The 72,089-nt window shown below is 32.5% G+C and overlaps 6 protein-coding genes and 2 pseudogenes across 7 annotated transcripts; 5 read left to right on the plus strand and 3 right to left on the minus strand.

Annotated features, from left to right (window-relative positions):
- Nucleotides 1-1,670: 1,670 nt before the first annotated feature.
- CASP5 (CASP-like protein 7) lies at nt 1,671-3,980 on the plus strand. The gene is made up of 3 exons (XM_047315860.2): nt 1,671-1,918; nt 2,444-2,567; nt 3,634-3,980. The coding sequence occupies exons 1-3, from the start codon at nt 1,698-1,700 to the stop codon at nt 3,847-3,849; spliced, it is 561 nt and encodes a 186-aa protein (XP_047171816.1). The 5' UTR covers nt 1,671-1,697; the 3' UTR covers nt 3,850-3,980.
- Nucleotides 3,981-4,066: 86 nt separating this feature from the next.
- On the minus strand, nt 4,067-4,875 carry PNSL2 (PsbQ-like 2). Its single transcript, XM_047315858.2, has 2 exons — nt 4,375-4,875; nt 4,067-4,286 (listed from the first exon to the last, which is right to left on the minus strand). The coding sequence occupies exons 1-2, from the start codon at nt 4,858-4,860 to the stop codon at nt 4,188-4,190; spliced, it is 585 nt and encodes a 194-aa protein (XP_047171814.2). The 5' UTR covers nt 4,861-4,875; the 3' UTR covers nt 4,067-4,187.
- Nucleotides 4,876-6,334: 1,459 nt separating this feature from the next.
- Nucleotides 6,335-10,812, plus strand: LOC124839920 (2-hydroxy-palmitic acid dioxygenase MPO1-like). Its single transcript, XM_047315859.2, has 4 exons — nt 6,335-6,792; nt 10,191-10,253; nt 10,332-10,403; nt 10,485-10,812. Exons 1-4 carry the CDS (start codon nt 6,427-6,429, stop codon nt 10,596-10,598), a joined length of 615 nt encoding a protein of 204 aa, XP_047171815.1. The 5' UTR covers nt 6,335-6,426; the 3' UTR covers nt 10,599-10,812.
- Nucleotides 10,813-11,666: 854 nt separating this feature from the next.
- Nucleotides 11,667-13,324, minus strand: LOC124839918 (NAC transcription factor 29-like). The gene is made up of 3 exons (XM_047315856.2): nt 12,773-13,324; nt 12,382-12,662; nt 11,667-12,197 (listed from the first exon to the last, which is right to left on the minus strand). The coding sequence occupies exons 1-3, from the start codon at nt 12,936-12,938 to the stop codon at nt 11,796-11,798; spliced, it is 849 nt and encodes a 282-aa protein (XP_047171812.2). The 5' UTR covers nt 12,939-13,324; the 3' UTR covers nt 11,667-11,795.
- A 10,051-nt stretch (nt 13,325-23,375) lies between these two features.
- Nucleotides 23,376-32,834, plus strand: EMB1579 (ATP/GTP-binding protein family). Of its 2 annotated transcripts, none has more exons than XM_047315864.2 (21): nt 23,376-23,620; nt 23,722-23,815; nt 24,098-24,298; nt 24,443-24,736; nt 24,880-24,983; nt 25,225-25,899; nt 26,014-26,059; nt 26,728-26,820; nt 27,023-27,078; nt 27,483-27,600; nt 28,771-28,982; nt 29,064-29,127; nt 29,510-29,683; nt 29,798-29,828; nt 29,947-31,199; nt 31,287-31,361; nt 31,485-31,559; nt 31,653-32,192; nt 32,303-32,344; nt 32,421-32,483; nt 32,588-32,834. In XM_047315864.2, exons 2-21 carry the CDS (start codon nt 23,747-23,749, stop codon nt 32,675-32,677), a joined length of 4,275 nt encoding a protein of 1,424 aa, XP_047171820.1. In that variant the 5' UTR covers nt 23,376-23,620; nt 23,722-23,746; the 3' UTR covers nt 32,678-32,834. The 2 variants fall into 2 exon arrangements, with proteins under 2 accessions (XP_047171820.1, XP_047171821.1); XM_047315865.2 differs by having other exon boundaries at nt 24,883-24,983.
- A 2,973-nt stretch (nt 32,835-35,807) lies between these two features.
- LOC124839930 (transcription factor MYB106-like) lies at nt 35,808-36,934 on the plus strand. The gene is made up of 3 exons (XM_047315873.2): nt 35,808-35,940; nt 36,064-36,193; nt 36,292-36,934. The coding sequence occupies exons 1-3, from the start codon at nt 35,808-35,810 to the stop codon at nt 36,932-36,934; spliced, it is 906 nt and encodes a 301-aa protein (XP_047171829.2).
- Nucleotides 36,935-62,259: 25,325 nt separating this feature from the next.
- On the plus strand, nt 62,260-63,392 carry LOC148202882 (transcription factor MYB16 pseudogene; annotated as a pseudogene).
- Nucleotides 63,393-66,887: 3,495 nt separating this feature from the next.
- LOC148202883 (uncharacterized) overlaps nt 66,888-72,089 on the minus strand; it is an 8,696-nt pseudogene continuing 3,494 nt past the window's right edge.

Raw genomic sequence — 72,089 nt, forward strand, 5'->3', positions numbered from 1 at the left:
ATTTAATAACATTGTTTGGTTATAAATTAAGATTAGGCAAGTACTAGAAACATAGAGTATAATAATTCCAACAATAACATGATACTATTTAAACATCCAACATGTACTACTATGAAACAAAACATAACCGTTTGAGAGCATTGTCTAATGAAGCTAGAGCTGTGGATATAACATTCTTAACTTATTACAAGTTGTTTATGGTTAAGTATAAATCTTGATGGTTTTGTATATGGTAATTCTAGCCAATACATGTTACTAACACCCAATCAATGGTTTAGGGGATTATTTAACGAAGATATTTGCCTATATAAATTACAGTTGGAATAAACTAATATAAATGAGTCACAGTTTACTGAATCCACCAAATGTTTATTTTTCCATATTTTATAGTAATTTTTTTTAAAGATCCGTTATTACTTTTGAAGATTTGTTAGTTAATCCTTAAACTAGTTTTTAAAATTTTTGGTTCTTATCAACTATGAGTAAATCTCAAGCCACTAATTATGACCCACACCTTCTAGAATAAGTAGAGCTCAGGTTAGAAATATTTGCAAAGGCTTTAATGCTTGCGATAACTTTTTAAATATTTCATCTCAAAATAAATAACCCTGTCTCAGCCAAATTAATAAAAAAAATTATTTACGTATTTTTTGCATAAACCTGTTGCCTACTAACTTTTCTATATAATTTACATGAATTGAATCTTAGAAGTTTATAAAATTAAAATATATTTCAAAATTCAACATCAACAAAATCTTCTCATCATAAAAGGATTTATATATAAGTATTTTTTTCGGAAAAAACATGATAGACAATAGAAAAAAAAATCAAGTTGCAAAAAATAGAAAAAAAATATATGTATAGGTTAATCTTTTTTACCACAAAAAAGGATACAGATGGGAAAAGTTACATTATTTATTATTTTCCTTTCTAATAGATTAATTATTATGTATTATTATAGGTACAACATTATCGATTATATTAGGTTAATTCTAAATCAAACTATTAATTATAAACCTTTTACATTTTTTAATAATAATAATGTTAACTACTAAGAAACAAATTTTAAAATAAATAAATATTTCCTTTACACATTTTCTCATTTATCATCATATTTTCACAAGGATAATGATACTTTGACAACATATTTTTTACAACATTTTAACATCATCTACGTGTCATTCTTTGATTGGTCCATGTTGGTGTTTATGATTATTATTATTGATGGTAGAGTAATTTTGGACCAATCACATAATGACAGGTAGATGATATTAAAATGTTATAAAAAAAATATTGTCAAAGTATCATTATCCTTTTCACATATCAATAACCTCACTTCTTTCTTCTTTGGACTTTTTTTTCTTTTGTCTTGTTATACCCAAAGATAGCAAACTAAATGTCACTAACCACATGTCATCAATCAACAATAACCAATCAAATGTCGTACCGTTGAAGTCGATGAGTGCTTTATGCTAGTAAATGGAGCAGTTCATCTTTAGCTTTTACGATAATTTGGAACAAGTACGGAGCAGGTGAATTAGTGCATAATTTCATTCGACAATAGCCACCTGGTACTTCCCAAACCTAACACAAATTCGACATGGCTGTTCAACACCTATATAAATGCATGTTTTGGATACCTATAGTTAAATAAGAAGTGTGTGTGCTAAGAGAGAAAACATTAAATTGGAAGAGAAATGAAGGGAAGTTCAATTGAAGTTGGAGAAGCCATGAAGGGTGCATCCCCAAGAAAAGGAGTGACAAGAGGGTTATCTATAATGGACTTTGTTTTGAGAATTATTGCAGCTGTTGCAACCCTAGGTGCTGCATTGGCCATGGCAACTACCAATGAGACCCTTCCATTTGCCACTCAATTCATCAAATTCAGAGCTCAATTTGATGACCTTCCCTCACTTGTGTAAGTGTGTGTTTAGTTACACAAAAATATACTTTCACACATTTGATATTATTTTTCCTTATTTTTAATTTTTCTTTTAAATTACAAAAGTTTATTTTTTAAAGGCTATTTTACTCTGGTTAAATGTGTCAAATGAATGTTAATGTATGTCATACAACTCTTACTCTCAGTTACAAGTGATTTTAATATCAAGTTGAAGAAACTAGTATAACACATGGAGAAATGATACTATGACACACTTTTACGTTCATTTGACACAGAGTGTAAGGATAAAATAATCATAAAAGTATAAATTTTTGTACTTTTTCAAGAAAGAAAAAAGTAAATTATAAGAAATGATAGTGTCAAATCAATGTAAAAAATTTAGGTGTGTTAAATGATTATTTTTTCATAACATATTAACCATGTTTAAGTGCTTTTAACTTAAAATCAGTTTTTTATATCTTCACCTTGAGAAGTGATTTTTGTGTATCTGAAATTATGTGTTTGAGTTTACGTTGGATGTGTGTGAACATGGAAATCCAGGTTTTTTGTGATGGGCAACTCTGTTGTTTGTGGCTATCTTGTGCTTTCACTTGTTCTATCTATCTTCCACATAGTGAGGAGCACTGCAGTGAAAAGTAGGATTCTCCTTGTTGCTTTTGACACGGTAAACAAACAGATTCTCCTTAATTATAATACCAAGCCAAATTTTTATGGATGATTTTCATATTTAATACTCACTTCTTCTTTTCAAGTGAAATCTTTTCATTATCATCGTCCAAAGTTTGTGAAATTTTTTTATTAAGTTTTTATTAATTTTTTTATATAAAATATTTTAAAAAATTATATTTAACAATTGAGTTTTTATTTTTAACTTTTTTTTTCAAGTATCATTATTTACTTTATGATCTTTTCTTTTTGTCTCCGTGTTATAGATGTGAAGAAAAAAATAAAGTAACAAAACAAGATTACAGCTACGTTTTTTAGTTAACGAAAAAAAAAGAAATCAATTAAAAAATATAAGCTTTTTGAGTATTAAATCGATAAAAATATTTAATAAAATCATATTTGAAAATACTTAAATATATGTTTGAAACCTAATAATTTATTTTATTTTATTTTCTTTCCAAACTAGATTAAAAAAGAAGGCATATTAAACTAGAAAATAGTTTAGATATATTGTCAACCGGGTGAAGAGTTTTTACAATATTATTCAAACACGAATTCCCATGTAACATTTTTTAATCTATAATAAAAACCTTAAAAAAGTCATACTTATGTTGAATTTTAATTGATTAATGGTATAAAGTTTTTATATTATACACATATCCTGAATTTTGTTACTATGCATATAAATTTTACACCATCAATAAATAATTATTAATATGGATTTTAAAATTATTATGGTAAAAAGCTTATAAATTGTATTAAATATACTATAAATTTGTTTTGTAATGTGCAAGCATAAATAAGTTATATTTTTCTCGTGTAAAAGTTAAACTCAATAAAAACATATCATAGAATTAGAACCTTAAAATAAAGACTCTTGATGCTGTCATCATTTTCCAAACTAGTGTCATCATTTTCCATTTAGTGAGAAATAATGTCTGAAACAAAGCAGAGGTTTAACCACACAGTGGTCAATAATTCATGCTACTTAGTTTTAATGATGTTAATTCCATAGTTGTTATTTTAAAGATTGTTGATGAAGTTGTGGTTAATGTTGTAAAAAGGTAATGTTGGGTCTGATCACAGCCGCAGCCTCTGCAGCAACATCGATAGTGTACATAGCACACAATGGAAACACAGGTGCCAATTGGTTTGCAATCTGCCAACAATACAACAACTTCTGCGAACGCATTTCGGGTTCTCTCATTGGCTCTTACATTGCTGTTGCTCTCTTCACAATACTAATCATCCTATCAGTTGTTGCAATCTCTCGAAACTGATGTTCTATGCCCTTTTCTTCATGTAACTTAGTTTGAAGGAAAGAAAACAAAAACTGTCTTCATGAACATTTTTCTAGTGTGCATTTGTGGTTTGTAATCCAAGTGTGAAAATGTTGTTGAATTGTGGTTTCTGGGTGTAATCGATGAGTAACAGCAGAGCATGATTACATTGAGCCTTTGTGTTAAATTTGAAATACTTGCAAGTTGCACATTCTAATGAAACATGTACATAAAATATATATATATTAAAAAAGAAGAAAAAAAAGAGTAACAAGAGGTTTTATACCACAAAAATAAGAATTCCGAATACTGATATACCCTGCAGCTTCCTCCTTGTGCTATGTTAGTATGGCCACAAGTTCATCTATTGACTTCAATGTCTTCTCGTAGTATAGGTACGATTCATACACCTTTGGCGTTCTAATATACCGATCAAACTGAACAAAATGAAAACCAAAAACATTAAAAGTGACATAGTCCTTTAACTGATTAGCAGTGACAGAGACAGTAGTAATAAGAGTGTACCTCTTCAAAGTTGGAGATCAACTCATTGGCAGTTCTGACATAGTCCTTGCGACGATTCTGAGGTAAGGTAGAGAAAGCAGTTCTCAAATCCTGGTCAAGGTAGGCCTGTTTGATGCGTATGTAGAACATGATATACCTCCAAGACAGAGTCTCCAGAGGCTCCCTCATGTCGTGGAGCCCTTCGGCGGTTTGTTTTATGCGGGCCACCGCGTCTTCCGGGGAAAGCCCGGGCCCGAAGAAGTGCTCCCAGATGAAGGAGCGGGTGCCCCAGTTCTGGGCCAGGGCTTGTTGGGTGCTGCCATGCACTGCTACCACAGCTGTGGAAGTGGCGAGGAATGTGGAGATGAGGTTCCTTCTGTTGGGGCCTGTGTGGGGGAGAGGGGTGGAGGTGGCGGCGGCGGTGGTGGTGGCGGTGGAGGAGGGCTTTTTGTGGTGGGTTTTGAGGTGGGCGTGGAGGAGTGTGGTGGCGTGAGTGAAGCTGGACATGGTTTGTGTTTGGATAACGTGATTTGGGGACGTAGGTGGTGTTTGAGGGAGTGAGGTTTGAGTGGTGGGAAGGGAAATTTTGGAATCTGAGGCTTCGGGCAGGGGGTAGGCTGACCCTTCTGACCGTGCTGACCGCTCTAAGAGCTTGATGATTTGATGTACATGATGCCCATGTGGAATATTTATCTTCCTGAGATTTGGAACATGTACATGTTTCATTTTTCTTAATTTCGCTTATCTTATAAATCAATGTTATCTTAATTCAAGTTTTGTGAGTTTCTTGGTTTTATTTAAAATTAAAATAGATTTTAGTTTTTTACGTGTTTGTGTAGCATTTAATCTCATCACTTTATTTATCAAAGTATACCTTTTTATTATTCACGAGAAGTATGAAAAGTGGTCAGTGTAAACTTTTAATATTTAACTTGCCTCTCATTATTGTTAATGTAGAAACTTAAACTTCTTCAACGTAATCACTCTTTTTAATTCCCTCTCTCGAGTTTCAATTTTTAAAAATTCTAAAAAATTAAAATATATAGCATTTAAATTATTTGTAATCAAAATTATATCTTTTAAGATAAAATTTGATTTTGAAAATATGTATGTTAAGATAAAATTTACGAAACATATGTTAAATTTAAATATTAAAATAGTATTTAACAATTTTATTTAATTTTTTAACTTGTATATAATAATACATATATAAAAATGATAAATATAAATACTATATATATTAGATTTTACTTTTATTATATTTAAATATTAAAAAAAAAGTGAAATCTAACTTCTTTTATAAATAAAGAAAAATAATATTTTGATATACCTAAATTTTTTAGTTCATTTGACATTACTTTTTTACTTTTTATTTTCTTCTTTCTTAAAAAAAAATACAAAAATTTACGTTATATCTTGTATTTTATGTGAAATGAATAGTACCATTACTCTTAAATAAATATCAAACTAAATTAAACTTCAAATACATTTAGAGGTATTCATCCTCTTCCCACCCTTAATCAGAGGTAATAAAACGAGTTACTTTAGACTCTTTTGGTATGCCCCGCTTGCCAAAAATGAAGTAGAGTACATTGATTTGTCACATCAAAGCGGGTCGAAAATCAATCCTCTTACAAGATGGAGTGATGTTAACATTTTTTTTTAAATTGTGGTTTTTATTTTATATTTTAAAAATTTATTATATATATATATTAAAAACATATTTAATCATATAATTTTTTTAAAAATTTTAATAAATTAATTAATATTTCTACTGAAATAAATTAAAATAAATATTATTTTCATATATTAAATTAATTAAAATAATTGAACCGGTTAATCATTTAAATTATAAATTTTTTTATTTTTAATTAAAATAAAAAATGGAACCAAACAGATTGAAAAATTGAACCTATTCATTCATAATTTATTCGTACCTCTAGCTACCTATGCCTACTACTAGTGTTGTTAATGTTGATATCACGCCCATGAAAATAACAACTTTCTCTCTATACCTTTCATTCTAAGCAAAGAGACAAAGGCCATGTTGCAGCAGTGACTTTGTAGTTGTAGATGATGGCATTGGGAAGGAGAGGATTGTTTGATCTTGAAAAGCATTTTGGGTTCTACGGAGCATACCACAGAAACCCAGTTAACAGAGCAATCCATGTGTTGTTTGTGTGGCCAATTTTCTTCTCAGCCCTTCTCATCCTTCACTTCTTCCCTCCCTTTTTCTATCTTCCAAACTTTGAGTTTTCTCTTTGGAGGAACAATGTCATCTTGGTTTGGAACGTTGCTTTCCTCGTTGCTTTGCTTTACTCTCTTTTCTATGTTGCTTTGGATCTCAAAGCTGGTTCTCTCGCTGCTCTGCTTTCTGCCCTTTCTTGGATGGAAAGTAGCTTTCTTGCAACCCAACTTCGCTGGTCTCTGGCTTGGAAGGTAAACCAGGTTATTTATTTTTTTTAATTTCCTAATGTTTATGGATCATGTTTGTTTTTCCTCTATCAACTATTACACTTCTTAGATACCATTTATAATAAGAATTCATTAACCAGGTTATTTTTTCTTATATAAAAATGGTATTGTGGTTTGTTGGTTTTTTTAATTTTTTAATATTAAATCAATATTTTTAATGAATATCAATAAGAAATGAGTATATGTATTTAATTATATGATTGGATGAGTATAATATTATGGTATTGGACTCACATAAACTCATTATTTTGTTAATAATTATTAATAACTTTTATTTGAGTATTATTTTAAAAAATAAGTAATCAAAATAAAATTATTATTAAAATGAATATTAGTAATTGACCTACGAAATTGAAATTATTTTTAAAAGAGTTAAATATATTTTTAGTTGTTATACTATTAAATAAAATTGGAAATGGTTTTTATATAAAACTCTGAAGCATTTTGATTCTCATCCTTTTAAAAGTGATGGTTTTAGTATTTTTGAATGAGATTAAAATTTCACCCACATAACAAACAACACTCTACTTAAGTTGTCATGTACAGTGTCACATGGTTTTCACGTGTTTTATTTTATTTTAATTAAAATTTAATTTCTTTTATAAAATCTAGCACTGCATTTTAAACTTAAAAAAAAAACAATTTTTCTTTTATCTAAGGTTTATTCGTTCTTCCCCGTCTTGTTTCCACCACTAACATTTTCATCTTCAGCCAAATCACCGTTGTGTCGTCAAATATAAATAAAATCAAAGAAATAATTTCTTTATCTAGATGTCAGCAATCCATTCTTTAACTATAATTTGCAAAAAAATGTTTACATGTAACAACTTTTCATATTTTTTGTTTAAGAAAAGTTTTATAAATTTATATTTCATCTTCTATGTTATTTTTTGTATTATTAACAATTTTGACTGGTGGAATGGTAAAAACATATATGTTTAGTAAATCTTTATTGATTATTATTAACAAGTTTTATATATACCATTAATCATTTAAATAACTTTTCACTATATTCAACAATTTCCGACATCAATCATCTTCCTCCAGAATCCCCGTTGATCTTTCTCCCACCATCATTCAACAACTCAACATTCATTTTCCATCTCCATGTCTCACTCACTCCACTACACACTGCCTCCATTACCCATCATCTTTATTTTTCACCCATTATTCGGCCAGCCTCACAACAGTCACCAAACTCATTCATCTTTGCCATCATCTTCACCTCCAATAGTTTCATTCACGCTTCAACCACAAACACACCATTTACCAACACGTTCATCACTGCAACTCACGACTTCCATTTCCCCTCTCTCGTATCACTCAGAACAGAAGCAAACAGGGACAAATATACAGACCCGATCTCCAATTCCAACACCCCAAAAATAGCATCCTCCATCATCACCTTCATCTTCTACCTGTAGAAAAATACCAAAAAAAAAACTCATCCATCATTTTCCTCAACCTCACATCGGCACCAACCATCACAATTTCATCATCATCCAACACCAAACTCGAATAGAGAAACGTAGGAAGGCGCCGATAAATTTGAGTTTCGAGCAAAGAGGATACAGTAGTGTCGGAGTTTCGAACGGAGCAGATGACGGGTGTGCGATGGCGCTGTGCCTGGAGGCTTGACACCCAACACCGTGACCTAGAGATGGAGGTACTTTTGTGCAAGAAAGAGAAATCAAAAGAAGAGGTGGAAGTTGCAGAAGAGGGTGGAGGAAGATGAAAATGTTGATGTGGAAACAATGGGTGGAAAAGAAACAAAGACACCTTGAATAAAGAAATTTTTTTTTTCTTTTCAAGGTAAAAACAACAATGCTTATAACAAAATTTTAATTTTAATTCAAAAAAATAAAATTAAACATGTGGTAGTCACATGTCAATATACATGGTAGCCTAAGTGGAGCACTGTTTGTCACGTGGATGAAATTGGATTAGAGTCTTCAACAACGAGAGAACCTCTTCCAACAAAGATGAAGATAACGTAATGACCATCATACGAAATTACCAGACAAGTCTAACATAGAATTCTACATGTGTTATACGTTTTGGCACTATAAACCAGAATGTCGTACTAGCATGACTAAAACATGCAAAAAAAGACTAACTATGCAGCAAAGGAGAAAGAACATGAAGAAGAGTTGTCTTAATTAATGGTCTGTCATGGAAAAGAAGAAACCAACAATAATTTGTGGTATCTAGATATCGAGTACAACAATCACATGATCAGTGAAGACAAGCCAAAATTTACCACTCTTGATGATATTGTGAAGTTTGGTGACAATTTTAAAATTTCATTCATGGGAAAAGGACAATTAAGAATACAAACCAATAGATATTTTACTCATAATCTCTAATGTTCGCTTTGTTCTAGATTTGAAGAGCAATCTAATGAGTATTGGTCAGCTGCAAGAAAATGGTTATGAAAATAACCAAAGAAGGTAGAGTTTGTAGAATCCAAAATGCCAACCCAAGATTTATTACTTAAGTGAAGATGGCAGAAAACAAAATGTGATAGAAATCTAAGTTTAAGTTTAAGTTTTAGAGGTAGACGACGTTATAGTCTCTTATATGATTAGGTAATGGATCATGAATATCGAATATCCTTGGTGAATCCCCTTAAAAGCCCATCAAAATGTTTCAACAAAGATGACGAATGCAACATGGAGAAATTTGAAGCTTTTGCAACAAGCTTCAAAGTGCTAGTTGAAAAGATTTTGGAAACTCAATCAAAGCTCTCCGTAAAGATTATAGTGGAAAGTACTACTCGCATGAATTTGCAAACTTTTGTGAAAATAATGGAATTAAAAGGCAACTTTGTCCTAGTCATACGGTGGAGTTGAGCAACACATTCCAACAGACTTCATTGACAACGAGGAAGGTGATCATCCTTCAACGAATGAGCAACAACTAGAAAATTAGCAAGAAGCCTTTATACATGTTGAAAACCCACCTAAGTTCTAGATATTTCAGTTATTAGTAATCAGATATTATATAGCTGTTGTAGATTGTGTTATGCCTAAGTTTCTTTAGTGACAAACTATATCATGCATGATGTCAGTTCGTAGGCCACAGATCTTGATACAACCATTTCCTGAGCACTGCATTATTTCCTTCATTATGAACTCAACCCTTTAAAGGAGTATTTAGAAAAATGTCCACTCATTGCAATTGTATTCTTATCTCTCTCAGTCCTAATCCAAAAAGAGTAGTTATGCTTCTTAATTTTGTTGTCTAAATATAACCATGCTAAACACCTTGTTGTCACAGGCAAATAGTAAAAACATTTTTACTGCATACACTAACATTATCAACATAACATTTCTCACTCTTTTCTCTTTGATCATGCCTAGGTTGTTCTGGTGGTTCAACTAGTATGTTGGACACAGCTTTTTATTGGTCACGGTATATTTGAGGTTAGCTGTTGTTATAATAACTCAATCTCTGTCTCAAACATTTCTTATATTAACATGCCAAAGATGTTTTATTTACAGAAAAGAGCACCTGCCCTTTTGGATAACATCATTCAGGCCTTTGTAATGGGTCCTTTCTTTGTATTGCTAGAGGTATTGTACTGATAAATTTCATATTTTGAATTCCTAATATCAGTTTATTTCTTTGTCTCTAAGGCTACTTGCTTTATGCAGGTTCTCCACACTTTATTTGGTTATGAGCCATATCCAGGATTTCATTCAAAAGTGCAAGCAAAAGTTGAAGCCAACATCAATGAATGGCAAGAAACTAAGCAGAAACTATATTAGGTTGGTGTATCTGCACAACTTAAATAATCTCCCACAAACACAGGAAGAAGGGAAGCTAAAAATGAATAAATGATCATATATGTGTGCATTGTACTGATACATATGCATTGAACTGATATAGTTCATCCTATTGACTTTATTATTACCAATATTATGTCACAACCTTGAAGTACTAATGGATTTACAAGTCCAAATAAATGCTTCATCTCATCAATTTCGTGTGCCAGACCAACATCCTAGAATGCTCACAATCAACAAATTAAATATACATATATATCAAACTACCATACAGATGTAGTAGCACGAACACACGACTCATTCAAATGATTATAGTTTGTTTAACTTGTACTACTTTACATTAACTAACAATTTCTTGACGAAACTAACACAAGAATTTGTACTTTTATAAAAGGTGTGATCCTGAGCCACATGTTATTCTCATATTAAATATATAGCGCATGCACATGCCAACCTTCTCAACACGTCATATCCAATTCTATCAACAACGCCGTTATCAATTTGGATAAGCAACAGGGGGTGCCACCAATCACGAATTGAATTAACAATCCATTTTGAAAACTCTTTTCTGTTTCAATTATTGACTCACAGTACATAATTTTCCAACGCCCCATTGTATCGTATGTATCCTTTGTCAAAATTAATAATCATTGTGATGATGTATGTCAGCGCTGGAAACGGGTGGCTCAACCGTATTTGCCTTCAAAAGCTACCTAAGCATGATCTAAGCCTCAGGTTTGGTCTTAATCAGAATATTGAATGTAATTCCGTTAACAAAAAGTTAACAGTAATTGAGTTATTTTATCGTTGTAAGTCTAAAAAAATAACAAAGATCACTGTAACTAATGGGACTAGAACGCAGTTTCACTTGATAATATAAAAAGTGTTGAAAGAAATGTTAATGGTATTTCATACAAAGAGTATATATATATATATATATATATATATATATATATATATATATATATATATATATATATATATATATATATATATATATATATATATATATATTTACATTTTCTGTGGGTGCTATGATCTGATTGGATATCACTGAAAATTCATTGGGTGATGTGATATATATGTATTTCTACAAAGAATCTTCAGGATTATGTAATTGATGACGCTTATCGTCATGTTCCAAATAATCCAATTTCATTTTTTTTTTCATTTTTGGTATTATCCTCTCTGATCATAGACATGGTTTACAAATATGGTGGGGTTGATGGTGCTGTTCTGTTTCACTTGGTACTTCCCTGAATCTGCTGCATAAAGGCTATTGGGAATTTCAAGTGGCTGTGGCTTTATGAAGGGGTCTATTCCACCATTGGCAGTGTTAAGTTGAAAATCAAAGGTTGAAGTGTATGATGCATCAGATAGTATGTGTGATATTGGACCCAAGTAATCCATATCCAAAAGATGAGTAAGGGAACTAGTCCTTGGAAATTTCATCACTTCTTGTTGAGTCTCATTATTTGGTGGTATGAGATTGATTTGGGCTATTGGGTAGTCCTCTTTTGCCTCCAATGATTTTCCCATGTTCTTCTTCTTGTAGATCCTACACAAGACCCAGTCATCTAGCTGATGACATATCCAAGTACAAGGGTAAGGTCAAATAAAATAAAACAGCAGCCTATAGAGTAATTTCAAACAGTTAAAACTCTTTAAATATTGAATATTTATTATAGTCTTATCTTTTCTGATAGAAGATACATGTAATTTCATATGAAAAAAACTTATAGTAATTAATAAGGCAAAGGCTTACCCTCATGGATCCAATTTGTCTATTGGTTTGTCTTCTTGATCCTATTAATCTGTACTCATGCATGATCCAATCTGTCTTGATACCCTTTGGTGGCTTACCCCTGTAAAAGACCAAAGCTTTCTTGACCCCAATATGCTTAGAGCCACTGTAGATTGCTTTATCAGTACCAGTGGCCTTCCAGTACCCAGACACAGTTGCTCTGTTAGGCCTCACCCCATTTGGGTACTTCCTCTCCCTTGGGGTAAAGAAGTACCATTCATTCTCTCCAAAGTCTGTTTTCTCTGTATTTCACAAGAATTTGACATGTCAGAACAACAGAAACATGCACATGCACATATTACAATAGGGTCAAATACAGGTTTGATATTTTAGTATATGTTATCACATGTACCAGGTAATTCCCACGGATCAAACTTATAGATATCAACTTCTGGAATTATTGATGCAGGGCATGGTTTTGATGTGGCTTGGTTAGAAAGGTAGTACACGATTAGTTCCTCATCAGTGGGGTGAAACCTGAAGCCAGGTGGGAGCACAGAGCTCGTTCTGCCCTCCATTGAGCAGAGTGAAAACCAAGATCGAATGGGAAACTATGGAAAATGGTTTATTTGCTGGTTACAAAGACGAAAGAGAAGGGAAAGAAGGATCGAAAGAAGAAAATTGAAAACAAGGGTTACAGAGAAATCAAGGTGTTTGAAATGTTTGCAATGAAATGGATGCCCCTTTTATCTTTGATATCTTGTCGTTTCTGGTGGCGCTGCATGGCTTTGATTGGTTCCTGAGGCGACTTTTCTACACATTACTGCATGCGTCACCTTACCCACCAGATTCCTTATTTATTTAATTATATAAGTTTGTCAAATTTCTTTCTTTACTCACACTCTTTAGTATTACAAGTATACTAAGAGAGTATATTAAGACAGATTTATAAATCCTTTTATGTTAAAACTCTCTCGGATGCGTGTGGAAGTTACCGGTTTATTATTTATATAAATTGTTAGTGATTTAAATTTTCATCCTTGTTATCATTAATCTGTTGTATTTTGATACTGCATACAGAAAGTGTTCTGATGTTAAAGAACAATTCAAGTTATTAATATGTATTAAATATTATACTTATTTCTTTATTTCAAAATTATATTTATAGACTTTATATTTCTAAATCCTTTCATGTTAAAACTCTCTTAATAAATTTTGGATCAATAACATCCTAATTATAATTCAATTAATAATAATTATATTTTATCTTAAATTAATTAGTGTTAGAGATAATCATTTTATAACCTGTCTTATCAATTGATTCAATCATTCACCTTAAGAGTAACAAGTAATTATATTTGTGGTATGGCTAACTAACGGATCCATTTAACCATATAATCATACAATACAATAAGATATATTTCTCCATTCGTATCAAATCAATATCTACATGTTTTATCAGAATATTCGAGGAGTTTTTCTTCCTTTTTTCTGTATAATTTGTATAGATATATTTGTTTATTGCAGCACAATTTAACACCATACACTAATGAGGGCCCACAACTCCTTCACATTTCTGTTCACTGAGTTTTTTTCGTTTCTTTTCGGATATGACAGTAGCACTCCTTTATCCACATTGGGTTGCATGCATTTCACTCTGTGTATGAATATTATTGGAATATGATATGTATATATATATATATATAAAGTTGTACATAATTGTGATGTCAGGATGCAGTGTTCTGAATTCATGGATAATGAACATGTCACTATATGATATGGAATGAATGATGTTCGTTCAAACAAGCAAATAAGAGTGGGAAAATGATGAAACTTTCTTTTTCTTTTTTAAATGATCTCTTTTGGTTATTATTTGCTTTTGAGTCGAACTACGATGAACCTGGAACTTTAACTTTTCCTTTTAAAATATTTGTTTTCGTTTCATTGTAGAGATTTCCTTGTTGCATGGAAAGTTTGTTTGCACATGAAACTGCATTTTGTACGAGTTTTATTTGCAACGCAACAATGAAAACAAACACTATTTATTATTTAGCACGTTTCTTGAAGAAATTTTGCTATTTTTTTTGTTCAGCATTCAAGTTTACGTGTCTGTGGCACTCAAACTAGAAAGAAAAATGTGTTTTTACAATTTTTCTTTTTACAATTTTTTTATAATAATTTATGTGATAGATTATGATGAATCCGTTTTAAATATATAAACCAATAAAATATTGATATATGATTTATTATCAAAATATTATTAAAAAAAATTGTTAAAATATCATTGTCCAAGTAGAAAATAGTTGTGCTTAGATTTTACTAAAAATATATATTTTTATTTATTTCTGTCCATTATAATAAAAACACGATATTCCGTGCATTATTCGATCGTACCGAAAATCATACTACTAATTAGGCATATTCTTCATAATAATTGCACAAATCTAAAATCCTTAGTTGGAATTTTTTGTCTATAGAATATAGTTGGACCTTACATTTGGTTTCCAAGAAATTTTTCCATGACTTTGAATTCTTATAAAAAAAATTTCTTTGGTTTGGTGTAGTTCTTCAAAATATACTTTTATAACATCTACAATATTTCGTTTATTTTTTTAGATTGTTAATGAAAAATACTTGCTAAAAACTAAAACATTAATTTATATATTATAATTATGTAAAATGAAATATAAAAAATTAAAGAAAAGATTTATAGAGTATAAAGTTTTAAAAAAATCTTATGAAACAAAGTAAAACACGACAATATTTCAGAAATAGAAATATATTTAAGACAAAAAAATTTATAAAAATAAGTCAAATTTATTTCAATAGCATTTGCACTCGGAAGAGATTATTTTTATCGGTTGATCGGGAATATTTTGATGGGAAAATACACAGCGAAATAAATTCATAATATGTTTTAAAAAATTAAATTCATATTTAGTTCTCGTAATGTAATTTTAATTCTTATATAAAATTAATCCCAGTTTGATTTTTTTTAGTTTTATAAAAAAAACAATTTTAGTTGGCAATTAATATATACTAACATATATGTATCCATGAAGGATATGAATGGCATAATACAACTGCAAGAGTTATCACATTTTACAATCAATATTGTTTTTTTTTTATGATAGCAATCGAATGAAGTATTATCAAAATGGTTTAATTTAAAGAAATAAGAGGCTAAATGTGTAATTAAACTTTTATAAAGAATAAAACATTGTATTCATGCAATTAGAAAGATTAAAAAAACGCGTATTGAAAAGCATATGATAGCAACTCATAATGCAAAAGAAATTGGAAAAATAAACAATTATACAAATTCTTTTGAAAAGATGGGTATGATACAAGATTGAGATATGTGACTCATACGTGTTCACTATCCAAAGAAAACAACAAATAATGTAGAAAGAAAAAGAAAGAGAAAGAACAATAATTTGGTTCACTTAAAGCTACAATTTTCTTTAAGTTGGTTTGGCACATAATAATAATAAAGAACATGGAGTATTCCAATGGAGCTTTTCCAAAACCATGATCACAAAATTATACACAATTCAAAAATAAAAAATTCATTTTTTTCTTTCTTTTTTTAAGATAAACTTAGTAGAACTCATACCCTTTGCATTGCGTGTTCCATTGGAATTTTTTATTATTCCCCTAGGTTTGAAACTTTCGTTTTAGACCATATGCTATGTTTGAATGCGATAAATAATTATTCAAGAACAAAGTCAAATTTTTATACTTTGATTTGAAAACTATATTTGCTAATCGCACCATTTGTTTTAACAAATGAAAATTTATTATATATATATATGTGACATGTACACTCTTTAAAATAAATAAAAGTAATCATCTTCACACTAATTGATAAATCATTTAATTTTATTTTTTTCTACGATGGAAGCTTGATATCAAGTATTAAAATAATGGTTGAAAACAAAATAATACTATATTTATTAGATCGAAATTTATGCTAGATTAATTTTTTTAGTACAAGTGATCAATCTAATATCATAAGTTTTGTTTTGTTTCTTACAAAGCTGAGAAAGACTAAATAATAATTGACTTGGAGTGTTAATTTGGATTAATACACTAAAAGAGAATTTATTTTAATAAAATTATAAATTTCTAACTTAAAGATTTGTGTTTGATGTAATTGTTAAAAGAAAGATGGTCATAATGTTTATTTGTCTTTGTTTATCTTTAATTAATGTTTTGAAAATGTTTTTTCTTTTATTGTGGATTTGATTTTAAATATTATATATTATTTGTATTGCAAGTGTCCAAAAAATTTGGTGAAGTAGACAACAAAGGTAACTATCAATGTTACTTACCAAAGTGACGCGTGTCCTTCCAAAAGGGGTAGGTTTGAACTTGGAAAATTGAGAAGATAAGCACTAACTTATAAAATACACAATCATCTTCATCCTCGTCTTGTGGTTATTACAAGGACAAGTCATCACCTACACTCAACACCAAAATATCCTATTACTACCATATTTCTTAATTTTCTATTCTGCAAATTTTATTTTTTATTATTTAACATGTAATATACTTGATTTTATTAAAAATTTATGCAAATAGTTTTATTTGAATTATTTATTTATTTCATCTTAATTGCATAATTACACATAAATGAAAGTGGAACTATTATTTTGATTTTTATAAGTTAGATATATTCCAGAATCTTTTTAATTGTGACGAGATAATTATATAATTCAAAAGTATTAAGTATTAAATTAAGTGTTTATCATTAAAAGTTATACTTAATAGTTAAGATAAAATTTTTTTATTTAAAAGTAATGCAAACAGTACGATTTAATTATGATTAGGCTTTAACTGACAAGACGATTGATGCATTATGTAATACATTAGATCAATCATGTTTTTTTTAATGGAAAGAGAAGTCAAAATTATTAATGATTAAGTAGATAACACTATTTCGAATCTTATATATATTATAAATAAAGAAGTGGTACAATAAAGTAAAGGAAATTGATCTGCATTATCTTTTAATACGTGAACAATAGATTTAATAATTTTGCATAAAAATTAAATATGAAAACTAAACTTAGTTTAAATATATTATTTTTACTTTAAAAATTAATTTTCATTATTTATTGTACTAATTAATCATATACTTGAATTTGAAGTTTATGGATAAAGATAACATGCATTTGGACAAGAAATTTTAAGAGATGTTAACGAGTTATTAGAATTTAGATTTGACGGAGAAAGGAAAAGAAAAATAATAAGATAGTTAGCAGTTAGACAACGGCATTGGTCTTGAGAATATTCCGTGAATCTTGAGTTTGATTGGATCTTTCAAGGTTCAGCTGTTTTTGTTTAGCTTCAATTCAACCTTAGCCATCAAATCTATACATATTATGGCACACTTTTGCTTACCTTATAAATTGGTCTAACTCTATTACTTAATATATGATTTTTTTTTGTACTAATACCAAAAGAAGTCACATTTAAAAATTAAATCTTACATGCATAATCAATTTAAAATGTTACATTAATTTATTATTCCATGTTTATTAGTTCCAAAGTTTTAAGTTTTAATGTTATTTTTGTTTACCAATTCCAATATTTCTATGTTTCCACATAAAATACATATTAAATCAAAGAATAATAATTAGAATAATTTTTTCACATAGAATACATATATATTTATAATTAGAAAAAAATCATTTGGATGTGTTAGTTGAGTTAGTTCAACTCATCCTAAAATCAATAAAGATATGATAAAATCGTAGTGATTCAAAGTTATATATTTAAAGATTTTAATATAAATATATATATATATATATATATATATATATATATATATATATATATATATATATATATATATATATTCACACAATATAGACTCTCTCTTCAAAATTATTCATATACATGTCATATGTTTTATGTACAACATAGACTCTTTATGCAAAATTATTTATATACATGTCATATGTACCCATTATAATCATAAAAAAAAAACTATATACATACATATGTACTTCATACATAATCTTAGATCACAAGTTTATAATACTGAACAAAAACATAGTTAAGTCTTTAAAATCTTACTAATAATGTGTTCATATTTATTTACACAACACAAAATTCTATCTTCATACATAAACTCCTTTCAACCTAGAATGTCATATGTTCATATATACAATCACAATAGAAAATCACAAAGAAAACACAAGAAATATAAGCTACCAAAAATTTTAGATAAATATGCATACATGTACAAAACTTGATCTCAACCAATTTGATTCATATCAAGTACCAATCTGTCTAGTTCATTTGAAAACATTAATAAATATAGAATAACATATAGATATTTTCTAGAAAGCTTGTATTGGATGGGTCCCACCATATTGTAAATAATCAAAGAAATATAATTGTTTTAATTGTCATAATGTAGTATGTAACATTTGTTGAGGTAATTTACATAATGTGTTGTTAATGACAAAATATTCTATTGTTTTCTTTGCATAGTATTGTCTCATGTATATTGCATGTGTGTGTATCAATGGTTGTGTGTGTATTGTGTCGTGGTCCAATAAAGTTCTCAAAGCTAGGTTGTGGGATTGTGAAGGTGTGGAAGGCAAGCATGTGTTGAAGCATTCAACTAGATGTTTTTCATGGTTGTTAGAAGCATGTCGGGAAAATTGTCCATATTTGATGGAAGGGATTATGATGAATGGTGTGTTAAGATATATACAATTCATGGATATCAAGAAGTTAATGAGGTTGTTCCGAATGATGTTCAAGAACCTCCCAAGAATGTTGGTGAAGAGCAAAAGGTCACTTTCAAGAAGAATAAGAGGTTGGTTTGTATAGCTAAGTTGTTGTTGAATCAATGTGGTTCTACAATAATTTTCTAGAAGATTTAAAAGGTTGTTACATCCAAATAAATGTGGGATACTTTGAAGCGAATATATAATAGTTTTGAAAAAAAAGGTAAAATTGTGATCGCTTAGAAAGCAACGAAATATCCTTTCTATGAATGATCAAGAAATTATTTAAATTACTTTAATAGACTTTAAGTTTAGTAAAATTCAGCGTAGGCATGTGATGAAAGCATAAGTAATTGCAAGGTTGTAGAAAATATTTTTGTAACTATAACTTCTCAATTTGACCATATTGTTGTTGCAATCGAGGAATCTAAAGATCTTGAAGTAATGATTGTAGAAGAATTATAAAATTATTTGTAGACTCATGAGCAACATGTGAATGAGAAAAATAATTCTAAAAAGATTACTAAATAATAATTTCAAGTGAAAACTAGGTAACCAAAAAAACCAAAGGTCGTGGTGGAGTGAGTAAAAGATCACAAACAATATTAAGAAGAAGTGGTAGAATTAAAGATCCAAACTCTCAAGATCATGTAAATGATGGCAAGGAAGAAAAATTTTATGACAACAAAAACTTGTATTGTTATAATTGTGACAAATTTGGTTATTATTTTTATAAATGTTGACATATCGATGATCATGCAAATAAGAAAGACAAAAAGAATGATAAGACACGCTTAGTGCATGATAAGGAGAGTTTTGGTTAGATAAGGTGTTGGTGGTGGTAACCATAAATAGTGATAAAGATGATTCTTCTTGGTATCTTCATATTGTTCATACCAATCATATTACTAATCATAAGCATATTCTAAGATATCTTATAAATACACTTGATCTTGGTTTTTTTCGAAAGAAGCTAAACAAAATGGAATTGAAAATGGAGTTTGAGTTGTTTTAATTCTCATTCAGACTAGTGTGGAGACAAAGTGGAGAGAAAAAAAGGTATTTTTGGCTACCTATTCAAGAAGTGCATGAATGTACCAAGAAGCAAAAATGTAGTAACACTCTTTTCATGTAAAGTAGAGTACATTGCAACATGAAAAGTTGTCTGTTAATGTTGCGATTGAAAACCTTATTTGAAGAAGTGAAATTGAAATATGAAAAGCTCGTGTTGTGAGGTCCTAGAAATTTTAATAATTAAAAAAATACACAAATATGCTTAAATATTTTAAGTAAGAGATAAAACAATTTTTTAGGTATTGTTTAGAGGATATATTTTATTTAAAAGATATTCGAAAAAATAAGATTTGGTGAATAACTGTTCAATTATTAATATATATTCTTGGATGTTATTATATTGTTACAAATTAAAATATATCTTAAGATATTGTTAGATATAATTAAATACTATTGCAAGATAATAATAATAAATTTAGTATTTAGACTTATACATATACTAGAGGACAAAGTTTAGAAGAAGAGATTTAACATAAACGACCACAAGTAAAAAAAGAAGGGAGAAAGTTTTAAATGTTTACTAATAAATAATGGTGCTAAAATCATGATATGATGAAATAAAAATAAATACTTTGAAATATATTTCGGTCCATTTGTAATGTTTATAATCATCATGGTTTAATAAATTGGAACAACTTCATATCTTAAATATGTCTTTATGAAATTAATTAACATTAATAATATATTATTATAAAAATTGTAATTAGATTTCATGTCTCAAATTTGAAAACATAAAATGAGATTTAAAATATAAAGTGAAACATGCGACGTTGTTTTGATTTTTTTAAGACTAAGGGTGCGTTCACTTGAGTGGATTATACTGTTGACGAGAGAATGTGAGCGCGGATTTGCGGGACACATTATGTTCGTTTGCTCTGATTTGGAAGGAATGATTTGAGTGGATTTACGAGTTTCTCACTTTTGTGATTACCCGCAAAGATGCAAAGATTTGAGATGATTTACATTGAAATCTCATTTTTATCCTCCATAATTTGAAGAAATACACATTTAAATTACCATATTCGAAGAAATGCAAGAATGACTGTATCTAGTTTCCATCTATTTGTATTCGGTTCCAGTGATTGAAGAAATAAACTTCTGCACATATTCGATTCCATCTTCTCGTATTCTGTTACACTAGAGAGAAGAAGTGCAGTGAATGGTTGTATTCGGTTCCCCACAGTTGCGGTTCCCCTCTCATATTCCTCTCACATGTATTTGGGTATTCGATTCCCCTATTCGGTTCCACAAGCTTGTAAAAGTTTCGTTGATGGTTTCCTCCATGCGGTGATGCTTTGCAAGCTTGATGGCGCACTATGAACCGTGAAGGAGATGCATAGGTCCATCAACGTGTACAACAGTGGGAGTCGAAGATGTGGCAAGCCTTCTGGGTGTAGAAAGTGTGGTAAGCCTTTTGTTGTGAGAGGGGATTGGAGGACACACGAGAAAAATTGTGGTAGGCTTTGGTTCTGCATCTACAACTTTGATTTCAAGCACAAGAGGTCCCTCATGTTCCTGCTTTTGGTGATGGCCAGGCTCCACACACTATCGAGAGTTGTGATTAGATTGGGAAGGATGACTTGTTCAGTGACGAAGATGAAGAGGAGTTAGATTTAGAAGATGATGACGAAGGTTATAATAGTAATGAAGTGGTTTTTTGGTTTTAATTAATAATAACAATAAAGTATAGGGTGATTATCTGATATGGATTGAAATTACCTATTTTTATCTATTTTCTCTCTATTTTACCAGGTTTAATTACTAATTTATTTCTTACAATTATAAACAATACCATTCGTATTCCAAAATATTTTTCTATATTTTTCTATGTTAATGGTTAAACTATTTAATAAAATGTAGAAACACTAAGAAAAATGTCTTTTTAACTATATAAGTATTACACCAGTAGTTAAACTTCTTGAAAGTATCTAAGAAACAAAATACCATTTTAAAAATTAATTTTAATTTATTACTCTTTATAATCATTTTTACAATTAAATATAACATTAACAATTATTATTTTATATAACTTTAATAACTAGGGACATTTTGGTAATCTTTAATTTCTACCAATTAAACAATTTTTTTATCTATCACATAAATCAAATCCTACATTAATTCTCATAAACTTTACTTCCAAATCCACTCTTAGTTACTTCTAAATCCACTCAAATAAATAACAAAAGATTTACCCTCAAATTCCCTTAAATCCATTCTATCACTCTCCCCAAAATCATCTTCTCCAAACTCCCTCAAGTGAACAAGGATGCATGTTGTAATTATTTGTTACATTAGTTGCTGAAATAATTATAAAGTGAAAATAACATAAATAATAAGAAAGTATATTAGTAAATTGAATTGGATGTACACTTCTATCAGAACTTTTAAAATTTAAAATTTATAATAAAATTTTAAAACACCCACACATAAGTATCTTTTAACAATAGAGCTAAGTATGATAAACACATCGGAATAGGACATTATTTTTTTTATCGAGACAAAATATATAAAATTTATGATATTAACATATCTTTTATTTTGATAGTTTTTTATTTTATAAAACTAGCAGTCACAATTTATTTTTAAAATAATAAATATGCATAAAAAGTAATAATAAATCTTTTAGTCAATCAACTTTTATTTGTTAGGGTAAAATCATTATTAATATTTTAAATTTGCTAATAATTTGCTTAATAAATTTACTAATAATTACCCCACTTCTATTCTCCAGCGCTTCATATTATGGATTCCAATCATTCACCCTTTTATGCATTACACTCCTATCACTTATTCTGATCACTGTTGTTCCTTCTCTTCCATACTCCACAATCACTTTTCCTCATCAAACACTTCAAATAATTTAACCATAAATTCCACAATTCTTTTCCATGAAATAATGCTTTCTGAACAAGTAAAACAAGTTGTTAAAAGAATTATGGTATATAAATGGAGACTAAATTAATTTTATAAAATTTAATTAAACTTAATTTTGTAACAGCTTAATATAAGTTGACTATTTAGAGAATTCCAAAATAAAAGTCGGAAGAGAAAAATAAGTGTGTATGAAAAGAAATTATAACTAGAAGAAATTGTGTCCAGTTTTGGTCCATAATCTCATGGGCCCAGACAGCCCATTAACCACTGCAAAAGAAAAGCATAAAAGCAAAAAAAAAAAACCCTCCTTTTGTCTGTCGTTGTAAAACTTGGGTTATTTTCATGTCGTCAGAATCCAGATAACACAGCGTTTCACTCAATTCCCTACTCTGTCTAGGGTTTCCTACCATTTTCCTCAATTCGAAAGCTTCATTTTTTTTGCCATCCAATTTCTCATCTACCAAATCGCCCTCGAATTTTTCAGTCCCGATTTCCTTCTCTTCGAGCCGGCAGTCCCCATTTCCTCCTCTGGAAGCCGTCAGTCCCAATTTCCTTCGCTGAAAGCGGTGCGTTAAAAGTGGACCTAGGAAAATAAAGCTCAATTTGTATTTTTGTTGCTGCTGTTGTTCTTCTGGTGAATGAGTTGTTCAATTGCTATTGGTTTTAGGATTGCTCGCATGTGAAGGAGGAAGATGTATTCTTCACGAGGGAGTGGCGGTTACGGCCAATCTTACTCTAGTCAATCCGCATATGGCCAGAACGTGAGTGGGTTCATTCTTTCGGTTTTGTCCAAGTTCAACGCCTTTCTGATTGATTTTCAGTTCTTTTTTTTCCGTCAAGATTTGCGTTCCTTAAAGATAAACGCTTTTCTTTCCCTTATATTTTTAATTTTCGACCATGGGATTTATACGCAATTTCTGGTGGTATTGGAATTTGTCATCTTTCAATATTTGAAACCCCTATCTTAAATAGTTTGATTTTTTTACCATTGGAATTTAATAGATCGGTAGAGTATGGGGTTGATTTGAATTTTGTGTTTGCAGCTGGGAGCTAATTACTCTGGGAGTTCCGTTGGAGGACATGATGTGGGCCAGCATTCCGTGGCTAATAGGCATTCAACAATATTAGGTGGTTCTCAGGAAGTTGATGTTAGTGGGTATAGGGCTCATACTTCCACTACTGCACAGTATGGGGGACAGTATAGTTCTGTTTATGGTTCGGCTGCTTTGAGCAGTGCACAGCAGGTCAGTGTGTTATGTACTATTTGGTTGAAGGGTGTTATTGGAGAACAGTAAGTTTGCTAATAGTTTGATGTGAAAGTTATTGTGATTCAGTTCTCTCTGTATTGAAATATGCTGGAAACTGATTTGTTTTGAACTTCTGTACAGGTCCCTTCATTGAGTGCTAAGGGTTCTGCATCATCAGCTTTAGATGGTCGTGGAGGTTATGCTTTGGGTGTCTCTGATTCACCTAAGTTTGCTTCCGGAGATTATGTCTCCTCTTCAAGCCATGCATATGGTCACAAAACTGAACAATTGTATGGTGAAAAAAGTTTGGAGTATTCTGGAATAGATAGGAGGCAATATGGTGAACGACAGAGTGGTTACATTGGTAGGGACCTGACAAGTGATCCAGCTGGAAGATATGCTGCTGATCCTGTTGGGTTTAGTCATCAACGTCAGGTGGTTACTTGCTCAGAAAATATTGTTAGATTTCTTGGTTTGAGTATCTATTTGCAAATTAAAATGAAGAAAATTACCTCTCTTGCGTTATTTGGTTTTTATTTTTTATTATAATGTAATGATGTTGCCTTTCTTATGCTCAGCAGTCAGAAATATATGACCGCATTGATCAGGCAGCTTTGCTTCGACAAGAGCAGTTGCTGAAAGCTCAGTCTCTGCAAGCTGCATCACTTGATGGGGGTACTAGGTATTTATATTGTTTCTGAATGAATGTGAAATAGTTGTTCGTGCATTGCTTTATTTTTTCAATCCTAACGAACTTCCTTAACTAATAGAGTACATCTATCCACTGTGGTTGTAAAATGTAAGACACTGAGTTGCCTTTTGAATTTCTGACGAAACTTGATAGAAGTTGATCACCAGTGCCTAACTATATTGAATGGTAATAATATTTCTCCCTACACTAAGTAGCAACACGTTTCTGGCAGACAAGCTGATTATCTTGCAGCTAGGGCTGCTGCTAGTCGTCACCCCACTCAAGATCTTGCGTCCTATGGAGGAAGAATGGATTCTGATCCCCGTGGTTCGTCTATGCTAAGTGCTACTTCTTATGGTGGACAACATGCACCATCAATATTAGGAGCAGCTCCAAGGAGAAATGTGGATGATCTCTTGTATTCTCAAAATGCTTTAAACCCTGGTTATGGAGTGAGCCTACCTCCAGGTAGGGACTATGCCAGTGGTAAAGGTCTTCATGGGAATGCCATGGAGATAGACTACCCAGGAAATGTGCTGCCACATGGTGGGCATACTGATCGCAAGGATGACCGAGCTAGCTATCTACGAGAATTTGAGTTAAGGGAAGAAGAGCGACGCCGGGAGCGCTTGCGTGAGAGAGAGAGGGACAGAGAAAAGGAGAAAGAACGTGAACGATTGCGAGAACGGGAACGAGAAAGGGAACGCGAAAGGGATCGCATTATGGAGCGGCGTGAGAAGGAGAGGGAGCGTGAGCGCAAACGTGCAGTTGAAACTAAGCATGAACGAACTCCAGCGAGATCCTCCAAGGATCCCCGTGTTACTTCAAAAGATCTCCGTGGGTCATCTTTGACAAAGGAAGGGAGATCTTCTCGACGAGACTCCCCACATCATGGTGCTTTACATAGGTGGATCTAAATAATGATTTTTCTATTTCTGTGTCCTGCTCTGGTTCTGAATATCTAGCTGCTTGTATATCTTGCAGCCATTTGTAACTAACTAAATGTTCTGTTATGCTGAAGGCACCATTCACCTGTTAAAGAAAAACGGAGAGAATATGTCTGCAAGGTAAAAAGGAAATAAGAACTTAGTATTAGTTGCTCCATCATTATAAGAATGTTCCTCATCAAGGAGCTAGTTGTGCTGCTGTTTTTCCTCTGGAGATCTGGGATAGGGTTTGATTGATTAGACTTGGTATTTCCTATAATGTTTTAGACTTTATCCTTGTGTTGGTTTTGTTTTATCTTGAACCACTTCTGTTCTCAACCTGTTCGCATTATTGAATTCAGTGATGGTGGGTACATTTCTGTTGCCTTCGTTCCTGTTATCTGTACAGTCAATCCTCTTTGGGTTTGAATCCTCAGGGTACTTGTTTTCTTTTGGGCCATAATTTATTCTATCCTGTTACTTTTTGTCCCATCTTTATGGTTTCTTCTCAGTTATTCCACCTGGTAGTTCGTGACTTCCTTTTGTTCCTTCTATTGCTACCCACCTAGTTATCCCTGTGCTATATTTCGGGAAGCTTTTGTAATAGCGGACCTGGAGATCAATCAGATAGAGGGGGAACAATAGTTTTTTAGAATATCTTATCGGTGCTGCATTTCAATTGTGCTCCACTTCTGCAATGAAAATGAAATGATTTATTGCAATTGATACCTGGTTCATGGTTTCATATTGTTTATTGCTGCATGATTTGGAATCAGATTGAGTTTTCATTTTCTGAACTGTATTAACAGGTATACCCAGCCCGCTTGGTAGATGTTGAGAGGGATTACCTCTTGATAGATAAGCGATATCCCCGACTGTTTGTCTCTCCTGAATTCTCCAAGGTATATTGATAATCTTGCCATATTTGTTAATGATTGTATTTTGGGGGCAATAATTGTTTTACCTTTTGTTCCTCAAGCACTCTGAGAAGCATGAGTAAAAAGCTTTTTCAGTAGAGTTAGCTACCTGAACTTGCTATATATTTTTCTTCTTTGATGACATGGCTTTGATATTGATTTGAAGTTATTTGTATTTGTTTTTCAGGCTATTGTGAATTGGCCAAAGGAAAACCTTAAATTGTCTATTCACACTCCTGTGAGGTGCCCCTATCTTCATCTTTGTCACACAGTTGCATTATTACAAAATATTATATTGTGCTTCTAAGGTGTATTATATCTGTAGAATTTTCATTTTGTTTATGTCTACCTTTTCTCTGTGGCCTGTGTATCTTGACTACTATCTGTCAAAACTAGCTGGGTGTTACCATTTTTATTTTTGAGAGGAAAACCTATTTGAGTAGGACTATTGTGGTTACCTTTGCATTATATTTCGTTTTAGGAAATATTGAATGTATTCTTGACAATTTCAAATTAATAACATCTTTTAAAACTATTTTTTTTTGATTCATGTTTATGGTCATTTCTGCATTTCTGGCATATGGGTGTATTTGGTAACTTATTGCATTGAGAAATTAAAAGGAAAACCAACTATGATTTTTGAGCAGTTTTGAGCATGACTATATTGAAGTAGACAGTGCAACTGAGCCTAGGGACTCCACAAGCAAGCTTTTGCTGGGACAATCTCCAAATTCAGAACAAGGAAATACAGTTTGGAATGCCAAAGTACGTTGTTCACCATTGAAGTTTGCAGATTATATTTTTCTCCCTATTTATATCTTGTGTTGCATTAAATTGGGTTGAATGGTCATTATGCTTGTGTTATTATATGTATAAGTACTTCACTTTAGAACACTTGTTTGATAACAGCGGTAGGTTGTGTATAGTTATGATGACCATATGATTCTATGTTTAAACACGAGTATGTTGTGATACCACTTGTTGAGTGTCAAGAATCTTGTCCTAATACTTTGTGATACTAAAGCTCTTAATTTTTTGTTGGATTTGGAATTCAGTATAAGGTGGTTGATTTTTGTTTCATAAAATTAGAGGAAGTCAATTGTATTTGGCAAACCAAATTGGCATATACAGAAAGAGATGCCAGATGATTGGATAAAATTCAATTAATTAATTTTTTTTGTTAAAATTGGTCTAATCTGATTTTATAGACTTCATTTGATTTTCTCTTTCATGGGATTAATTTATATGTGCTGTTTTTTCGAACACTCTTGTACAAAACCTGCTGTTTTTCCCCTCAGCCCTATTAATTATTACTTATGACTTGATGTTTTGAAACACCTGTATCTGTGGTAACTGTAATTGGGTAAGGTGGGTTTTCAATATGTCTTCAAATATCAAAGCAGGTTGTCTGTTGGCCTTGTTATCCATGATAACATCAAAATCTTCACTGGCGAAAATATAAAATACTGTCACTGTTTTAAATTTTAATAAATTATTCTGAAGTAAAAGTAGTTCTGGTATATATTTTGTTAGAACAGATAGTTGCATGAGGCTCCTGTTTTTAATATTTCAGTTTGCTTGATATGTTTACAAAAAGTTTTGGCTGAAAGGGTCTATCACCAGCATAGTTGGGATTGGCTACATGCATCACATTTTTATTAGTTAAAGACCAAATCTTCAAAAATATTAACCCGGGATCCCTATAAACACTTTTCTCCAATGTCTTTGTCTATCGTTATTTTCAAATGATGAAGCACCATGGAATCTACATTCCTTTCTGGTGCCTGTAGTGACCTTTGTACTGGTTTATTGGTGTTGTGTATTTGGTTCACCATATGATGAATGGGTCAGTCTTTTTATGTACAAAGTGTTTTGTCAGGAAGAATTTGGTGCTTGTACCGTATGTTAAATAATCTTTTGTGGGCACTATTTCAGATAATCTTGATGAATGGACTTAGTAGGTCAGCATTGGAAGAGCTATCCTCTGATAAAATTGTTGATGATCGCATTCCTCATATGTGCAATTTCCTTAGATTTGCGGTTCTTAAGAAGGACCATTCATTCATGGCAGTTGGCGGTCCTTGGAAACCTGTGGATGGGGTTGATCCATCTATTGACAATAACTCCTTAATCAAAACTGCTCTAAGGTTCATGCCTATGATATGATTACTGGTGTTAAATGTGTGTTCTCTACTGCGAGCCTAATGAACATTTTTCATGCTTTTCAGATATGCAAAGGAAGTTCTTCAACTTGACTTGGAGAATTGTCAACGGTGGAATCCTTTTCTAGAGGTACAAGTTTTTTGTTAATACTATTCATTGGTTTTTCACTTTGCTTATTTTTTTTCCTTTATCTTCTAGCTTAAACCATCTAGGTTACCTTTAATAATAGTTATTTTAAGTATTCTCTTACAGCTTATGCCTGTCTAATTGAAACTTCATCAAAGTGTGTCACGTTTTTAAGTTTGTGTTTATTATATTTTTGTCTTTCAAGAGGAACAGGATTTTTACATTCTTTTGGTTTAATCTGCTTTTTTATACTTAGTTGTTGATAGTTTCTTTATTATAATATTTCCATGATAAGATTACGGTTACGCGTACGCCTCTTTGTTATTTTTATAAAGCTTATTTTTCACTGTGAAACTTTAGTTATTGAAAGCTTTAAAATTCCCAGATACATTATGATAGAATTGGCAAAGATGGTTTCTTTAGCCACAAGGAAATCACTGTTCTTTATGTTCCCGATTTGTCGGACTGCCTCCCTTCATTGGATGAATGGCGTGACAAATGGCTTGCCCACAAGAAAGCTGTGGCTGAAAGAGAATATCAACATTCTTTGAAAAAAGAGGTCTGTATTTATTGGTTGAGATTACAATTTCACGATTTATTAATTGGACAGAATTGTAGCGGTGAAAGTTTCCCATATTGTCTCTTATATTTTATTTTCTCGACTATTTTTCAGAAACTAAGAGATAACAAGGATGTACCTAAAGGTGATTGGCTAGTTCCTTCACTTTTCTTTGCATGACATCATATCTTTTTCATGTTACCCCGATTGTATATATATTAATTGGGTATGGTTGGTTTTCCTTTTTTAATTATACTAATTAGATAAATCAGATAAAAGGAAGGATTCTGCTCCATCAGGACAGTCAGATGTAAAGAAGAAAGAGAAAGATGGTAATACTGTTAAGGAGGAAATTGAAAAAGCTGATAACAATAAAATCGCCAAAAAAGAAGGTTCTGACATTGGTGACGAAGGCAAGAGTGCTGAGAAAAAGACGGGGGAAACTGCTGCTGGTCAAATCACAAGTGGTGTGAAGTCTGTGAAAAAGAAGATTATAAAGAGGATTGTGAAACAGAAAGTTGCTACCAAGGCAAATTCAACTACCTCCAAACAAATAAGCAAATCAGGTGAAAAGGATGTTGCTGACCAAGTGACAACATCCAATGTTACTGATCAGGATGACAAATCCTCGGTGGATCCCACTGGGGTAAAAAACTTAGTTGCTGAGGATGTGTCTGTCCAGAAAACTGACGGTGTGGAGGGAAAAGATAAGCAAATGAGTATTGAATCTAAAGCTCAAAATAATTCGGATCCATCTGTACATGTAGTTTCTAGTGATCCTGCTGTGAAAACAACAAAGAAGAAGAAAATTATTAAGCGGGTACCTAAAAAGGTGGTGGGTGAGGCTTCTAAATCTCTAGTTTCTGAGCCTAGAAAGGAAGAGGGGAATCAAGGAGAAGATGGTACCCAGAGCTCTGGCAAGCAGACTGCAGATGCAACTACAGTGGGGACTGAGGTGAAGAAAACAGTGAAGGTAGTTCCTAAGAAAAAGATAAAAACACCTGCCTCTAAGAAGCAAGATCAGACTGCTGATTCCAATAAAACAGAAACAGTATCAGACAAAAAGGAAGAGGGGAATGTGGTCCCTGTTCAAGCACAGAATGACACGCAGAGCACTGGCAAGCAGACTGCCAATGCTTATACCACACTGGTGACGGAGGTGAAGAAAACTGGGAAGGTTGTCCCTAAAATTCAATCAAAGTCCCCTTCATCCGAAAAACGAGACAATGCAGTGGATTCCAGTAAAACAGAAACGAAGTCTGATCATGATGACAATAAGGAAGAAAGAGGAACTGGTGAAAAAGGTGGCACAAAGACAGACAAGCAGAAAGCTTCTGATAAAGATGTTAACAATGTAAAGGGGAAAGTGAAAGAAGGTGACAAGTCAAATGAGCGGAATGGAAAAGATGAATCTAAAAGCAAACCTAGTAAGGAAGTGAAGGAAAAAAGGAAGTCTGATGAACCTCCTAGACACGCTGGATTTATTCTTCAAACAAAAACGACTAAAGATTCTAAAGTATGTATCTTCAATGAGTATAAAAAGTGTGCCCTTGGTATGTTACTGTATTATGTATTTAGTCTAATTTTGTGAATTCTGGTACAGATGCGTTCTCTTTCATTGTCACTGGATTCATTGCTGGATTATACAGACAAAGATGTCGAAGAATCAACTCTTGAGGTATGCTTATATGGTTTTTTGTTATCCATTATAATAGTATTTTCCATCAGTGAATTATGTCTTAATGGAACTGTTTCTGATTTCAAGTTTATATTGCTTGTTTCTGGATTATTGGTTTTGCAGCTTTCATTGTTTGCTGAATCATTTTATGAAATGCTCCAGTTTCAAATGGGCAGTAGAATTTTAACATTTCTTCAGGTTATTTACTCCCCCTCTTATATTACTTTTTTTTACTGACTTGGTTCTTTTAAGGCAGCCTTGTCTACAATTTTGTTTACCATTTTTCTCCAGAAACTGCGTATGAATTTTGTTATCAAAAGAAATCAGAGGAAGAGGCAGCGGGAAGACGAGCATGAGAAGGAAAACGTGAACAAATCCTCCCCAGTTAAGCGTCAAAAGGGAGATGGTCCTTCTGTGAAGAGTGAGCCCCCGGAAATGGACACTAACCCAACCCATGTAGATGATGAGAAAGCTGTTTCTGAGAATGATAACTCTAATAATGATAAGGAGGATGTTGTGAAGATGGAAGATGAATCAGACGAGGAAGAAGATCCAGAGGAGGATCCGGAAGAATATGAGGAAATGGAAGATGGTAGTCCCAAGCATGATGCATCCGATGACAAAAATGATGAGCAAGAAGCGAATGCAGATATTAAACCTGAAAATATCACTAATGATAAAGCAACTGATGAAACTTCTAAAGGGGAGATCAAGGTTAAAGATGAAGTGCAAGAATCCAAGGCCGATACTCAGTTGAAAGAAGAAAAGGATGACACTAAAAAAGAAACTCCTGCTGTTAAGGAGGTTGTTGTGGACAGAGAATTGTTGCAGGTATTTTCTTGTATACTGACACTGATATATTTATTCTATTTGATCGTTTATGAATAATCTTTCTACACTTGGATTTTAGTTAAGTAATTATTCGATATCATTTATGACAGGCTTTCAGGTTTTTTGATCGTAACCGTGTTGGGTACATCAGGGTAAGCACTGCGTTCTTTATTTTAGGTTGGTTTTCAGCCTCACTCAATAATGATGAGAAATGTTGTTTCTTTACAGGTTGAAGATATGAGAATAATCATACATAATATGGGGATGTTCTTTTCGCACAGGGATGTCAAGGTGAGAAAATTTCTGAAGGTTCTTAGTTTGTTCAGCATATTTGTCTTCTGCCTCGTGGTTTTTCAATAACCCTGCCATTTTATTATGTTATTCTATAAAAACAGGAACTTGTACAAAGTGCATTGTTGGAGAGCAACACTGGGAGGGACGACCGAATTCTTTATAATAAGCTGGTGCGGATGAGTGATATTTGATATAGCCCTTTGTGTCTATTATTGTCAATGAGAAACACTGGAATTGGCTGTTTTTGGATAAACTAAAGATTATTTTGTAATTACAGTTGGACTAGTTTTCTATTTGTTTTGTGACTGTTGAATTAGCTGGTAATGTAGCTTTTAGCTTTTTTCTTTATTTTTTCATGGCATGCTACGTTCGTATTGATGGCTTGGATTTTTAAAAAACTAAATCACCACCAGACCGAACCTTTACTCAAGATGTTATGGTATTTGAAGCCGAAATAGTAGTGAATACTGATGTATGAATAAAGGGGATAAAATGTAGTGGATGGGTTTGGTAGTTCACACCTATCAAATCCATAACATATGAAATTGCATGACATCTCGTTACATGTTCTTTATAGGAAGGTCTTTGAATGGAAAAAAGCAAAGGAATGGGGAAGGATGTTGCTCATGTACAAAGTGTCTACTATCGTTAAATGAACGAAAAAGGGTCTCTTAATTTTCTTATATGAAATGTTTTCGAAATTTTGAACCATTCTTATTGTAGCCAACGGAGTCTAAATTTACAACAATTTGAGAGTATTTTATAATGTGTTTGAACAAGATAATTTAATAAAGTAATTCATTTCATTTTTTGATGATTTTATTTATTTTTGAATAAAATGGTTGTTTTAATGAAAAAAAGGGAATTAATGTCAAGAAGTTTTTAGAAAATATTTCAAATAACTAAATACACTTTCAAATACATATTTTTTTCAAAATTATTTAAATATTAAAGTTTGACCAGTATTTTTTAAAGTTTAATTTAAAAATTTTACATTTCAAAATATGTATTTTTTATTTAAATTAAAATCATATTAATTTAAATAATTTTTATTCATAATATTTTAAGCTAAAGTCGTGCCTTTTTAACACGACGATTTTTATTAAAATTAAATTAAAGTCTTATTATTTTGATATAACTTTAGTTTAAAACGTATTAAATTAAAATCATAATATTTTCACGTAACTTCAATTTAAAAATTCCATATAAGTTGTATGATAATTTTGATAATTGCTTTAAAATTAAATCTTGTCATCGACAAGATTTATTGTAACTTTTTTAAAATATGTCAATTTTGATAATTGTTTTTTAAGAAAACTACAGTAATATTAAGAAAACCACTTGTATGGAAAGACAAGTATTTAAATAGTTAGAAGTAAGGGCAGCATCGGAGAAAAGTAGTATATTAAACCTAATAAAATTTGAAGGGAGGCAATCTTTGGCCGCGTCACATAATGAAAATGGGAAGGCCTTCATCTTTACTAGCTCTTGAGGCACATCAGCTGACTTCATAGTAGAACAAACTACGTGAAACTCTATTAGGTGTAAGCCATGAAATTTAGGTAACAAATGTATTAAACCATACTTCAACTCAGCTTATTGGACCTTCTGGTTGTTGTGTTCTAGCCATATATCTTCTATACTTTCTTATTCATAATGGGAGCTTGCAATGTCATTATTGGAATATGAGATATTGTTGCCAGACTTTCCTTGTTTTTTCTTTGTTTTTATCTCCTCTTGTATGTTCTTGCAATTTTAGGATCTTAGGGATACAAATTCTTTTCTTTTACCTTACACTTGGTCATAAAACATGGAACGCACACAAGTTCAACAATCTACAACAATTATAGATTAACAATGATATCAGAAATCAATAGCACAAAGCAATTTTCGTGAACTAACAACTAAAAACAAGTATAGGAAAAATAAGAAAACTATATACAAAATTTGTATAAAAAAAATTGCAAGGGAAAAACTATTAAATTGCGATGATTACCATTCTTTGGTGTGTGCAGATGAGATACAAAATTGGAGACATTTTAGGAGGGAGATGATGGATTATTGTAACCTTTTTGAAAAACTATTAAATTGATTTATATTATATACTAGTTTTTTTTTTGCCTAAGTTGTAGCTTTGGTACCTATTTTTGTTGTTATGGTTGTATCTTAGGATGACTCCAATAACAATTATCTAGATTGTGAATTATCTATTTTGAATATTATTCTGAAATGTTTTATTTTTTAATTTTATACTATTAAAATGAAATGTTACAATATTATTATTTATAATAGTAATAATAATATTTAATAATAATATATAATATATAAAATATATAAATATATAATAATAATATATAAAAATATTAATTTTAATAATATAATATATAACAATACAAATAATAATACCTATGATTAATAATAATAGTAATATAATATATAGTGATAATAATATATGATAGTAGTAATAATATATAATAATAGTAATAGTAAATATATAATAATAATAATAATAATAATAATAATAATTTTAGTAGCATTTTATAAATTGAGAAATGTATTTGGGATATTTATTAGTGACACTTTCGTATATTAAGAAAGATGGTAGGAATATTTTGATAAATAAAATAGTTTTTGAAATCTGAAATGACAAAAAAAAAAACATAGATGTCAAAATTATAAGTGGGTAATATCATTGATAGTTTGTTTTCACATATATGTTAGATAGATTTCAAAATTATAAGTGGATTGTAAAAGTAATATCATTTCGTATTTTGTTTTCACACATGTTATACATGTTAGATACCAAACGTATTTTTTTTTATAAAAAAAATAACATGTTATATTTCTCATTAAAAGAAATACAATATAAATTCTTTAATAGTTTTGCTGTAAAAAGTTCATTTGAAAAAAAATGTCTACTTAACATATAGACAAAAGTATTTTTGCAAATAATGTTTATTTTTTTGGATTTATATAAGAAAATTTGTATATAGTATTTGTAAAAAACCTTTTATCAAAACAAGTTACATGTTTCTTACAATAAATAAAAAAGAGCACGTGCTGAAAAGGAAATGGGTACAGGGAGTTAAGGGACCTACCACTTTGTTCCTGACCCCATCTTCTTAAAAATGACAGATAAATATTTAAGCTAAAGGTTTTCAGAAGGGTACGGTATTTATACGTATTATGGTAACATTCACCTACAGCTGTACCCTTCCAATACTTCCTTCTTTGTATATGTTAACTCTTGGCTTGCACTCACTGCCTACCACCAACACCAAGGACTGATTCGGGTTACCTTACAACGGTTTGGCATTAAAAATGGGAAGGATGCCATGCTGTGAGAAGGTAGGATTGAAGAAAGGACCATGGACTCCAGAAGAAGACAAGAAGCTCCTCGACTACGTTCGGAAGCATGGCCATGGAAACTGGCGTTCAGTGCCTGCCAAAGCCGGTAACAATACAACTTCTCTGTACCCTTTTTTCTCAATCATCGACTGTGCATGTTCTTGATATTCAGCAATCACGCTCCATATCCCCAATTTATTTGTTACGTACATGTATGATTTATATCTAGGTCTTGAAAGATGTGGAAAGAGTTGCAGATTGAGGTGGATTAACTATCTCAAACCTGGTATCAAACGAGGAAACTTCAGCGAGGAGGAAGACCGTACCATTCTTCAACTTCATGCTCTTCTTGGAAACAGGTGACCTTCTTTTGGTTTTCATACTTTCGTATTAGTAAATCAAAAGGTTAATCATATATTTCTCCGAAGCTAATCGTGTTTCTCTATTGCACACACAGATGGTCAATCATAGCAGCTCACCTTCCCCAAAGAACCGACAATGAGATCAAGAACTATTGGAATACCAACATCAAAAAAAGACTCATCAGAATGGGCTTAGATCCCATTACCCACAAAACAGTAAAACAGAACACGTTTGAACCCTTTGGTGGTGGCCAAGACCAGTCCAAGGACACCACCAATATCAGCCACGTGGCTCAATGGGAGGGTGCTCGACTTGAAGCTGAAGCCAGAGGATCTATGTTGCAACTTGGATCCTCGCATCTGTCTGGGCTCATTTTGAGAAAAATTCCAACTGAACCTTATCTTTCATCACATTCAGTGTCAACCGAAAACAACACAGCGTATAACATGTATGCCCTCGTGCTTGCCCCAAATCATGATTTTCGGTCATCTGTATCCACTTTGAGCATTCCAACGCTTCCTGCAGTTTCTAATACTCCACATATCACGACTAAAGAAAGTTCACTTTCATATAAGAGTGACAATAGTATCATGGGAGGTAGTGGCCAAAGTCAAAAGGTAACGGAAGGTTGGGTATCAAACCTACAAGATGATGACATTATGGTGGCTGTGGAAGCATTCAGAACTGCGAGGTCTGAGACTATCGAAGAGCTGTTTAATGAATCCACTTCCATTTAGAAGGTCTAATACGACGCTTTGTTTTAAAATATCAGTCATTCGTAGCTTCTTCTGTTTGGAATAGTTTCATGTCAGGTTGGATGTCAGTATGTGTCTCGCCCACGTTATGCTTTCTGGTATCATGAAATAATAGTTATATTTTGTTTTCTCCTGTTCTGATGCTCTATTTTTGAGCATTCCTTTTGTTTAAGATTTAGTTTCCTTTTTTATAAATATAACTTACTCTGTGAGTGCCAAGGTCGTGTATAGTATTTAGCAACTTTCATGGAAAACCATAAGATAAACAAACATGTATATATCCATTTTTTTGGGAAAGTGTCAGCACGGATCTTAAAAGAATCAGCACACAGTCTTCTCACAGTCTTCTCAATTAGTCAACGCTACATTAGGTTTCATTGGCCATACATTCAATACTTCAGTGTGTTAGTCGCGGAAGACGTCATTTTGCATTAATGTTGTAGTAATTTTTGTATTTTACTTTTTTTTTTTATTTGATAGACACAACAAAAATGTAATCTCTAATTATAAGTTCATCTCTCTACTATGTTTCATACTTTAGATATGATTTATAATCTTGCAATAGACTAAATATATTTTCGTTAACACAGTTTGTATTTGATGTATAGTATTTTTAAAATTATTATTTACAGGTATATACATTAATATATTTTATGGTCATATTATATATATATATATATATATCTATATATATATATATATTATAATATACTATATATGTATATTAATATGATGATTTTTTTTACATTATTATTTCAGTTATTTAGATATTGGTTTCTAATTTAATATTAAAAAAAAGTAGATTAAAGAAACAACCATAAAAAATAACTAGTGCAAAATTGGTTTTCTTAGTGACATTTTATATCGGTTCAAATTTACCAAATATTAAAAGTGACATGTTGACAAAACTGTAATAAATTATAAAGATGTTTTATATAGGTTACACTCAAAATTGGTATAAAAAGTGATATAATGACAAAACTATAATAAATTACAAACTTTTCTATATCGATTAGACATAGAACTGATATAGAAACTAGAATGGTGATAAAAATATAATATTGGAGGACACTTTATATACTGGTTAATTACTATAACTAGTATAATCAATATAGAATGTTTAATATTCGTTTTCCTTTCCCACTTCACTTTCGTACGCTCGTCTCTTTTGCATTTCACTAGAGCGGTGGCACAAAAATAATGTTCGTCTTCCTTTCGCAGTTCACTTTCGCACGCTCGTCTCTTTGCTTCTCTACATTGTCTTTCATCTTTGCTGTACTTTCATTCAACATTAAACTTTGCATGTTCCTCTTTACTCGTAGTGCCCATTTTTGCATTAGTTTGTTGTCGGTTGTTCCTGTTTTTACTAGTTGTCGTCGTTGGAGAGGCTTGGTCATGTTATGGTGGCGTTGCAGGTGTTGTGGTGCATTCCCTCATTCTTTTGCTCAAGCTCTCTTGTTGGTATTACCGGTGCTGCAATTCCTTGCTAGTGTTTAGGGTTGTAGCGGGTGGTGCATTGTCAGAGCGGCTACAGCGGAATTGTTAGCATGGGATAACAAACCAAGAAGGTTTTTAATACGAACGTTTGCCTTTTAATTTCTACTCAATTAAACTTACCAAGCAAATAAAAATAACAAATAAAGAGAGTAAGGTTTTGAGAAATTTGCAAAAATGATTTTATCATGGTTTGAATCTTACCAATCCCTCATCCAGTCGCTTATCTCAAATCAAGATAAACAATTCACTACTCACAAAACAATTACAAATTACAATCACAAAGAAACAATTTGTAAAAGTTTAGAAACCACCTCTCTTGTTACCCCAAGAGATGAAAGTCACTTCCCCTATAACCCACAAGGGATGAACACCTCTTCTGAATCTTCACAAAGGATGAACACCTCCTCCGAATGCTTCACGAAGGATGATAGGCTTTTAACTCAGCAACAACAACAACACTCAATCACACTCCCTGTGAAAGTTATCGCTCTATGCCAACACACCAAGTTCTCAAAGACACAATACAAGGGTTCAACAAACCTTAGAACACTTATCACCGCACACTACAGATAAGATTTTTCAAAATACACTTATTTCATATTTCGTATTTTGTATTTTAGAATGAGAGTCTTAATCTAATTTATAGAGATCTCACTCAAGGATACCTTGTTGATTGATTTCGACAAGTGCACTGAATCGTTTCAAGTAATAAACCATGGTAAGACCATGTATCATTTTCCCAAGAGACTCATAATACTAGAGAATTGTGCGATTAACAACTCATCTAGACTCAATAGAACAACATTCATTTACAAGCATGTGCAAGAAAGATAAATTTACACATAATTACATGGTTGGACTTTGGTGTTGAAGGCACTTAGAAATGGAATAGACTAGAAATTATATGAAATGACATTGTTAAGGTTAGGTTTCACCAATTTACTCTTGTGCATACATAATTTCATCTCCTCTCCATCAATTGACTAAAGTCAATCCACAAAATTACTCTAGCCCTAATCCCTTAGGTGAAAGAGCTTAACTTTTACCTATTAATTATCAATCCCTTGACTAATAAACAAGCAAAACCCGCATTAAGAACTAGGATCTAAGACAACATCGCAAACCATAAAAGAAAGGGGAAAGGAGAAGGTCTACCCGCGCAACGAAGGACCCTAGAATTCCACCGCGAGCCATCATCGAAGGCGAGAACACGCCTGAGTCGTGCTTCCGCACTGCCGCTATTCTCGCCGCTGTGAGGCCATTGTCTCTGCTCAAGACGCAGAACGTTCTCGCCCCCAAGACTGGGTGGTTCGCGAGATGAAAAAGAGGAGAATCTGGTTGCTCGTTAACTTGAACAGATACAAGAGTGGGGAAGAATTTCCCATTGTGCGACCCTAAAGTAGGGTTTTCTTAGTGAAATATGATTAGGGCTATGACCTTGGTTCTATAAAGAACCGATACCTAAACCCTTTAAAAAAAAATCAGTTATTTTATGCTTCGGTTCTTTAAACAATTAAGGTAATAGATCTTTGCTATAATTACAGAAATGTCACCGCACCAGTTTTAGGCATCGGTTCTTTTTGAACTGAGACATATACATTTGTGATAATTACAAAAATGTCACTATGCTAGTTTTAGGCATTGATTCTTTCTGAATCGAGACATACACGTTTGCGATAATTACAAAAATGCCACCGCACCAGTTTTTGCTTCGGGTACAAAATCGATGTTAAATGCGGGAGTTAAAATTCTTTTTTTAAGTAGTGACTATTATCTTGGGAGGTTGTCTTCAACTTTTCTAAAGGATTTGATATGTTAGACTTGTTGTGTGTACACTTGTTCTTTTCTACTTAGGGTTTCTATCCTAGCACTTCTTTGTTTTGGTTTTCTTTCTACACGCATATTCAAGACTACTTCGTTTCATGTTGTTTGGTTAAACTTCAAAACCAAGGGCTTTATAGATGAGATTCTTTTGTCTCAACATGACTTTAGTCCACTTTTTAGGGTTCGAAGTTTTTTCTCATAACCTTATAAGCAAACTTGAGCTTGTACGATGCGACAGAGAAAGTAGCTTTAAGGAAACATTCCCAGATTATTTTTCTTCTCTTATAAAGTCTTATTCTTGGGTGTCATGATTCTGATAATTACTTTATTGATTTGCACAAGTATCAAGAAATAGAATATACAAGTATCAAAGTACTTTTTTGTACACACAATAAATGTTTTTGAATGGTGATAAGCGTTAAGCAGTGTAGCATGTTCGAGAAATTTTATCATTTTAATAAGTGCATCGTTTGGTAATACACATGTATATTCATCATATGGTATAATCATAAGATGCTTTTTCAAGGCTAAAGTTTTTAGCGATCACTTATCAGAAGATATTCTTTATAGAAAAATTTGCTTGATACAACACTGATTAAAACATCTATTTTGTCTTTAGTAGTGTTATATAAAAGTTGGACTTCTTATTTTATAAGAAGCTAGCTTATTTTTCTCAAATAGTCTATTGAGAGATTTCAACGAGAGAAACTTATCCTTAGACCCTGTTTATGATTTTCTAATCCATTCAAACAGTTTGGTGTAGAAAGCATTACTTGAGCTCTTGGCTTCAAATATTATAAGATGCTTCTTTACTAGACGTTACTTGTTTCAAACATCTTTCCCTACACAGTAATATTTTGTTTTATGCTGATTGTTAAACTTCAAAACTTGGGTTGCTTAAACCGTCTATTCAATCTCCTTCTAGTGTTTTCTTGAGTACTTCAAATTTATCTCTTCCTTTAACAAACTTTCTATACCAGTTTCAGAATGTATAAAAAGTTGACTTCTTATACCGGTTTTGAAACTGATGTAAAGGTTGAATACTTTCTATACCTCCTCATTCTATATTGGTTAAAAAATGGTAAAAAAACATTTTTTAACCTGTATTAAAAGGCTTTTCTATAATATTGAATATTTTTTTATAAGGTAGTTTGTTTCTTCTTTAGTTTTGTGGTTCTTTAGTTAGTTGAAGATTAGTAGATGAAGTTCTCCCGTTTGTTGAAAATCATTAAATGAAGTTCAATTAAGTTCTTTAGTTTGTGGAAACTCATCACATATTTTTGTGGTTCACTAAAGCTCATCCAGTGAAGCTCTTTATTTCATTGAAGCTCTTTAGACACATTTCTTCAATCTTTTTGTCAAGTTAATTACTTCACAATTACTTGATGGGTTCTTCATTTCATCTATGGAGCATAACAATGATGTGAACTATAAGAGATTGTGTAACGTCCCGGCAACTCACAGGGACCATCGACTGCCCCCACAGATCACCACCAGGCTTTCCAGTGTGCTTTGTCCTCACTCGCACACTTTCCGGGAAAACTTCCCAGAAGGTCACCCATCCCAGAATTACTCCAAGCTAAGCACGCTTAACCATGGAGTTCTTATGGGTCAGGCTACCGAAAAGTAAATGCATTTTGGTGATATGAGTAGTCAAATCAATTCCTTTAAGCTATCTTTCAACTGTATAGTCCCATACCTATACAGTCTCCAGATCCCTCTCATTCCGGTGTATGTTCGATTCATTCATGTACCCCTTCCACCGGAAGCCTTGCCAGGAGCCGCTCATTGTCTGTGCCCCCTGCACCATGCTCCCTGCACCGGCGTCACTCCCCGCCCTCGTCAGTGCCCGGGTGTCACATGCCCACCAACTTCCGAATGGTTCGTCCTCGAACCACACTCTGATACCATCTGTAACGTCCCGGCAACTCACAGGGACCATCGACTGCCCCCACAGATCACCACCAGGCTTTCCAGTGTGCTTTGTCCTCACTCGCACACTTTCCGGGAAAACTTCCCAGAAGGTCACCCATCCCAGAATTACTCCAAGCTAAGCACGCTTAACCATGGAGTTCTTATGGGTCAGGCTACCGAAAAGTAAATGCATTTTGGTGATATGAGTAGTCAAATCAATTCCTTTAAGCTATCTTTCAACTGTATAGTCCCATACCTATACAGTCTCCAGATCCCTCTCATTCCGGTGTATGTTCGATTCATTCATGTACCCCTTCCACCGGAAGCCTTGCCAGGAGCCGCTCATTGTCTGTGCCCCCTGCACCATGCTCCCTGCACCGGCGTCACTCCCCGCCCTCGTCAGTGCCCGGGTGTCACAGATTGGATGGATTTTCATTGCGACTCATGAGTTGCTCGAGAAGAAAAAACTTGTATGAAGATGTCTCCTGGTGATCCAAGATCGTAACTCTCAAAAAACGTAAAAAAAAGGACATGAAAAAGCAAAACATTTTGCAAAATAAATTAGAAAAGGGATGATAGCTTATAAATGAGAAAGAACAAGTCATATTGTTGCTGAATCTAAAAAAAAAGTTAAAAAATTCATCACTTGATAAAATATTCTCAAGATAAATTCCAATACAAGAATAGAGAACTCATAAGATTTTCAAGTGAATTCACAAGGAAAATTTCATTTAATATATTTTACAAGATGGGTTGAATTTATTTTATAAGGAGCATAATAGTTTTGAATAGGAAAAGACAACTCTCAAATGCTTAGAAATATTAGGAAACCCAAATGCAAATATAAAACTACTTAAGCTAAAGTTAACTCAACTAGTCCTATGTTTATTACTTAGTAAACTCCTAATTAACCCTAACAATCCTATGTTCATTACTTAGTAAACTCCTAATTAACCCTAACACATGGGAGTTCTTGAAAATTAGGAAAAGGCACATGGTAGTTCCTAAATTTAAGAAAATTATCATCATCACACTTCTAATAAGCAAATGTGATATACAAATTATTTAAAAGACATGTGAAGTCTACACTCATTAAAGCAACATGCAACTTTCTTAACTAGCTAATAAATCTTTCTATCATGATTTTTTAGTGATCCTAGATCGTAGAATATTAGAGAATTAAGAAAAATTATGTGATCTAAAACTTTACAAAAATGGAGAGCATCTTTACTTTTTTTCAGCCACTTCTTGTGATACTCCTCATTATCTTCATTAAATCTTTGTTTTTTTCTTTGTCATGCTTTTTTTTAATTATTCTTGAAGGTTTTTTTCTCCTTCTTAATTATATCCTTTCTAAATCATATTTACATTAACAAACTAAGCACACTAGACCAAAAGTTTCAAGTCTAATAAAAGATGTGGTTAAAATGGAATCACGTCAAATTCGTAACCCCAATTTTTGAAAGATTTATCAAAACAATGCTCAATAAAAAAAAAAACATAAACTTCTGACTATGTTTTATAAGTTGTTAATCAACTCGAAAAGAAGATTGAAGACTCACTCTTTTATTCTCAAATCTATTCTATTGAAAAAGTGAAAATCATCATCACCATGAATGGTGGACCTATATTTATATATAAATATTACATATACTTTTATGAAGGGTTAATAGTTTGATTATGTTCTTGAATACTTAGATGAATTAATTACTACTCTTTAGTTGATTTATGGTGAGCTGGAAAAACAAATATTAGAGATTGAATTAAGTCATCTAATATTTTTAAATGATAAAGATATATTTGAATGTATTAGTTCGTCAACTTTTGAGCTTAAATCAATCATAAAGACATTTAATTTCCGTTTCGAGAACCATCTGAGCTAATCTACTGCATGCAAGATATTTTCTGTCTATTACATTTCTCTATTTAGTTGTTTGGCCGTACACTGTTTTCTGTAACTACTGTACGAAGAATTATAAACAGAGCAGTGATACCTTGACACCCAAAACGAAAAAATACATGTGCCAAATAATAATATTTTAATTATAATTATATTATATTTTAATTTAAAATCACAATATATATTATTATATTATTAAAAATAATATCAAATGAATGTTTTTCATCCGTATCAAACTAACTCTTTCATTAAATAATAGAGCAGTGATACCACAATACATTTATTTGACACGGTCAAATAATAATATTCTGATTATAATTATATTATATTTTAATTTATAATCATAATATATATTATGTCAAATTAATATTTTTTTTAAAATCAGTGTCAAACTAACTTTTTCCTAAATAATATAAGTGCTGGAACTACTATTTAATTAATATAATTTTTTGTTGCCGTATTCAATAAAAAGGAATTTTTATTGGTAAATAGAAGTAAAAAATTGGATCTGGGAATTGCTAAATGCAATGTTGTAAAAGAGCTGTCTAATGATACCAAATCTTATTTGAAATATTTAGAATTTAATATGACCTTCATTTTGTGTTAGGTGTTTTCACAAGTTTGGTGCGAATGCTTAAGATATATTATTAATAAGTAGGCTGCAAGTTTTAACAGATTCATGCAGTCGCATCAATGTAATATGGTGGCAATCTTTTTGGTCTTCTGTGCTTTCAGGGCTTTTGCACCAAAGTAGGCAAATATGCCTTCTTTATTACTAAAATAGGTAAAATTTGACCGAAAGTGAAGTCGTGGGGGTCAAAACGACTTCAAAAGAAGAAGTCGTGCCCCCCTGCACGACTTCACACTGTTCATAGGTACAGTGTTGAAGTCGTGCACCCCAAAAACGACTTCTGGGTCCTGTAATCGATTACATTGATTTGGTAATCGATTACAGAGTGTTGAAATGGTGACCAGGCAGAAAACGTACTGGTAATCGATTACGGTAATCGATTACCAGCTTGATTGTGTAGCAAGAAGCACTCTGCGCTCTGAGCGAGCAGTGGACGCTCGTCAAGCGAGCAGAAGAGGACGCTCGTCCAGCAAAGACGCGCAGTGGACGCTCGTCTTGCAAGCAGAAGTGGACGCTCGTCCTGCGAAGACGCACGAGAGGACGCTCGTCCAGAGAGAAGAGAACGCTCGCCCTGTGGACGCAAGAGAGGACGCTCGTCCAGCTAAAAGAGGGGCGCCGGGCGCCAGTTTTTGCGAGAAGCTCGCGCCCGGGCGTCGTGTAGGGTGGTCACGATTTCAACACTCTGTAATCGATTACCGTTACGTTGTAATCGATTACCGTCGTCAGAAGTCGTTTTTGGGGTGCACGACTTCAACACTGTTTATATCAACAGTGTGAAGTCGTGCAGGGGAGGCACAACTTCTTCAATTGAAGTCGTTTGGGCCCCCCACGACTTCCCCATTTTCGTAATATGGTTTGAATTTGCCCATTTTGGTAATATTAGAGGCATATTTGCCTACTTTGGTGCAAAAGCCGTGCTTTCAGACATTTGGAAAGTCTCGGAATAAAAGACTATACTGAGGATTTTAGAAGAACTACTATCTAAAAAAATAAAACAAGATAGAAGACCAGGAGTAAGAATGATATGAAATAACTGGAAATAGTAACTTTGGACATTTTTAGAAGAATTAAGTGCATATATTTAAAACGTGGTTGTCATCTACTTCATATATATATATATATATATATATATATATATATATATATAGGGAAGCAGGTAAAGTTATCGGTTGAAAATAGTTATTGTGTGTGTGCATGCACATGAAGCTGGATATAGTACCTTTGAAGGACGGTATAGTTAATTGCACTGGCGATGGCAGAGGAGACTGGTTCAGATAAAGGTTTTCCAGAAATTGAAATACTCCTATTATTGTGTCATGCATTCAATAAATTCATATGTTGTGCAGAGCGTTTGGAAACAGAACCATTACTTTCGAAATATTGTATGTGGCTGGGATGTGCTCTTGTCTTCATTACATTGGTCCCAAATATTTGTTTAAAGCATGCATGTCTCTTTTATCATGTTTAGGACGGATTCTGAACATGGTTTTGGTGGAGAGTTCAATCCAAAGAGATGCATCTATTCATTAGCTGTGTACTATCAGTTGGGGGACACTTATTGGAAAAACACATCTTTTGTCTTTTCCCGATATATCAGTTAACAGGAAATACATAAATTACTATTATTATAAGCTCATTTTGTGAATTTGGTTCTTTGGGTTGTACAAAAATCATATTGGCTATGAAGGTTAATGAAAAAGACTGTGTTTCTTAGAGTAGTGGATGAATTTACTATGCTGTTTATGATATTGCTAATGGTCAATAATAAAAGTAGTGCAATATGTAAATTTTTATAGATGAAATAAAACACGAATTGGTTGATTTAATTTTTCATTGATTAAATTTTGCGCAGAAGCTTGAGACAAGTGCAACTGATTTAGGTGAAAAGGTAGGAGTTTGTTTTATTAATGTAGTGTGTTAGGCCTCGTTAAATGTACCCAAACCTCACCTGTTTAATCCCATTAAATGCACCCCAAAATCCTGCTCAGATGCATTAAAAACGCACTCAACTCTGACGCACTAACGCCAGGTGTCAATAATAGAAGATTCGGAAGTCAGTTAGTGGAGTGCAGGTGTCAACAGGAGAGTGCACGACCGTTTGGACGTGGGGTAAACAAACCTGATTTCTGGAAAACCCTGCCCACTCTCTTCTGCATGCACCTTCTCCTCCCAAACTCTGACTTTCCATTTCCTCCTCCTTCTCTCTAGAAATTCCCCTTTCTCTCTACTGTAACTCACTCTTCTCTGCTCCGATCACCGTTCAGGCACTGTAGGAGCATTCCCGGCGTCCCAAGCTTCCTCTTAAAACGAACAAGTTTCAAGTTTGAGCTGGTAAGTTTCTTCCCTTAGTCGTTCGTTCTTGGGTTACATGCAAAACCAAGTTCTGGTTACATGCAGGGATATAGTCTAAGTTATTATTGATTTTTTTTTTGTGGTTAGATTTAGTTGCAAGAGATAAGTGATCTTTGAGGGTAGAAAGCTGTAGACGGGCGAACCCAAAATCCTACGTTTAGGACGTTCACTCACTGATCCAGGTAAGGGAAACTTATTCAATTTAATTCGTATGTTTGTATTGTGCTGTATGGACGTTCTGTGAGTTGTATGAAGCATGGATTTGTGATATTTGATTTTTGGTATATGGTTACGATTATGAGCTGATGTATGAGAATTATGAAATGTGCTATGATATGAGTATTTGAAAATATGAAATTTTATGTTGAGAAATGAGTTTAATGTAAATGAAACTTTGAATATACATTCCCTATGATAATGAACGTTCGTCATTTAACGGTCCTTGACCGTTTGGTGATTACTAGTAAACTTCTTTGAAATTGAATTCTTTCATTTGGGAAGAATTCTAGTTGAGGACGAACGCCCTTTGATAATAGTTCTACGTTTGAGCGTTCGGCCAAGCGTAGATGGCCTGAGTGTTATGTGAGGAATTGAGAAACTTGTAAACATATATCTGGACACTTAGTCATTCTTAAACCCTCTATTCACCATCCCGTATTATATTTATTAATATTAATATTTCTATCATGAGTTCGAATCAGTGATGGATTTCGACCCAAAGCGTTAGTTATGAGTGGCGCTCGGTCTTATACCGAACGCTCGTACTCGTTTTTAATTATTAAACTTTTGGAAATAGCGTTCGTCCAAATTTAGTAAATCCTTTTACCGTGTTCGGTCATTGACTGACAGTCGGTTTCTGTAATTGAATTATTCTAAGTATGTTTTTTTTAATCGTCTTGAGGGGTCTATATGCATTGGATCCGGCCTAGAGCCTCTGTACTTAAACTATTCTTTGATTATTGATCTGAACTTACGAGAGTCAGTTCATTCAACTGACTCAAGTGGTAAATGACGTTCGTCATATACGGTGTTATGGTAGTCGGTTTTATTCTGTTCTGGAACGGGGGATTTCTCGGTCTCGTTCCTCACGTTCATCCTCGTTATGAACAGGGTTGAACGTTCGTTATTTTATGAACTTGAAATGGATGACGAAAATGATATTAAATTGAAAGATTATAAATGATGAACAATATATGAGATGAATAAACGGTTGTGGATTTTGAACGAGCGTTCCAGGGAGGAACGACTCTTGGATGAAAGTTGGAATTTGTAAAGTATGAATGTGGACAAAGCTTAGCTGGCGATTCATCCTGATGTTCCGTGAGTGCTCGTCCTCAAGTAGAGGGGAGTTTGTCATGTGTGGGAATGATAGGAGGTCCTAGTCCTTAGAGGTACTTTGGATGGAACGGACTAACCTCGGGTGGCAGCTGATGAGAAATTCCAGTTACTACACCACCCGAGTGCACGAACGTCGTAGCTACACAAAATTCATACAGTCCGGACAGTCAGTCTAGTATAAAGAATTGATTGAATTGTATATTGGAATATATTTGATATGTTTGATATGTTGAGAAATGCATGTTATTACTTGAATTAAATTAAGTAAGCTTACCCTGCGTTTTTCATTGTGTTGTCCTGTATCTGTACGTCCGTCTTGTCTTTGCAATGATCATCCGTGTGGATGTGAGCAGATGGTGATGCGTTACTGGAGGAGACGCTGGAAGAAGGAATTTTGGAGGAAGAGAACCTCGTTGATGTAGAAGTGAAGGCCGAACAGTAGTCCGTTCGGTTAATTGTTTAGTTTAGTTATTTTAGCGAGTTGTCTTAGAACGACCACTTTCCCTTTTTCTTGATTTAACCGTTCGGTATTTTTGCTTTGTAAACCGTTCGGTCAGGTTAGCTTATTGTACATCTCGTTATTTTGTAACTCGCTTATTGTAAGGCCGTTCCGCCACGAGCGTACTTTAACTTTAGTGTAAGACTGAATTGATATGTTAATTAATGTGATTATTCTATTTGTATGGTTTATTACTGTATTTATGGGATGTTACATAGTGTTTCAATCAAAAGGTTGTCTCCGACAAACGGCTGGAGAGTTCACGAGTATTATCCTAGCGTCCGACTAGGAACTGTGTACCCGGTCGATCTCATTAACACTTCCATCGTCCTTGGACGATCGGTCTAACCTACTCAATAGTGACTCAAGCATGTCCAGTCGGTCTAACCTACTCGGTAGTAACACTAACAATAATAAATAAAGGTTAATACTAATTTATCAATAACATTGGACTCTAAAAACATGATGCTAATTTGTTAACATCCGTTTCTAAAAGGTTGACACTAACTGACATCGAAAAAAAAAGCTGATACTTCATTACTAATATTTTAATTAAATATAATGTTTTTTTAATTTAAAATTTATTTAATATATTGTTAGTGTAACCGATTTTAAATAAAATTTAATTTTCATTTTATTTTCGTTTATGTCCGTTTAGTATACACTAATCATAATAACTTTGAAAAAAAAAATAGATCTAACATTTTAGAAGTACATCCATCTTAAAAGAACATGTTTAAATCCTAAATCTTTCATGAGAAAACCACAAAATCCATGACATAAAAACAAATAACGGGTTTTAACAAACATAAGAAATAAGTAATATTTGATTTTTAATAATTGTCATGTGTTTATTAAAAAAATTAGTTAACATTAATACGTAATTATATTTAAAAAACCTTTCAGAATTTGAATTTATGAAGGAAAAAGAAAAAAGATAATTTTTTTCAAAATTAAGTTTATATCAATGCTATTTTTCTTTTAAAAAAAACATAGTTATTAATTGCTAAACAAATATTCAATCACTATAACTGTCAACATACCTATACAGAGTTCAAATAAAATTATAAAATTAAAATTTTATATTAATATTGTATTTTTTTTGTCATACTAAAATATATTATGTTAATATTTATTGTATTAAAAACTAATTATTATAAAATATACGGTAGTTAATCTTGGTAATTTTTTTGGCATGAACAGTGCTATTTACGAAAAAAATTTAACAACGAATAAGACATTTCATGTACAGAAACAACTGTGCTAATCTACTGCATTCATGATGATTTTTTTTATTGAGGTTTTTGGTCGTACACTGTTTTCTGAGACTACTGTACGCTTTCATGTGTTATGAATAGTAGAACTGCATTTATCTGGCACAACTATTTAATTAATACAATTTTTTGATTGTCATATTCAACGAAAAGGGCCTTCTAATTGGTAAATAGAAGTAAATTATTTATCTTTAACAGTCATCATATCTATTTTATTGTTCCACAAATTTATAAAAGATTGGAGCTGGGAATTGCTATATGAAATGTAAATGAAATTTTGTAAAAGAGCTGTCTAATGATACCAAATCTTATTTGAAATATTTAGAATTTAATAGGACCTTTGTAACACCCCAAAAATTAAACATCTCACACACAAAATAATTTTATTAATAATATAAACATCGCACAGTATTACAATCATGGAGTAACATAGTTCACACTGGAAATACATATTTTTTTTTAAACATCATTAAAACACTCTTAAATTTATTTATTTATTTATTTTTTAAACTACTCTTCATTATTTTTCTGTTACTTCCTCCTTCACTTGTATTGGTTCAGACGTCGTTCCAACATCTGCTCCCGTATAACATAAACGTTATACGATCATCGCAAAATAAGATTTTCTGGCACAAACAAACAAGTAAAGGTGAGCTATCATGCAAAATTCAAAGAAAAGCATTACACTATTATTATACGTAATACATTCACCATAAATTCTTATAAGATGCAATTATCATACTAGACTCTATTATCCGGATATAATGTTGATGGAAGTCTCGGGTGGTCATGCACTTGTGGTGACATCTACAACACAGTTATGGCCAAATATAATATATCACATCACCCACAAGGTTAGTCCATTAACGTCTATGAACATAGACTAGGACCTTCTACTATTCTCACCACATAACACATCCTTCTCTAATTGAGACTGGACAATTATTAGAATTTTAGGATAACCACCAACAACAGGACCCTCAACATCAACATATACATTAATACCATACCATTATAGAGTCTCTCCCCGAGACTCATACTATATTTCAAATGCATAATTTCATATCAAACATCACAATATACATTCATAGTAGAATTCATACAAAATAATTATAAACAAAGGAAATATTACTATAAATGGTCAGAGAAGAATCAAGTATTTGACAATTATAAAAAAATAATCCTAATATAAAAATTCTTGGGAAACAAGAAGTTGAATCTGGCAGAGCCGGTTAGACAACTTCTAATCTTTCCAAAAATACAATGTATTTAAATAATAAGAACAATAACAGGTCTGGGGAAATAAGAAGTTGAATCTGGCAGAGCCGGTTAGACAACTTCTAATCCTTCCAAAAATAAAAACGAAAAAGGAAAACAATAAAAAGTATGAGGAAACAAGAAGTTGAATCTGGCAGAGCCAGTTAGACAACTTCTAATCCTTCCAAAAATGTAATAAGAATAAATAAGGAAAAGAAATAAAAAGTTTGGGGAAACAAGAAGTTGAATCTGGCAGAGCCGATTAGACAACTCCTCATCCTTCCAAAAGTACAATATAAATAAATAAGGAAATCAATAAAAAGTTTGGGGAAACAAGAAGTTGAATCTGGCAGAGCCGGTTAGACAACTTCTAATCCATCCAAAAATACAAAAATAAACAACTAATAACATACAAATGGCATAACATAATGAACATCACATTTTACAACTATCACACTTGGATCTAAACACAGAAGTAGGTTCTCGTTCAAAATTCAAGATCATACAGAAACAAAATACTTCATATTCAAGATTTAAGATCAAACAAAAGCAAAATAGTACATATGCAAGACTCAAGATAATACAAAACAAAAACTTAAACGTAACTCTCCTTACCTTTATTCCAGACTTAATCTCCTTCTCTGAAACCGTTCTCCGAAAACTTCCAGAATTTCCCCTCTACAACTAGAATTTTCTCCAACTCTCTTCTCTCACAAATTTTTCTAGAATTTTGGTGCAAATTTTCAGCCTCCCCCTGGCTATTTATAGTCAAAAAATGTTACTATTCATTTTTACTATTCATTTTTTTACTATTCATTTACTATTACAAAAATATTATTTTAATCACCATTTGCTAAATTTTTGTCTCTGATGATTCAATTCTACGTGGAGTGTTTATCTCTTCCACAATTTTAATTTTTTTTTAACTATTCACTATTCACTTTTTACTATTTAATTTTCTTAAAAATCCTAAATAAGTTATAAAAGATTTGAACCTTCCCTTCTAAAATTACTATAATTTTATATCCAAAATTTACATTTTTCTATGTTTGGTGTTTTCCTAGGTTTGGTGCGAATGCTTAGGATATATTATTAATAAGTTGGCTGCAAGTTTTAACAGATTCATGCAGTCGCATCAATGTAATATGGTGGCAATCTTTTTGGTCTTCTGTGCTACACCAGAGGATTTTAATTTATATTTTAAAAGTGATTGTTTCCAGAAGTACATAGGAATAATCTTCACGATATCCTAACAGTAGAAAGAAAAAGAAACAAGCAATGGCAGTACTATATTAAAACTCACGAAAAGCTGAAACAGAAATATGGATTAAGAGAAATTAAATTTCGGAATATCAAATTTATTACAGTTAAACTCATCACCTGTCAAAGAAGGAAACATTTCCCTCAAATAATTCTTTTTCACAAATCAAGTAAAGTTAGCAATTATCTGTATACATTCCTTTTCTAAGGATATGTGTAGAATGAAAAATCATGTTACTATTTTCTACATATAATCCTATATATATGTCGGTACGGAACAACATCTTCATTTATTTTAAAAGGAGATACTTTTGTCGTAATTCTTGAACTTTCTGCTTTAGTGGAAGGCATAGCAATTTTGCATTTCAGCCACGCTTTCTAAAACAAGTACTTTCTAAAGCATTAAGAAAATCAAATAACAACATTTGCACTCTCATATGTTTAAGCATATATTAAGACTATGATATTTACTAGAAGACAAATTTAGACTAAAATTTGTAATATTTTGTTGATAACTAAGAGTATCAATCAATATAAAACTATGTCACTCCATTCTAAATCTTAATACTTTTATACAAATACTACTCAATTTAATTTTCTATTCTTGCGAGTAATAACATACTGATTGTTTGGAAAGAAATGTGTGAAGAATTTAGAAGAACTATTAAAAAAAAAATAAACATAGAAAACCAGAGAGAGGAGTAGAATCATATAAAAATTAGTGGAAATGGTAACTTTCCATTTTGTTTTTAGGAGAATTAAAAGTGAATACATACTGTATACGGTAATGATACAGGGAGGCAGGTGAAGTTATTGATTGAAGATAGTTATTGTGCAACAGTATGCTCATGAAGGTGGGAAAATAAGACATTCGAAGGAGAGAAGTATAGTTATTGCACTGGCTATGGTGGAGGAGAATCGTTCAGATAAAGGTTTTCAAGAGATTGCAACATTCACACTTGGTTGTGTCAAGCATTCAATTAATTCATATATTGTGCTGAGCAGTTAGAAACAGAACATTGCTTCAAAACATTATGTTTCTGGATGTTTGTATTCATTAGATTGGTCCCAATTAATTTGTTGGAACTATGCATGTCTCTTTTATTGGGACGGATTCTGAATATGCATTCCAGAACTGATGCATCTATTGATTGGCTATATACTATTAGTTGGGAATGGATAAACACATTTTTAATCTTTTCTGGAAATATCCGTTAACAGTAAATATAGGAATTATTTTAAGCTCATTTTGAATGTGGTTCTTTTGCTTGTACAAAAATCAGAATGGCATCTTAAATATGGAGGTTAGTGCAAAGCAAGCATTGCAATGACAAAGGTGTGAAGTTGACGGTGGAGAAAAGCAAGGTTAGGCATTACAAAACTGAGTTTCTTTCAGTATTATTCTTTGAAGAGCAGTTTAAGCTTTACAATAACTGAAACCTAGAAAAGAAAATGATGTTGCTAAGATTCTACTATAAATTGCTCATTTAGAATGTGTTTTCATTGTAATAGAAACGACAACGGTTATTTTCGCTTATACGCAACAGTTCCGCAACTGAAGCATATACAAGCGAGACAAAAAGGGGTAGGCTTTTTGCCTCGGTTCTGAACCTAGGCAAAATCACACATCTTTTTGCCTCGGTTCAAATCCAACCGAGGCAGTAGAGGGGCTTTTTCTTTTTCGCAACATGTTCAGCTGTGATAGTGCAAGTTCCAAGCAGAACCGCCCATGATCAATCAAACCATTATGACTACACGCAAACAGAACATTCACAAAACTGATCCCATCTGGCCTCACCCCCTTCACCATCTCCTCAAACAACTCCAACCCCTCTTGCCCTCTCCAGGTAATTAAAATGTACGCTCTATTTTTTGTTGTGATTTAGCTTTGGCAATGAATGCAGATAAGAAGTCCATAAAGTCTTTAAAATTCAAACCGTCAACCATCTTGAGCCGCCTCTACAAACAAGCACAAAGTCCATCAACAATGGGAAAACAAATCACACGCCACACTTTAGCATGTGGTGATGGAAAATAAAGTACAAAAACCACGAAACAAATAAGAATAAATGTTTGGGTCGAAATGGCCATAAAGCGAAAAAAGTGAGCACCTGATAAAGCGGATTCAAGGCAAACTCAGGGTTCATAGCGGCGGGAGGCTCATGCATCTGATTTGAGAAGAGTTCGCGATTTCTAGGTTTTGTTGCAGGTACCATTGTGAGGAGACGAACTCGCGAGGTTGAACAACGACTCAATTTAGGGTTCCATGACAATTGGGATTTTATGATCTATGGGTTTGGAGGTGATGAAGATGAATGTGCGAGATGATGGAGTTGATTTCACGATGGCCATGGAGGTTGGCAACGACGGCATGGTGTTGGCAGCGGTGGCATAGCTGACGACAAAGGAGGATTAGGGTTTCTGTTCTTATGCAGGTGTGTTCATGGCGGAGAAGATGAATGGTGGCACATTTTTCTTGCGTCGCTGTGCGGATTTCTCTAATTGAGTTGCGTTGTAGATGGAGGTTGCAAGGCTGACGATGGAGCTTCGTAAAGATGGCCAGGGAAGATTCTCTATCCCGATGAAGATGACGAGGGTGTGATTCTGGTGGCGCGTTGATGGAGGATAGCGACGACGCTAGGTGGCTGACGGCAAGGTGGCTAGGGTTTCGCCCAGTGGTGGTGGAGGTCGTAGGGGAAGAAGAACAACGACGAACGATGAGGCGCGCGCTAAGGGAAGAAGAAAACTGTGTAAAATCTTTTCAGGTTTCATTAATTTGAACACAAAAGAGCTACTAACTCAGTTTATCTGATAATCGATGCCTAAAGAGCTAAAAAAAGGGATTGGAACGTTCAGTTTCAGAGAATGAACATTCGATTTTATGCTTCAGCTTCGTAGATAATCGAGGCAATAGAGTGCATAGGCTTCAGTTCTGCAAGTAACCAAGTTAGTAAGGCCTTTAGGCCGCGGTTCGGAGAAGACCGAAGCCGTAGAGATCGACGAAAGGGATTGGAATGTTCGGTTTCAGAGAATGAACGTTTGGTTTTATGCTTCGGTTTCGTAGATAACAGAGGTAGTAGAGTGCATAGGCTCCGATTCTGCAAGTAACCGAGTCAGTAAGGGCCTTTAGGTCGCGGTTCGAAGAAGACTGAAGCCGTAGAGGTTGACAAAAGGGATTGGAACGTTTGGTTTCAGAGAATAAATGTTCGGTTTTATGCTTCAGTTTCCTAGATAACCGAGGCAGTAGAGTGCATAGGCTTCGGTTCCTAGGGAACCGAGGTGTATATGTTCGCCTTAATTACAAAAATGTCACCGCATTTTAATATGCTTTGGTTTTGTAAAAACTGAAGCGTATTAGGCGCGTTAAAAGACTATATTTTTACTAGTGTCACCACCCGTTGTGTTGTAATCACTACAATAAAAACCCTTATTTTCAACCGATAATTACTGACAGATTATAATCCTTCGATAATTTGCATTTGTCGAAGGATTTACCGATGGACTATGGCAGGTAACTTCTAACTTCTAAAAAATTTCTAACTTTTCCTATAAGAAATAGATCCATGTCATTCTAGAGAAGTCATGAATCAATAGGATGAAATACATGTTGTTGTGTTATGAACGCGTCCTCATTGATCCACAAACATCGATATGAATCAATTCTAGTAAGTCTTTCGCTCTTCATCTTTGTTTGTCGAGAATGATAATCAGTGTTGTTTGTCATAGAAACATCCTTTGCATGATTTATTATTCTCCTTCAAATGTAGAAGATCTTTCATAATGTTTTTTTGATACAGAAGTAGCCAAATCTCCTATGCTAAAGTCATAAGTCATTAACTTCTGCCTTTATGGCAATATTAGTTTTAAGTTTGAGGCTTATAGAAATTTTTTTATTTCTCTTCTCCATTTTTACTTGGTCAATTTTGATCATTTTACTATAATAAATTTGGCCTGTATATTTCTAAAAAAAGAATATAATACTCATTCCCCATCATTTGACTAATACTTAAGAGATTTTATTTAAGATTTAAAACTAATAAAATGTTCTTGATAAATTTTGTACCTTTCCTTGTCTCCACCATGACAGTTCCTTTGCCTCAAGACCCCATTGTGGTGTTGTTTCCTAGTCGAACTTTGAGATTGAAAAATTTATCAATGTCTTTGAAGGTGTTTTGATGTTTCACCATGTGATTTTTTCATCCACATTTGTTCCCCAAAATTAACATCCAGATTTATCAAGGAAGTGTTGCTCTTGATTATGCTCTTCCGTAAAGCTTGCTTGATGCTTAATTTTATCACGACAATACTTCTCTACATGACCAAATTTATTGCAGTACTAATATTGAGGTTTTTTATGATGCTAACAATCCTTTTCCAATTAATTGTCTTTTTACAAATGTCACATGCAGGATATTTTCGTTGACGGATCATAAAGAAGCATCTAGAATTTTCTTTATTTCTTGAAATTTCTCCTCTATTTTTATTCCCTTCATATTCTTTATTTTCATACCGTAATTTTAGTTTTGATTGAAAGACATTTTTGATCGAGTCTTCTTTACATCTTTTGAATCCTTGTTCAGAAGCTTTAAGAGAGTTTATTAGTTATGTTAGTGACAATCTAACCAAATCTTTTATTTGTTCAATCGCGGTTACGATTGCATCATATTTTTGGGGAATAAAATTAAAATTTTCTCAATGATTTTTTTGTCAAGAATATTTTCGTCATAGACTCTCATCTAACTAACTATTTCTTTTATTCTATAATAAGTCTTTAATGGTCTCAAATTCTTTCATTCTTATTAATTCAAATTCTTGTCTTAGTGAAAGAAGTTTATAACATTGTGTACTTCATCACTTTCTTGAAAATCCTCTTATATTGTGTTCCAAACTTGCTTTGCACTTGTGACACTTATTATTCTTGGAAAATTTATATCATCAATTGCTTGTTGAAGAGCAAATGAAGTCCTTAAATCTTTATGTTTGTGTTTTTTCAACTCTTTCTTATAAGCTAATGTAAGAGTGGAGTGGCTTCTAGACTCTAGATTATTCTAGAAAATGCTACCCACTACTTACGTGAAATATTCTAGATTTTTACATATGTAAAATGTTTTTTATTTTTTTTCTTCTTATCTTATACTTTTCTATAATATTCTATAATTTTTATTACATTTTAATAGTTTTATCTTAAGATTTTTTATATTTTTCTAAAATTTGCATATGATTCACTTGATGAATTTCGCCGATCAGTAAAAAAGTGTGGAACTACCCATGTTCACTAAGGAGGATCCGGGTGAGTGGATAACCGAGTTATGAATTTATTTTCCAAGAGATCAGATCAACTTGGTTTAGTTGTGTATGGAGTGAGGAACCATATAATTCTTCAATTCCTTTTTTAATGAGGAAGAAGATTTATCGTGGGAGCAATTCAAACAAGCCTTGTTGGATAGAAAGGTTGGGTTAGATGAAGGGAATGTTTGAATTCTTGATCGATCAAATTCCATAGATTCATAAGCAACAATATTTTGCTTATTTCCTTCCTGGATGGAAAGAGGACATATTCTTATTCAAATATTCCAGCATATCACTGATAAGAAAAAAACAATGTCAAAACACAGAAATTTAGTAATAATTAATCAGTAATTTAGCTTTAATAGTTATGCACAAAACACATGTTTACCATTACTTTTATTATCATTAGTAATTATGGAAGCGCTGTTTCAGAATCATGTGATAGTCCATCTTCCATAAAATAGTAAAAATTTATTATTAATGGAATCTAAATCCTCTTCTAGGCTACTTTTAATTATTTCATTTAGTGTTCTTCTTTTCTATTCGTAATATGTGATTGAATATTATCCTCTACTATGTTGAAAATTTAAGTGTGAATCCAAGTCCCACATTGAATAAAAATGAAAAATTCATTAATCGATTGTCTTAAAGTTTTAGGTAGAGATGTCAATCTCATATATAATTGGACTAAGATCTTATTGATATTGTGTCTCCCTAGTGAACCTTTTCTTCGAAATATTAAACGAGTATAATGGTCTTTATATCGAAAGTCTTCCACGATTGAGAATATATAAATTCGTTGAGTTTTTGTTTTCTCAACATATTGCTAAGTAAGAATCTTTTACAAATTCTTAAGATTCTCCAAGTCTTTTTCATTATACTTATCGTTTTCTTATTGGCTTAGATATAAGAAATTTGATTAGTTTTGTGATGTTCTCTCGTGTATATTATGGGTGCAATATTCTACTATATCATGCTCATGGAACCACTCCCACCTCTCAATATATAGTTATCTTTTCCTCGGTGATTCAATGAAGAGAGACAAACGTTTGTTCATGCAATTGAGCAACCTAAGGTAATGGTAGTAGCAAATAAAGGAGCATGGAGATGTTGGTAGAGGCAATATTTTTCTTGGTACTGGCAGAGGAACTTTTATTCCATCAAGCACCTATTTTGTTTCTGGGCAGTAATGACAAAATTTACAACTATTGTTAGAAATCAGAACACACGGTGGATAGATGCTATAAGAAGCGTGGATTTCAGTTCACACTGAAGATGATAATACAAATCAAATGGAATTTGGATTCCTATAAGGCATATTTTGAACACCAGTAACTTAATTTTGCTAAAGAAAAACATCAAGACTTATTAGTATTTTGAGGTTGTGAAAAAAATAATTGATAAAATAGACAAATATTGAAATAGTAAAATATAAAAATAGTAGTTGAAAAAAATATAATTGTCTTAATTTTATTAGATGATGTCTTATTTCAAATAATAGTCTACATGAATATTTGTAGATTCCATCTAATTTACATTATTTATTCTAGAAAATTTTAGATAGAACTCACATATAATGTTCTAGGTTTTTTATCTGGATAAAATCTTCTTGATTTTTTCTCCTACATTAACCTTTTTACATTATTTTAAAATTTATATTATATTTCAATAATTCTATCTTAACTTTATTGTTTCAGAATTTGCATTATAGTTTAGTAAGGCTTAATAGGATTTTTGTAGGAGTCACATATTTCTACTTAGTCTTGTATCAAATTCAATTTATTGGGCTTCCATATATTTTTGCAGATAACATCCTATTAGACAGAATTAAATATTTTATTAAATATCTTATTATTTATAATTATTTGATTTTCACTATTCACAATATTAATTTTATTTATAATATAATATTACCATAATTATTCATCAATATCTATTTAAAAACATATTTGTTTATATTACTATAATTATAAAATCTTATGATTACTTGTATTTAATACCATTTTGTACTTTATCCCACCTTTTAGTTCTCGGGTTTTGAATAATGATTTCACTTATCACATCTGTCATGTCACTGCTTATCACATTTTACTTCTAATCTAAAAATTAAACCTATTCATGTTTTATCTCGGAGTGTATTTAAACAATACATAATTAATACATATTATCACATTCAATATCATTTTCAATTTTATCTCACCTTTAGTTCTAGGGTTTTGGATCGTAGTTCCCCTTATGACATCTGTCACTGTTTGTTACATTTTAATTCTAATTACAAAATTAAACCTATTCATATTTGACCTGGTAGTGTGTTTTTTACTCCTGGCTATGTTATTTATGAAGTCTTATACATTATTTCTTTTCAGTTTTAATATATACACACACTATAATTCTTTTAAAAATAAAAAGAAGAGCCTTGTTTTAATGCTTGCCAATATTTTTTTTTTGGTGTTTCCAATACAGGAGTATTTCCAATATATATAGGTAATCATTTAATTAACGACGATGCTTTTAAGGTAATAATGAATGCCGCCGTAGCTAACAAGTTAGTTAAAAGCTACCTACTTAAAAACGTATTTTGATTCTATATTTTTCAGGTGGTTGTATTTGTTAACATTTTTAATATAAAATGTTATAATCATCTTGCAAAGTAGGGTCAAGAATTTGGGACTCTTGTTTATAAATTTGCATTCATATATCTTACAAGATCCACAAGAATCAAGTCATACCACAATTCATTATAATATAATTCATGCATCAATCTTATATATCTTTATTGATTGTCATTAGGGCAAAGCTAAGTTATAATGATAATTTTCAACGGATGTTGAGGAACATAAATCTGTTCGGTTGTCATACTCATTTGGGAAGCACGGATATAGAGCTAATAAATAGTCATGTGAGAATTGTCTTTGCTTAATTATAAGCATTTGTTTAATGTTCTAAATCTTATTACTACACCAAAATAGATATTTATCACGTAACGTAATTAATTAATACTGTCGGATTTTTTAATCATAAAGGCTGATTTATTATTATCGACTTTTAAAGACCAATTTTAGGTCAACGTTAATTTATCGTTAATTTTTTTAATTAAAGTAGTTTAACCTATATCAAGTTGATGCTAATTATATCGTTTTAACATTAACTTAATTTGCAGATTTAGTCTATGAAAATGAAAGTAATTTAACAAAAAAAAAATCTCCTACAATGCTTCCAACTTTAAAAAATAACTAGAAATGATAAAATAAAACAAATTATATTGGTGATAATATGAGAAAAGTATGAATAAAGAAGAAGATAATTTTTTTTTGAGTAAATGTAAGGCATTTAGATAAAGAAGATAAATATAAAACATGAGTGTGAATAAAAGATATAAGTATAACAAAAGTTAAAGAAAATGAAAAAAATTGAAGAGGAGAAAATTCACCATTTTTTAATAAACATCTTTATATTAAAAATCATTTTTAACTTAGTTTAACAAAAACAATTACTTTTACCCATTGCAAAATAAAATAATAGGTAGCCTTACAACAAAAAAGTGAGCTACAGTAATTCTATTATTAAAGCGACTTTATTATTTTGGATTAAGTAAAATGTTAACAAAAATATTTATTTATTAAAAAATAAAAAAAATAATTTTATGCTTTTAAATATGTTTTGAAAAGTTATCATTATACATTGAAATCAACACTCAACACGTTACAATTTCACCGACAATAATATATAGACTTATTTCGTTTTCTATATATGGTTAACCTGTTATTTTATTAAAAAAGGGTTTTTGAGTAGATCAGAACTTTATTTTGGATAATTCAAAGTGATTTGTAGAATAAATATTTTAGGAGTCTCGTACTAGGTGGTCATGAAGATTCAATAAATTCTCATTTTCATCAGCTTAAATTGTACAGTTAAATTTAATTCAATTCAACAAAGTAGCTGATTTGAGATCTGACATTCGTGTTCCTAAAAATAAACGAACAAATACTGATGGAGGGTAGCAGAAAGTAAGAAAACGCCTATATATATGGGAGTTTAGGAACCTACCACTTTGATCCAGAAACCCATCTTCTTAAAGATGACAGATGAATATTTAACCTAAAGGTTTTCATTTAAGGTACAGTATTTATACGTATTAGGGTAACAATCACCTACGGCCGAACCCTTTCAATATATCGTTCTCTGTATGTATATATTAACTCTTGGACTGCACTGCATAATAATAACAGCAATGACTGATTCGGGTTACCTTACAACGGTTTGGCATTAAAAATGGGAAGGGTGCCATGCTGTGAGAAGGTAGGGTTGAAGAAAGGAGCATGGACTCTAGAAGAAGACAAGAAGCTCCTCGACTACGTTCGGAAGCATGGCCATGGAAACTGGCGTTCAGTACCTGCCAAAGCCGGTAACAATACAACTTCTCTGTACCCTTTTTTCTCAATCATTGACTCTACATGTTCTTGATATTCAGCAATCACGCTCCAAATCCAGAATTTATTTGTTACACACACGTGTGATTTATACCTAGGTCTTGAAAGATGTGGAAAGAGTTGCAGATTGAGATGGATTAACTATCTCAAACCTGACATAAAACGAGGAAACTTCAGCGCGGAGGAAGATCACACCATTATTCAACTTCATGCTCTTCTTGGAAACAAGTGACTTTCTTTTGGTTTTGATACTTTTGTATTAGTAAATCAAATGGGTAATCATATATTTCTCAGAAGCTAATCATGTTTCTCTATTGCACACACAGATGGTCAATCATAGCAGCTCACCTGCCCCAAAGAACAGACAATGAGATCAAGAACTATTGGAATACCAACATTAAGAAAAGACTCATAAGAATGGGCTTAGATCCCATTACCCACAAAACAAAAGAAAATAACACGTTTGAACCCTTTGGTGTTGGCCATGACAACCCCAAGGACAACATCAATATCTGCCACGTCGCTCAATGGGAGAGTGCTCGACTTGAAGCTGAAGCCAGAGGATCTATGGTGCAAGTTGGATCGGGATCCTCGCGTTTCTCTGGGCTAATTTTAAGTAAAATTCCAACTCAACCTCGTCTTTCATCACATTCAGTGTCAACCGAAAACAACACAGCGTATAACATGTATGCCCTCGTGCTTGCCACAAATCATGATTTTCGGTCATCTGTATCCACTTTGAGCATTCCCACACTTCGTGCAGTTTCTAATATTCCACAAATCACCAACACAGAAAGTTCACTTTCATTTGAGTGTCATAATAATGTCATGGGTGCTTGTAGCCACATTCAAAAGTTAATGGAAGGTTGTGTGTCAAACTTACAAGATGATGACATTATGGTGGCTTTGGAAGGATTTAGGACAGCAAGGTCCGAGAGTATCGAAGAGCTTTTTAATGAATCCGCTTCCTTTTAGAAGGTCTAATATGACGATTTGTTTTAAAATATCTGTCATTCGTAGTTTCTTCTGTTTGGAGTAGTTTTCAGTTTCATATCTGATTGTGTTCTCAGTATGTGTCTCTCACACTTTTTTTCGATCTTATATGATAGGTTTTGTTGCCCTTGTTTTTCTTTTCTCTTTTTCCATTTATTCGTATGGCACCGAAGATTGTGGACATTGTTACTATTTTGCTTTTCACATATACTACACAGCAGAACAAACTCATACTTTTTCACCAAAATTGAGTCAATTCCACTTGTCTCAAGCTTCTGTGTATGATTCAATCAATGCATGATTACAGAAACCAATTCGTGGTTTATTTTACCAGTAAAAGTTTACAAATTGCGCTGGTTTTAATATTAACACCTACAAGTTTGATGATTGCTGTTGCTGAATTAGTATATGCTCCAATGTAATCGGATTACTTACCTTTTATTGTTTTTTGTCAGTGGAATTCCAGTAACTACATATACAGTTGTGTTTGGAATTGGGAAAGACTCTTTCTAGCTTTGTAGGACCTGAAAGTAACTTATGATGGCGGTTCTGTATTCTTGAGCATTCCTTATGCTTAAGATTTAGTTTCCTTTAGTTTGGTTGAAATATTTCTTATAAAAAGTACTTAAGGTGAATGACAAGGTCGTGATGTTGCATTTTACTATTAGTGTTTAGCAACTTGAATGAAAAATCATACGATGAAAAGAGATGTATGTATCCACTGCTTTTGGGAAAGTGTTTGTTTGGTTGTTAAAATATCATTTTCCATAATTAAAAGAATTAACGCAGTCTTCTCTTTTGTCAATGTTACTTTAATTTCAGCCTCATTGGTCGTACACTCAATACTTCATTGTGTTAGTCATGGAAGACCTCATTTTGAATTATTTTTGATACGACACATCAAAAGTATAATCTCTTATTCTAAGTTCATCTCTTCTAATATTTTGTTCCACATTTTAGATATGATTTATAACCTTCCAAAAATATTACAGTCATTTTATTTTTATCAAAGTGTAATACAAATTCTAGAAGAATACAGACATTATATGATAGAAATATTAAAATGTAATACAAATTTTAAAATATTGTAAAAAAACTTAAGATAGGAAGATTAAAAAATCAAGAATATTCTATATAGATAAAAATCTAGAACATTTTACATAAGTTGTAGATAGCATTTTCATAGAATAATTTATGGTTTAATTCCTATTTTGGTCCCACTTTTCGTAGGGTCTGTTCAAATTGGTCCTACTTTTTTTCAAAAGTTCACTAAGATCCCACTTTTCGCAAAAACGGTGCAAGTTAGTCCTTTTTGGTTACGGCGTTAAAAAACTAACGGCACAGCTGCCCAGCTGGAAGAAAACTGATGAGCTGTACATTTTTTTGTTGACGTGGCACTGTGAATTGGTGATTCATCCTGAGAGCAGAGGATTCATGGCTGTTTTACCCAAATTGAAAAGCAAAGTTAGGATTCTGAAATCTAAAAGCAGGAGGTTTCAGCAAAGTTAGGGTTCTGAAATTTAAAAGCAGAGGTTTAGGGTTAGGGATGAATTCATCACAGAGTTGTTCTTCCTGTTCGAAGGCAACCTCCAAAGGATTTTCGCAATCCTCACACGGTGTTGTTTCCAGGAGAGTTGGGATAACCCCTATTTGCCACTGTGGTGATATTGCTGTAATGAAAGTTGCTAGAACTTCAAGGAATGCTGGGAGGAAATTTTGGGGATGTCACCATTACAAGGTGTTTTGAATAGCGTAACTTCATTACACGAACTCAGATTGTTCACTCATATTACATCCATAACCCTTATTTTTTCCTTCGTCATGGGGTGCCAAAACATCACTTCCCACCATTGAAACACCAGGACCAGCCTAAGAAAAGTGCAAAAAGTGCTTAAAACTCACCTTTTTGGCCAATGGTGACCCCAGTTCACCTGACTGAGTACCTGTGTTGGACTTTCTGTACAAAATCCAGTTTTCTCTCGGGTAATCGTTTACAGTGTCCTTGTAATCGATTACAGTGTCAAAAAAGGTGTAAACTTGATTTCTAAGGCATAATTTGAAAGGTCTTTGAGTGTAGATTCCAACAAAACAAGAATCAACTCATTTGGAGTTCGGTGGAGAAAGTTATGAGCAAAAGAACAAGCAAAGGTCAGAGTTGGCAAAAATATATGAAACGCTAACTTGAAAGAATAAACTGTATCAACTCAGATGTCCAAAAAATACAAATTAGTAGTCATTGGAAAGATTTTTGAGTCTAGTTTCTAATAAAAAAAGAATCACATCATTTGGAGGTCGGTGGGAAAAGTTATCAGTAAAATAGCCAGCAAAGGTCAAAGTTGACAGCATGTTATCTCACCCAAGTTGCTCATCTCATAAACATTGTTTTTTTCCTCCATCATGGGGTGCCAAAACATCACTTCCCACCATTGAAACACCAGGACCACCCTAAGAAAAGTGCAAAAGTGCTTAAAACTCACCTTTTTGGCCAATGGTGACCCCAGTTCACATGACTGAGTACCTGTGTTGGACTTTCTGTACAAAATCCAGTTTTCTCTCGGGTAATCGTTTACACGGATGCTGTAAACGATTACCAAGCCCTTTTTTGAACACTCTTAGTCATCCCTTGCAGAGCTTGCTCCTCCAACTAATGAGGGGTCACCCCACACTCATTGGACTCACATCACATCACCAACCACCCTCTCCCACCACTGAAACACCTGGACCAGCCTCAGACAGGTGCACAACTGCCTAAAACTAAGCTTTTTTTCCAATGGTGACCCCTGTTCACCTGGCTGACTACCTATGTTGGACTTTATGTACAAAATCCAATTTTCTCTCGGGTAATCGTTTACCAGGATTCTGTAAACGATTACCAGACCATTTTTTCAACACTCTGACTCATCCCTTGCACTACTTCGTCCCTCTACTCATCACGGGTCACTCCACACTTCTTGCGTTTACATCAATGACCAACACTCATCTCCCCACTCAGAATTTGATGAACTCCTTCCCATTAATTACCATTAATTTGGATGTATTTGGATGTATTTTGTACTCTTATTAAGTACTTTAATTGTGTGTGTTGAATTCTTATTAAGCACTTTCATTGTCTATGTTGAATTCTTATTAAGCACTTTCATTGTACTGATATTATGTTGTGATATTTGGAAGTAGTGATATTATGTAATTATATCTGTTTTTTGCCAGGTATCCTTAATATGTATTACAGTAATATACGTAAGGGACCACCTTCAACAATTTTTAAAGGAAAAAGGGACCACCGTGAACAATTTTTAAAGCAAAGGGGGACCACATTTAACATTTTTAAAACAAAGGGGGGACTAAAACGAACTTTATTGCACGAACTCAGATTGTTCACTCATATTACAACAACTGATATTACATCAACAAAACATGATGTTAAACACCTAACCCATTACATGAACAAAACATAAATTGCACATTGCACACCTAAGATCAAGCTAAACACAGCCACAATGTCATAATGTTCAACACAATAACAGAAAACACAACTCCAAGTAAGAACTTTATCCTTCTCTGCAACTCTTTGACATTATTTTCCAGATCAAATATCCTGTTGCTTTGTCTCACAATTGTACCATCTCTATCATCAGCATTGTCCTCAGAACACCACTTGAAAAAATTACATGACATCCCACTTGATATCCCACCCTATTATTCACCAAGAACACAAAAATGTTAAAACAAATAAAATCCAAAACACATGGAAGTGGACAGTACACTATTCAAAACACCTTGTAATGGCGACATCCCCAAAATTTCCTCCCAGCATTCCTTGAAGTTCTAGCAACTTTCATTACAGCAATATCACCACAGTGGCAAATAGGGGTTATCCCAACTCCCCTGGAAACAACACCGTGTGAGGATTGCGAAAATCCTTTGGAGGTTGCCTTCGAACAGGAAGAACAACTCTGTGATGAATTCATCCCTAACCCTAAACCTCTGCTTTTAAATTTCAGAACCCTAACTTTGCTGAAACCTCCTGCTTTTAGATTTCAGAACCCTAACTTTGCTTTTCAATTTGGGTAAAACAGCCATGAATCCTCTGCTCTCAGGATGAATCACCAATTCACAGTGCCACGTCAACAAAAAAATGTACAGCTCATCAGTTTTCTTCCAGCTGGGCAGCTGTGCCGTTAGTTTTTTAACGCCGTAACCAAAAAGGACTAACTTGCACCGTTTTTGCGAAAAGTGGGATCTTAGTGAACTTTTGAAAAAAAGTAGGACCAATTTGAACAGACCCTACGAAAAGTGGGACCAAAATAGGAATTAAACCATAATTTATCTTAAGACAAGATCGTCTAGCAAAACGTGTTTTGCAGTTTAACCGATAGTGTTTAACAAAGTTTCGTATAATAAAATGAACCATTTATGATAAGCATGGTAAACACTATAATCATATAAAATGTTATCCTAAGCGCTTAATGTTACTCCAAAAGTAGAACTAGTTTAAACGCTAAGTACATATACCTTATTACCTAAACGCTTCATAACACCTAACATATTAAATGCATGTACGAATAATACTCTTTTATCTGTGGTGTTGTGTTATCTTTATCTGTGCAAATCACAAAAGTACAAAGGTTTTCTAAATGTTCTACATTAGATCAAAAGAACGTTAAGAGATGGGAAAATATTCTAAGAATGTTTCTTCAAATGTTTTATGCTCTTCTTATCTGTAAAGATATCTTTGCAAAAGAACACAACATCTGATTTTATACCAAAATGTTACTTACCTACGAGAAAGTCAATACATCTAAGTAACGAATATCTTTTTCGAAGAAGGTTATATAAAGAAGATTGTAAGAAGAGAAGATAAGAAGAATAATGCTCTGAATTTTATGCTGTCATTTTCTCTCAAGCTTTCATCGTCTAACATTTCTAATTTTTTTTATTAGAAGTCTTACGATTTCTTTGTCTTGAAAACTTATCCTATTATAATTTGTACTTGTTTTGTAAAAACTACCTTTGTTGTGTTTGTTTATTTATAAGTGATTTAAAATACTCATTTAAACGATATAGTCACCTAGAATGAGAAACCAAAGTTACAAAATTTTTATGAAACGTTTTGAAAATAATTTGATATTTTTAGTTTTTGAAGATTTTGGATATTTTTGGTATTTTTGACATGATTAAGAAAAAATATGTAATAGGTATACTGCTTCCGTGAATGGTCGTATAAGTACTCATATCTTTAAAAGAGAATTTTTTTTATTTTCTAAATATATTTTTTTGAAATTTGAATTTTTAATAATACACCAAAATAAAATATAATTTATTTTTTATATTTTTTTATAAAAGAAAAATTTGAAAATAGGTATCAACAAAGCGAATGGCCGAACCAACACCAAAATAAATAAGGAAAAACATTTTTTATCATTTTGAAAGAAGATATTTGTGAATAGTAGAAATAATGTTGCTAAAAAAAAATGTCAAATTAAGTGTAAGAAAAACGCGTATAATATTAAAACATGAAAATTGGAACTGCATAAATCAATAGAAAAAAATGATAGTTGCATACCTTCCAAACTTTTCAAATCTCGCTCTTTTGTTCTCTACACTACAACTACCTTTTCTCTTTTTTAGAAAGAGAGAAGCGCAGCGAATTCCCTTGTCCCTTTATGCGTTTATCTATGTTTTTAGTGTGTCCCTCTGTATATTTCTTTGTCCTCTCTGTGTGTTTTTCTTCCTTTTTTTTTTTTTCGTGTCTCCTTTTATTTATTTTATTTTATTTTTTAAAATGAATTTATTTACCCTATTGACAAAACCGAATATAATAACAAAAGAAACCAGTAGCAGCGTTGTATTAGTAGTAGTTATTTTTTTCACTTTCAATGATGGTCTTGAGTCATCGTGGATTGTGTTCAACTTTTAAACAACGGTTGGAACTACGACGGTCTTAAAACCATCGTTACATGCGTATTCTAACCATCCTGGATTGACCAATCTGCAGTAGTGTGAAAACCAATTCTAAAAGGGTGATCAATAGTAGAATCATAATAATATCATGGTCTTAAATGGCTTAAATATGGTCTTCTAGTAAAAACTACAACAATCAACTTGTGTTAGAAAGTGTGACTGTAATGTAAATTGCTATGCCTAACCCACTAACTAAAGCTCGAAGTTGGGACGGAAGAACTTTCGGCGAGAAAATGACTCTTAAGTTCTACCTATCGTAATGAAGATTATGTTATGTGTTGTGATAGAGTTAGATGCAGGATATAGTAGGTTCACTATGACAATTTTTTTTTATACTTATTAAAAAAAGTTTTTTACACCGATGTTTGAGCAGGTAAAGAAATAGAGAGTATAATTTTTTTTTAATTTTTTACACGGGTTCTAAAACTAGTATAAAAGTCATATTTTTACATCGGTTACTTTTAAACTAGATATAAAAAAAGTCCCGCTTTTACACCTGTTATTATCATAACAAGTATAAAAAATATGACTTTTCGATACTCTCAGACCTTTCTGTTCTAAACGCTTCCACAACCACCATAATGTCATCATCTTGTAAGTTTGATACACAACCTTCCATTACCTTTTTGATTTCGCTACTAGCTCCCATGACATTATTGTTAAGTTTTAATAAACACAGATGGCACAGTGAATATGTGAAAAGATTGCATACTTTATTTAGTCATACGAAAGAAGCTTTATAAGCTTTACAGAGACTCTGGACAAAACAGAATAGTAACAGAACAAAAAAATCATGAAACTGATGCCACTAGTTTAGGCGAAAACTAAGCCACTAATTTGACCCACTCAATCCTATAAAATAGGACTCTTTATTAACACGTTAAAATAACTAACAATCCCTCCCTTAAGCTTTAGCTTATTTCATTCACTGCCAGCATTCCAAGCATACGTCTAAGTTTTTCAAACTGATCAAGCTTCAAGGCTTTTGTCATAATGTCAGTTGCTTGCTCATTTGTATTGCAGTACTTCAATGTAATAACTTGATCATTAACTAAATCTATGAGAAAGTGGAACCTTACTGCAATATGTTTACTCCTACCATGGCAAACAGGATTCTTGGACAGTTGTATAGTAGAACTATTATCATAGAGAATCTCAGTAGTTTCTTTTCTTTCTATTCCAAGATGCTCTAGGATTCGTTTGAGCCAAATACATTGACAAGCACAATATGCTGCAACAATATATTCAGCCTCAGTGGTAGAAAGGCTTACCACAGGCTATTTTTTTGAAGCCCATGATACTGCTGCAGTTCCAATCATAAACACTGAACCAGTAGTACTTCTCCTATCATCTGAATCCCCTGCATAGTTGCTGTCACTATAGGCAGTGAAGCTCATCTTCCTTCCCTTTTGATAGAAGAGACCATATTCAGTAGTGCCTTTTAAACACCTGAGAATTTGTTTTGTTGCTATCCAATGTGACTCCTTGGGATTGGCCATATACCTACTAAGTAAACTGACTCCAAACATCAAATCTGGTCGTGTAACAGTCAAGTACATGAGACTGCCAATAGCTTGTTTAAACTGTGTAACATCTACTAGAATTCCTGCTTCGTCCTTGGATAAAATGGTTCCTGGTACCATGGGATTTCGTACTGGGTTGCTGTTCAACATATTAAAGCGTGCTAGGATATCATGTGCATATTGTCTTTGGCAAATAAAGATGTCTGCTTCATTCTGTATAACTTCTATTCCTAAAAAGTGTTTCATCTTGCCCAAATCTGTCATGTCAAACTCCAACTGCATTGAGTGTTTAAACTCTTCACATATAGCTTTGTTATTTCCAGTAAATATCAAATCATCCACATATAAGCTAACTATTAAAATATTGCCTTTAACCTGTTTCGTGAACAAGGTGTGTTCACTCGGACAACGTGTAAATTTTTCTTTGGCAAAATATGTTTCAATTTTACTATACCAGGCTCGTGGGGCCTGCTTGAGCCCATATAGAGCCTTTCTCAACTTGTATATTTGTCTTTCTTTGCCTTTCTTGATAAAACCAACAAGTTGATGAACGTAAATTTCTTCTTGAATTTCACCATGCAAGAAAGCACTCTTTACATCAAGCTGAAACACTTCCCACGCATTCTGAGCAGCCACATCTAACAATACTCTCACCGTATCAAGCCTAGCAACAGGAGCAAAGACTTCTGTATAGTTGATGCCATATTTTTGAGCTTATCGTTTTTCTACTAAGCGGGCTTTATATTTATATCTACCTGTCCTTTTTCATTGAGCTTTGTTTTGAAAACCCATTTCACACCTATGGGTTGCACGCCTTCAGGTGGATCAACTAAATCCCATGTGTTATTTCTTTCAATTGTTTGCATCTCAGCGTCCATGGCCTCCTTCCATTTTTGACTTTTACTAGCTTCCTCAAAGGTTTGAGGATCCTTGCAATCGGTGGTCAACATTGCTAGCAAGCTTTCCTCTTCTGCAACCAAATTGGTTTCATAATTGGTCATCCACACGGGTTGGCGTCGAGTCCTTGGTGCCCTCCCTTCAACTGGAGGATCAGTGGATTCTAAAATAGAAGTTGATTCAGGCAATTCTGAACTATTATTGCTACCTCTAGGTGTAATAGGTTGAGGTGTAGAATCAACATTAGAATCAACATTGTCACTCTCTTCTTTATCTAGACTCTCCATATCAAGAACAG

This window comes from Vigna umbellata, chromosome 3, assembly GCF_029865625.1.
Source record: "Vigna umbellata cultivar VRB3 chromosome 3, Vumbellata_1.0, whole genome shotgun sequence".
NCBI lineage: Eukaryota > Viridiplantae > Streptophyta > Magnoliopsida > Fabales > Fabaceae > Vigna > Vigna umbellata.

Excerpts from the sequence above, each read along its gene's own strand:
- CASP5 (XM_047315860.2), top strand. The coding sequence starts at position 1,698 with ATGAAGGGAAGTTCAATTGAAGTTGGAGAAGCCATGAAGGGTGCATCC. Across the intron at positions 1,919-2,443 it reads GATGACCTTCCCTCACTTGT|GTTTTTTGTGATGGGCAACT; the intron begins GTAAGTGTGTGT and ends ATGGAAATCCAG. Across the intron at positions 2,568-3,633 it reads TCCTTGTTGCTTTTGACACG|GTAATGTTGGGTCTGATCAC; the intron begins GTAAACAAACAG and ends TGTTGTAAAAAG.
- PNSL2 (XM_047315858.2), bottom strand. The coding sequence starts at position 4,860 with ATGTCCAGCTTCACTCACGCCACCACACTCCTCCACGCCCACCTCAAA. Across the intron at positions 4,287-4,374 it reads TGATCTCCAACTTTGAAGAG|TTTGATCGGTATATTAGAAC; the intron begins GTACACTCTTAT and ends CATTTTGTTCAG.
- LOC124839920 (XM_047315859.2), top strand. The coding sequence starts at position 6,427 with ATGATGGCATTGGGAAGGAGAGGATTGTTTGATCTTGAAAAGCATTTT. Across the intron at positions 6,793-10,190 it reads GCTGGTCTCTGGCTTGGAAG|GTTGTTCTGGTGGTTCAACT; the intron begins GTAAACCAGGTT and ends GATCATGCCTAG. Across the intron at positions 10,254-10,331 it reads TTGGTCACGGTATATTTGAG|AAAAGAGCACCTGCCCTTTT; the intron begins GTTAGCTGTTGT and ends TTTTATTTACAG.
- LOC124839918 (XM_047315856.2), bottom strand. The coding sequence starts at position 12,938 with ATGGAGGGCAGAACGAGCTCTGTGCTCCCACCTGGCTTCAGGTTTCAC. Across the intron at positions 12,663-12,772 it reads TGATCCGTGGGAATTACCTG|AGAAAACAGACTTTGGAGAG; the intron begins GTACATGTGATA and ends TGTGAAATACAG. Across the intron at positions 12,198-12,381 it reads GACAAATTGGATCCATGAGG|CTAGATGACTGGGTCTTGTG; the intron begins GTAAGCCTTTGC and ends ATATGTCATCAG.
- EMB1579 (XM_047315864.2), top strand. The coding sequence starts at position 23,747 with ATGTATTCTTCACGAGGGAGTGGCGGTTACGGCCAATCTTACTCTAGT. Across the intron at positions 28,983-29,063 it reads TTAATCAAAACTGCTCTAAG|ATATGCAAAGGAAGTTCTTC; the intron begins GTTCATGCCTAT and ends CATGCTTTTCAG. Across the intron at positions 29,128-29,509 it reads GGTGGAATCCTTTTCTAGAG|ATACATTATGATAGAATTGG; the intron begins GTACAAGTTTTT and ends TAAAATTCCCAG.
- LOC124839930 (XM_047315873.2), top strand. The coding sequence starts at position 35,808 with ATGGGAAGGATGCCATGCTGTGAGAAGGTAGGATTGAAGAAAGGACCA. Across the intron at positions 35,941-36,063 it reads TTCAGTGCCTGCCAAAGCCG|GTCTTGAAAGATGTGGAAAG; the intron begins GTAACAATACAA and ends ATTTATATCTAG. Across the intron at positions 36,194-36,291 it reads CATGCTCTTCTTGGAAACAG|ATGGTCAATCATAGCAGCTC; the intron begins GTGACCTTCTTT and ends TTGCACACACAG.